At 33.3% G+C, this 72,089-nt stretch overlaps 4 protein-coding genes across 11 annotated transcripts; 3 read left to right on the top strand and 1 right to left on the bottom strand.

Moving 5' to 3' along the window:
- Nucleotides 1-17,319: 17,319 nt before the first annotated feature.
- On the top strand, nt 17,320-18,096 carry LOC107952428 (uncharacterized). Its single transcript, XM_016887681.1, has one exon. It carries the CDS (start codon nt 17,320-17,322, stop codon nt 18,094-18,096), a length of 777 nt encoding a protein of 258 aa, XP_016743170.1.
- A 16,001-nt stretch (nt 18,097-34,097) lies between these two features.
- Nucleotides 34,098-39,063, top strand: LOC107951918 (probable dolichyl pyrophosphate Glc1Man9GlcNAc2 alpha-1,3-glucosyltransferase). 8 transcript variants are annotated; one of them, XM_041085015.1, is made up of 9 exons: nt 34,098-34,244; nt 34,330-34,433; nt 35,220-35,265; nt 35,363-35,458; nt 35,580-35,632; nt 36,041-36,790; nt 37,079-37,285; nt 37,580-37,817; nt 38,627-39,063. In XM_041085015.1, the coding sequence occupies exons 6-9, from the start codon at nt 36,050-36,052 to the stop codon at nt 38,977-38,979; spliced, it is 1,539 nt and encodes a 512-aa protein (XP_040940949.1). In that variant the 5' UTR covers nt 34,098-34,244; nt 34,330-34,433; nt 35,220-35,265; nt 35,363-35,458; nt 35,580-35,632; nt 36,041-36,049; the 3' UTR covers nt 38,980-39,063. The 8 variants fall into 8 exon arrangements, with proteins under 8 accessions (XP_040940949.1, XP_040940952.1, XP_040940948.1 ...); XM_041085018.1 differs by lacking the exon at nt 35,220-35,265 and adding an exon at nt 34,535-34,597; XM_041085014.1 differs by having other exon boundaries at nt 34,535-35,265.
- Nucleotides 39,064-41,627: 2,564 nt separating this feature from the next.
- Nucleotides 41,628-44,460, bottom strand: LOC107951919 (1-aminocyclopropane-1-carboxylate oxidase 5). The gene is made up of 3 exons (XM_016887103.2): nt 43,744-44,460; nt 43,299-43,662; nt 41,628-41,905 (listed from the first exon to the last, which is right to left on the bottom strand). The coding sequence occupies exons 1-3, from the start codon at nt 44,271-44,273 to the stop codon at nt 41,681-41,683; spliced, it is 1,119 nt and encodes a 372-aa protein (XP_016742592.1). The 5' UTR covers nt 44,274-44,460; the 3' UTR covers nt 41,628-41,680.
- A 12,689-nt stretch (nt 44,461-57,149) lies between these two features.
- Nucleotides 57,150-66,040, top strand: LOC107951920 (ABC transporter G family member 35). The gene is made up of 21 exons (XM_016887104.2): nt 57,150-57,756; nt 57,842-58,051; nt 58,136-58,220; nt 58,310-58,469; nt 58,566-58,642; nt 58,738-58,791; nt 58,934-59,024; nt 59,134-59,435; nt 59,758-60,356; nt 60,452-60,612; nt 60,693-60,802; nt 60,906-61,059; nt 61,152-61,301; nt 61,397-61,569; nt 61,669-62,001; nt 62,097-62,471; nt 62,568-62,701; nt 62,786-63,013; nt 64,986-65,157; nt 65,245-65,499; nt 65,584-66,040. The coding sequence occupies exons 1-21, from the start codon at nt 57,374-57,376 to the stop codon at nt 65,854-65,856; spliced, it is 4,479 nt and encodes a 1,492-aa protein (XP_016742593.1). The 5' UTR covers nt 57,150-57,373; the 3' UTR covers nt 65,857-66,040.
- The last annotated feature ends 6,049 nt before the right edge of the window (nt 66,041-72,089 follow it).

Raw genomic sequence — 72,089 nt, 5'->3', positions numbered from 1 at the left:
ATTATGTCTCGGTTCTGCATGATTGCTCGTGTATAAGTTCGGTAATGCCTCATACCCTATTTCGACGTTGAATATGGGTAAGGGGTGTTACATTTAGTGGTATCAGAGCTACAGTTTAATCAATTCTCGGACTAACGTAGTATGTCTACAAGCCTAGCTATACATGCCATAAATATAATATTATAGTGTGACGACTCCTGACGATTTTGAAATGTGTTTTCATTTAATAAATGGATCCTGACAGAATAGTGGTGGATGATGTTCAAAGTAACGTACCTACACCTGTTAAAGGGGCAGCGCCGTCTGATAATAGACCCCCTACAGTTAGTCAAGGAGAATGAGGCAGGAAAGCCTTTCTCCATATGATGGATGCATGGTACACGGAGTTCGTTTGAACAAACCCGAACGCTCAATCCCCTCCACCCCACATATTCCCCAACCTATCCCCGTAGCACCCTAAGGTATGGACTTCTTGAGATTGAATAGACCTCAAATTGATATGATTTGAAAACAAGGAGCTGAAGAGTTCTGAGCTAGTAAAGATGATAACCTTGAGAGGGCAGAGTTCTAGCTCGAGAATACCATTAGTTTGATGAGTTATCATGCACACCTGAGGAATGCATGAAGTGTGTTATGTCCCTTTTGAGAGATTCGGCTTATCAGTGGTGGAACACCCTTGTATCGGTGGTACCAAGGGAGAGAATTAATTGGGAATTCTTCCAAGAAGAATTCCGTAAGAAGTACATTAGCCAGAGATTTATTGATCAGAAAAGAAAGGAATTCCTCGAGTTAAAATAGGGCAGAATGATGGTAATGAAATATGAGCATGAATTTGTGAAGCTGAGTAAATTCGATCGAGAATGTGTATCGACTGAGGCCATCATGTGCAAAAGATTTGAAGATGGATTAAACGAAGACATCCGATTGTTAGTGGGTGTCCTTTAACTGAGAGAGTTTTTTGTGCTCGTAAAGAGAGCTTGTAAAGTTGATGAATTGGCTAAAGAGAAGAGAAAAGCTGAGTTAGAGTCTCGACATTTGAAGAAGAGACAAATAGGTAAATCATTTCAGTCCTCAACTAAGAAACTGAGAGAGTTTAATACTTGATTGAGTGTTTCAGCTGGGTTTTTGATCAGGAACCATGGGAAACAATATTCGGGACATAAGGCTCAGACTATTTCGATAGCAAGTGGGGGTAACGCTCGACCTAATAAATCTGAGTGTCAACATTGTGGTAGGTGTCACCCCATTGAATGCTGGATGAATAGTCGGGCATGTTTCAAGTGTAGTTCACACGATCATTTTATCAAGGATTGTCCTGAGACAGTTGAAAAGGAAAATTTTCAAAGTGCAAGATCGGGCATTGCTACTTCTAGAGGGAGACCACAAAAGAATTTGGGAAATAGAACGATTAGTAAGAGTGCACCTAGGGAATCAGCTGTGAGACCCAAGTGTAGAGCACTTGCGAGGACTTACGCCATTAGCGCACTCGAAGAGGCTTCATCCCCTAATGTGATTACGGGTACTTTTTCTCTCTATGATACTTCTGTTGTTGATTTGATTGATCCAGGATCTACCCATTCATCTGTATGTGTGAAATTGGTGTCTAGCATGAATATGCCCGTTGAGTCTACAGAATTTGTGATAAAAGTGTGAAACCCTCTAGGCAAGCATGTGATAGTTGACAAAGTATGTAAGAGTTGTCCTTTAATGATTAGAGGTCATTTTTTTCCGACTAACCTCATCCTTTTGTCGTTTGATGAATTTGATATAATACTTGGTATGGATTGGTTGACCATGCATGATGTAGTAGTAAACTGTGGAAGGAAAATCATTGAATTGAAATGTGAAAGTAGTGATATTCTTCGGGTTGAATCAGATGAATCGGATAGCATACCTGTAGTTATTTCTTTTATGACTACTCAGAGATGTCTGAGAAAGGGTTATAAAGCTCATCGTGCCTTTTTGTTGAATACAAAAAAGTCTGAGTTAAAAATTGAGTCAGTGCCGATAGTATCTGAATATCTAGATGTTTCCCGGAAGAATTGCCCGAATTGCCTCCAATTAAAGAAGTTGAGTTTGGCATCGAATTAGTTCCGAGCACTGCACCTATTTCAATTACTCCGTATAGGATGGCTTCGACGAAGTTAAAGGAGTTAAAAGCTCAGTTGCAAGAGTTTACGGATAAAGGTTTCATGAAACCTAGTTATTCACCATGAGGTGCACCAATTTTATTTGTGAAAAGGAAAGATGGTTCAATAAGGCTATGTATTGATTACCAACAACTCAACAAGGTGACAATAAAGAATAAGTACCTCTTTCCGAGGATAGATGATTTATTTGACCAATTGAAGGGAGCCACAGTATTTCCAAGATAGACTTAAGGTCCAGTTATTATTAGTTGAGGGTTAAGGACTCGGATATGCCAAAAACTGCATTTCAGATGAGGTATGGTCACGATGAATTTCTAGCGATGCCTTTTAGTGTGACGAATGCTCCTGTGGTTTTCATGGATTTAATGAACTGAATTTTCTGACCTTATTTGGATAAATTTGTTGTGGTGTTTATCGATGATATCCTGATTTATTCTTATGATGAGTCTGAACATGCCGATCATCTAAGAACTATTTTACAAACCTTGAGAGATAAGCAGTTGTATGCTAAGTTTAGCAAAAGTGAGTTCTGGCTTAGAGAAGTCAGGTTTTGGGGGCATATTGTGTCGGGGGAAGGGATCCGAGTTGATCCGAGTAAGATTTTGGCCATTGTTGATTGGAAACTGCCGAGAAACATATCCAAGTTAGAAGCTTTTTGGGCTTAGTCAGCTATTACCAAAGGTTCGTTAAAGGATCTTCTATGATTGCCTCTCCAATGAGAAAATTGTTGCAAAAAGATATTAAGTTCGAGTGGTCAGAAAAGTGCCAATAGAGTTTTGAGAAATTGAAAGCATTGTTGACTGAGGCTCCGGTATTGGTGCAACCCGAGCTGGGAAAAGAATTTGTGGTTTATAGTGATGCATCCTTAAATGGATTGGGTTGTGTGCTTATGAAAGAAGGAAAATTGATAGCCTATGCTTCGAGGCAATTGAAACCACATGAGAAAAATTATCCCATACATGATTTGGAGCTAGCCACCATTATGCTTGCGTAAAGGTTTGGAGACATCACTTGTATGGCGAGAAGTGTCGAGTATTCACCGATCAAAAAAGTCTAAAGTACTTGATGACACAAAAGGATTTGAATTTACAACAACGGATGTGGTTAGAATTATTAAAAGATTACGAGTTGATGATTGATTATCCCCCGGGAAAGGCAAATGTCGTCGCCAATGCTTTGAGTAGGAAATCCTTGTTTGCATTGAGGGCTATGAACACTCAGTTGGCCTTAGCAGATGATGGTTCGATTCTAACTGAGTTAAGAGCTAGACCAATGTTTCTTCAAGAGATTTATGAAGCCCGGCAAAGTCACAGTGATTTGCAAGCCAAAAGAGTTCAATGTGAATTGGGTATGGAATCAGATTTTCGGATTAGTTCCAATGGTTGCTTAATGTTTCAACATAGGATTTGTATTCCTAAGAATACCGAGTTGATTCAAAATATTTTGCTTAAGGCCCATAGTGGTCATTTGTCTATGCATTCGGGTAGCACGAAAATGTACAATGACTTAAAGAAATTGTATTGGTAGCCGAGTATGAAAAGAGATATTTCTTAGTTCATTTTGAGATGCATGATTTGTCAACAAGTGAAAGTTGAACAACAAGTACCTTCGGGCTTACTTCAGCCTGTGATGGTTTTCGAGTGGAAATGGGACAATATTACTATGGATTTTGTGACGAGTTTGCCTTTGACGCCGAGAAAGAAAGATGCTGTATGGGTTGTTGTTGATCGATTAACAAAGTCGGCTCATTTTATACCGTTATGTATCAACTATTCACTTGACAAGTTAGCCGAGTTGTATATTTTTGAAATAGTAAGGTTGCACGGAGTGCCTTTATCGATTATATCAGATAGAGATCCAAGGTTCACCTCACGAATTTGGAAGAAGTTGCAGGAGGCTTTAGGTACAAAATTGAATTTTAGTACTGCTTTCCATCCGTAGACCGACGATCAGTCTAAGCGAGTAATTCAAATTCTCAAAGATATGTTACAATGTTGTGTCCTTGAGTTCCAAGGTAATTGGGAAAAGTATTTACCGCTGGTAGAATTTGCCTACAACAACAGGTTCCAGTCGAGTTTGAAAATGGCACATTATGAGGCATTGTATGGGTGTAAGTATCAAACGCCTTTGTATTGGAACAAACTCAGAGAGAATCAGATTCACAAAGTTGATTTAGTCAAAGAAACCGAAGAAAAAGTAAAGGTAATACGTGATTGTGTGAAAGCAGCTTCGGATAGGCAAAAATCGTATGCGAATTTGAAATGGAGAGAGATTGAGTTTCAGGTTGGTGATAAGGTATTTTTGAAAGTGTCTCCATAGAAAAAGGTTTTAAGATTTGGTAGGAAAGGAAAACTAAGTCCAGGCTTTATTAGACCGTATGAGATCACCGAGAGAGTAGGGCCAGTTGCCTATCGGTTAGCTTTACCATTCGAATTGGAAAAGATTCATGATGTGCTCTATGTGTCTATGTTGCACCGATACCGATCTGATCCTTCGCACGTGATTTCACCGACAGAGGTCGAGATCTGACCGGACATGACTTATGGCAAAGAGTAGATTAAAATTTTGGCCCAGGGAAGTCAAGCAATTGAGAAACAAAAGTATTGCCCTTATGAAATTTTTATGGCAAAGACATGCGGTTGAAAAGGCTACATGGGAGACTGAGGAAAACATGAGAAACCAATACACAAACCTTTCACTGGTAAGATTTTCGGGAACGAAAATCCCTAGGGGGAGAATTGTAACATATCGAATTAGGGCCTAGTCAGAACAATGGTTTTGAGACCACAAATCTGAAATAGAAATAATTATTTTATGATTATTTGATGGTACATGAGATGATTTCATGTTTTTGTGAATTTTTCATGAAGAAATTCTATGCCTAAAGTGTCCAATTTGACTTTAGGGACTAAATTGAATAAGTTGTAAAACTTGTGTTCTAGAAGCTTCAAGCATGAAATTGCATTGGATCATTAATTAGAGGTCGTTAAATAGAAATTTGACCATGTTCTAAAATTTTGGACAAAAATAGGCATGAATAGGAAAAATCGGAAAGAAATGCCTTAAGGGCATTTTTTTCCTTTGGTAAATAAAAGAATAAAAAGGGAAAAATCAAATCAAAATTGTGTCCATCTTCCTTCTTGTGTGCCAAAAATTGCAAAGGTTCCATAGATAGGGTTTTCAACTTTTCAAGCTTGATTGTAAGTGCTCCCTATCCCCGTTTTTTATGTTCTTTGCATTTTTTGAAATCCTTGAAGCATGACTTATCCATTTCTAGATATATTTTGAGCTAGGGTTCATGTATGAAATTTGACCCATGTGTGACATGTTTGTATTTTGATGTTTAATGAAATAAAATAAAAGTTTGATGTCTGTTTAACATCTCTTACTAAGTGATTTTTTATAGAAATGCATAAAAAGGACTTGTTTGTAAAAAGTGTAAAAATTAGTAAAAATGTGAAATAAAGGAAAATTTGGGCTGATATGGGCATGGTATAGGTTTGGCTAGGCTTGGGTAATAAAGAAAATGAAAAATTTTATTTTACGAGCCTAAGGACTAATTTGTAAATTTGTGAAAGTTTAGGTACAAAACTGTAGTTTTGGTTAAATATAGTTTTTGGACTGATTTGAATAATGTGATGATTAAATGATCTGAATTTTCTATTATAGATCAAGAAAAACGGAGTCCAGACCTAGATCGGGGAAAGAACAAGATTTTGCACTAAATCGAATTAATTGTCCATATTTTGTAACGAAGTAAGTTCATATGTAAATAATGCAATGTTGTATCATGTTTTAATGCTTTATTAATGTATGAATTTCTATGTTTAATTGTTATGATGAGTGTGTGAATGACATAATGGTCAATGAGAATGACTTTGTGAACGAGTTCGATAAAGATGTGACATCGAGTAAATCCTGTTTGAACCTTAGGAATAATTTAGGATACAATGTGACATGTCACTAGGAACTATGTGATTATGAGCTCATGAGATTATGTGTATATGTGAATATGAGAATCTGGGTGCTATTCTTGTACGTTCTGCCGGTGGTTGGGTAGCCCGGTATGTGTTTTGGGTACCTGTCAGCTTGTGTGAACAGCCCGAGTAGTTACATTCTAACTGTCAGCTTGTGTGAGTAGGCCCATGATTAGCTCGAGAGTGAACAATGTGTGATTGTGATTGTGATATGAGGTAGCATGTCACTACGTTTGAAGCACTATGTGCAAGTCTTCCGTGTATCCGATAGTATTCCGAGTGTTCAACGGGTAAACATGTGAGTTATTCGACAAGTAAGTCAATGATGAGGAAATATGACAATGTGTTACTAGTTGATACAGGTATGTACAAAAAACTCATATGAATAAGCTCGGTATGTGAAGAATGTAACACCCTTTACCCGAATCCGAGGCCGGGATAGTGTACGAGGCATTACTCGACTTAAACACAAGCACGTGAGCATAACCAAATCATAAAAACTCGATCAAATTTAAAAATTTTTAATAATTGTCTATAAGACCTTGACATGGGCCTACGAGGCCCAAACCACACTGTGAAAACAGTTCGGGGATAGTCTGAACATTTTTAGAAACTTTGAGAAATACTACTTGAAACAGGGGCACACGCCCGAGTGGTCAGTTCGACACGGCCGTGCTGAAGGCTCGTGTGACTCAAACGGCCTAAGCAAAATAAGGACATGCTCGTGTCCCATACCCGTGTGGATTTATTTTCTAATTCGAACCTACAAGGGTTTTCACACGGCCAGGAACATGCCTGTGTCTATAGCTTGTGTCCCTCACACAGCCATGATACGCACGTGTTACAGCCCGTGTGTAAAAACTTTGAATTCTGTTTCTGGCATCAGCAACAAACTAGGGGCACACGGCCCAGGCAGACTCCCGTGGCCATAGGCCGTATCCTTCACAAGGCCGAGACACATGGCCGTGTCTCTACCCATGTGTTTACTACCATGCATACTGACTCGCAAATTCGAAGTGAAAGGGACACACAGCCGGACAACACGCCCATGGGGCTGACTGTGTGTTGCACACGGCCTAGACACACGCCCGTGTGTCTACCCGTATGGACAAAAATAAGGCTATCTACCAAGCCTTTTTGCCACCCGTTCTTGCATTAATTCATACCACTTCAAGACTAATCAATTTCATACACAACCATATGGCTAAATTAGCCCCCAATCGAACATTCCACACATTAAGGTCACTCTACTTATTCACAAACAACTCAACAACATGCAAAATCATTTAATTTACTCATTCCCAAAAGACTATCATCGTTTGCATTTATTAATAACCAATATTAGCCACAATCCATAGCATTATACAAAATGACTCAGTAGCTATGACAAGCCACTCGTTTGGCCCAAAACAATGTGACCATTACAAAAAGACTAGTTCCTATACATGCCATAATTAAAATGATAAAACTAGTTATACCAAATGCTTCAGGGATAGTGTGACTGGCTTCTCCAATGTAAGGCGATGATCTACGAGCTACTTCGGCGGCTCTATAAGAAAATGGAAAGGAAAAAGGGTAAGCATAAAGCTTAGTAAGTTGCATGTAAATAATGAAATAACTACAAACTACCATAAGTGATCATGCTCCCAAAATAGCATAATTTGCACACGAAGGTAAGGATTCATAAATATTATTAGTTCATATTCATCTCTCACCAAGCATACAACAATGATTGAATTCACATTTCATGCTTCAGGTAAATACACAAGTGGTCATAAGCATAACTTACGCACTTCCTTCCTTACTAAACATATATCTCGTAATTCTTATTTAAGTACCTCTACCACTCACCACATGGTCATAAGTTCTCTCATTTTGATATAAATCATAAATCTCCTATTGAACCCTTTGGAATACTATAGGATATTCAATATCCTCAAACATGGGATAAGATGCCGACGCCATGTCCCAGACAGGTCTTACACTGGCTCTTATCTATTGGTGTCGATGCCATGTCCTAGACAGGTCTTTTACTGACACACAACAAGTTGACGCCATGTCCCAGACAGGTCTTAGACTAGCTTGTATATCTAGAGGTCGATGCATGTCCCAGACATGTCTTACACTAGCTCTCGTCTCAATGCCGATGCATGTTCCAGACATGTCTTACACTAGCACACATATCACCCAATGTCATAGCCTGAATATCCAAATCTATTCCTAATGTTCAACCAGGAGTCATTATTACATTAATTTCTCAACATGCATACTCATATTCACACTCAAAAAAATTTATACAATATCAATTTAATCACACATCATAACAATGTAGTTTCACTATTAATATACAACTTACCTCGGATTACAAAATGTAAGCGACTAGTCGATTTAATCTACTTGCTTGGCCTTCCCCCATTCTAGGTTTGGATTTTGTATTTCTTGATCTAAAATTATTAAAATTCACTCATTTAATCACTAAATAAATTTAGAAAATCAAAATTCACATTTTTGGCAAAATGACCATTTTGCCCCTAGACTTTCACAAAATGACCATTTTACCCCTAGGCTCGAAAATTGATTTTTATCGAATTTCTTCATGTCTTAAGCCTAGAAAAACCCTTCTTACTCTCATAGCAACCCAAAATTCTCATTATTTCACAATATTACTATCTATTTTACAAATACTACAAACTAGCCCTTTTTAAGTGTTTTTCATGAACACCTCTTCACAAAAGTTATTTATTAAACAACTAGGATTCATTTTCTTCCATAAAATTTCAACAAATATCTTAAATTCTCTCATGGTGAATCTCTAAGCTTTTAAAAATTTTGCAAAATAGTCCCCTCAATAGATAGCTCATGCTACAAGGGTTCCAAAGGTACCAAAATCATCAAAAATAACCATCTAAATCACTTACTTGAGAGAGGAATAAATGGCTGAAAGTTTCAATCTCCCATGGCTATTTCTTGAAGGAAAAATTAGTGGAAGAAAGAAGAGTAAAAAGATGACAACATTTTTCTCTTTATTTTATTTCTAGGCAATATTAGGTTATCAACTCACCTAACCATTTGACCAATTGATTTTTCTTGCCCCCATGGCTGGCCTTGCCTCTTTAAGATTTCTCTTTAAAGACCTCCAATTATGGTTCTCTATTCATTTGGTATATCTATCAAGTAAAATAAAACTTTTATCCTTTATGCGATTTAGTCTTTTTTTTCACAATTAAACTCACAAACGCTAAAATTAATTCACCAAAATTTTCATACACTCATATAATCATACTATGACAACAAAATAATAATAAAAATAATTTCTCAGCTTCAGATTTGTGGTCCCAAAAACATTGTTCCGACTAATCCCGAAATCGAGCTGTTATAATGAACTTTTGGTAAGAATGAAAATGTGTAAGTTATGTCTTCAAATTTAAGCTATTCCTATGAATTTATGATAACACATAAGTAAATTATGCTATATCAATGGTATTTATATATATGATTATGTTGTTATTTATTTGCATGTGAACTTCCTAAGCTTTATGCTTACTCAACTCTCTTTTTCATTTTCTTATAGTATCGCCAAGCTAGCTAGGGGATCGAAAGATGTCAAAAGCACAATTACACTATCAACTAGACATCGGGTATAGTTAGTCTCAACATTTTAAGTATGGCACGTATAGGGACTTGGTCTTTTTGTTATATATCATATTGGTCTAGCCAAATGTGTTGGCTTATGGTATTTGATTCATTTTGCATATGGCAATGTGATATGGTTCATATTGATTAGTTGAGTTGTAACCCTAATCAGTTGTGCATGCATGCAATCTATTATGCTTGACGTGATTGCTCATGGATGAGATGTGTAATGAATGGCACATATGCTAAATAAATGAAGCATGGCTAATAAGTATGACCAAAACTATGGTATAATTGAGTAAATTGGAAGTAGGTTTAACAAGATGAATGAATATGAAATTGGTGTGGAATGCCATATGAGAGCATGATGGTTTGGATAAGAGATATGTTGACATTACAAAGGCATGGGTTAATCATGTTTATAAGAATTTGAGTGTCTAATTATACTATGTTGCATGCCATCAAAGATGAATAAGTGAATGAGCATTTAAGAGTGTCAAATGGCTTGGAAAATAGCCTCAAAGTAGTCCACACGAGTAGACACATGGGCATGTGTCTAAGCCGTGTGTGACACACGGTTTGCCCCATGGTCATGTGATCCAGCGGTGTGTCCCTTGCACCCTAATTAATACAAAACAGAATGCCTAGTAGTAAACACACAAGTAGAGACACGGACGTGTGTCTTTGCTGTGTGAAGGGCACGGCCTTAGGACATGAGCGTGTGCCCAGGCCGTGTGAAGTCTACACTTGATTTTGGAATTTAGTTCGCCACACGGTCTGAGCACATGAGCGTGTTACTTAGTCGTGTGACCTTATTTTGGTTGACGACGTCATAGTCAGAGAGTTACACAGGTTGAGGACACGGGCATGTCCCTGCCACACAGGCGTGTGTGACCACACGGCCTACCTACACAGGCGCGTGACCCTCCAAAGCATGAAAATTTTCTAAGTGTTGTAAAAGTTTTAAAAGTTCTCAGTTTAGTCCTGAACCACTCCCAATGTATGTTTGGGCTTTGTAGGCTCGTTTAAGGGACGATACAAATGTTTTTGAAAAGTTTTAAATTTGAGTGAAAATTTTGTCTCGATTCTGCATGATTTCTCGCGTATAAGTCTGGTAATGCCTCGTACCCTATTCTGACTTCGAATACTAGTAAGGGATGTTACATATGTACCTTAGTACCTATACTTGTGTCTAATCTAGTTTTTGATAAACCTTCATATGAAACGTTGAACCAAAAGGAAAACCTATTTATCCGTTACTTGGTACCAAATTTAATGCATGAATTTAGATGTGGGGCCGTAGATGTTGAGGTTTAGGTAGATATATCAATGAGGTTTCAGAAAAATTAGAGTGAAAAAGTAAGAAACGATAGATGTAGTTGTTGGGAAATGTGTAGTAAACATGTAATTGTTTTCTCTGTATTTGAACGATAAATAAATAAATAAAGTTAATTTCACATTTCACTGTTATGTCTTTTTGTATTTATGTTTTTCATGTTTTGCATACATAACAAAATTGTGGCAAACAAATACTAGCTCATTGATTGTCTAAGTTCAAAATGATGACAAGTGGCACTATAAGAACATTTACATTACAATAAAGACAACTTGCTGCAATAGATAATCTAAACAACTCTGCAATCCCGTAAAAGAATCAAAGTGAGCATTTGATTCAAATACTTTGAAAGATTATTATGTCATCTACTATTCTAATTGTGGGGATGGCTAGTCTTGGCTATCGAAGTAGTTGACTCCACGGGTAGAGACATAGATTTACTCATTGGAAGAATGATACATTGGACTAGACCAAGATGAATAAATTTTTAATCCATTTATGAATTAATTCAGTTGTGATATTCATGGTGTGTATTAAATTAGGCATTCATGAGAATTATTCAACTAGAAATTTTGATTAATAAATTTTCTTGAAAAATTAATTTGGAAAATCTCAGTAATTTTTGGGAAAATTAATTTTAATCAAGCAAAATTAAATTAATCAAATTAATTAAACCTAATTGATATTTTTGAAAATTAATTTTCAAGTCAGAAAATTGGTCCAATGGGTAATTAAACTTGAAAATTGGACTTCAGATCGACAATTGGACTCGAGAACCAAAAACTGAGACCGATACCCAAAACTGGTCTAACTGGACCCGGTATGTGAAACCAGGCCAATAGTCCAATAGGTGGCTAAATTAGACTAGTCAATCCATCATTGGCCCAAACCGAACCGACAATAGTTGAACTGGCTCGGGTGTCGTGAGGGTGTCACACCTACGATGGAACCATCGGACATGACGGGGCCAGTGGTGGCGACGAAGGCATTTGAGTGGCCTGCTAGTGGTCCTTCGGTGGTTGAACACTGAAAGAATTACACTTCTGTTGGGACTCTATCGGATAATTCAATTTCAGATTAATTATTCCAAAAATAATATTATTTTAATAGATTTAATATTAAATTAAATTTAATACTTATCTTAATAACATTTTATTAATTTAATATCAAAGTGATTATCTTAATATTAAAGCGGTTAAGTTTAATCATAGTTGAATTCTTAAAACTCTACCTATATAAAGAGAGTCATGGGTTATTATTTTTCACACATTTGAATTCAAGAGAAAGTTGTAGAGAGAAAATTCTCTAAAAAATTATTCTAGAAAATTTCTAGAGATATTTTTCTTATTTACAACTTGGCCTAGATGTTTAATGAAATTGCGAAATTACACCACTGGTAATTTTGTGGAAAATTTTTTAACTCAAAGAGAGCCTACACTCAATAGACATGAGCTTAAGGATAGCAGAGAAGACTATTCAGTTGAAATGTTCATACCAGACGAATCGAAAAGGTACAATTTTGATTAAGTATTTATTACATTAGATATTACAACCAAATTCTTGTTTTTGGAAAAAAAATATAACTTTGGTTTTTCCCTTAAATTTATTTTTTGCTGCATTTTTCAAACCTAATTTTCCAACAATAGTAAGTATAGGATCTGCCTAAATGAAAAACAATGTTAGAACAAAAGCATTGTGAGGGCTAAAAGCATAGAACAAGATAAAAGTTATGTGAATAAAAATGAGTGAAATAAAGTGATCTAATAAAAATCACAAATACTTAGGAAATTTTCATTCATGTTGCACAAAACTCACTAAGCTTATTGTACTTACAAATATCATACCATGCCTTCACATATGGAGAGAAAAGGAAGATGAAAGAAGGGGATATAAGGGGTTGAGCTGAAAACTATACTAGGGGGTGCATAGGGAACAATATCATGTGTCAAACTATTTTCCTACTTGAACCATTTTAAAGCTCACAGCTTTTGGATTCAAAACCAATCTTAAGCCTCAAAATGTTACAAGCTGAAAAGCCCTATGTCACTTAGGTAACTCTATTTATGGATGAAAACCATGTTGATTGTATGAAATTGTAATTACTTACATTCTTCTGACATAAATGTTATAGCCGTGTAGTTTGTTTTGATGGAATTATATACTTAGTTATCTTTAGACTTATTGACTTTATAATTTAGTGAACTCTCATGTCTGAAATTAAAAATTGTGATTATTTTGTATATTATGTTGAAATTGCATGTTTTAGCAAGCCTTCCTACTCTCTATGTTTCGAACTAACCATTTGTACGAAGCATGCTCAAGGGATGCCTTTCTTTTTTATTTTTGCATGTGATTGTCTTGTTTGCTTGAATACAAGTAATGGGTTAAGTGTGGGAGAATTAGATCTACCACAATTCATTGTGGAAAATTAAGCTCTTTTCAACACTTAATGAGCTTACATTCGAGTAGTTTGTTATATTTTTATTTAATTTATAGACTTATTAGATTTATCCTTTGAATTCAATAAAATGAGTTTTTTAGTGTGTTTTATGACCTGCTAGGCCAATTTGGGCCTTAGGAAGAACTTACATGTTGATTAAGTATGTAGGACAACATTTTAAGCCTACGAGTAAGTAGATTGCACTGAATGTCACTACATTCAAAAGGGATGTTACAAAAATAAACTTCAAACCTCCTACGGAAATATTCAGCCACTGATGTCACGGCAATAACCATTCAATGTCACAACAAAAAACTTTGAATCTAGAGAGGGAATATTCAGCCTTTAATGTTACGACAACAACTATAGGATGTCGCGACACCCAACTTTGAAGCAAGAGAGGTGACATTTGATGTTTATTGCTGCGACAATGGCCATAGGATTTCGCGACACCGATCTGACGAGGCCTCTTTATCAGCTAAGGGTGGCTTTCATCCGAACAACTATAATTAGCATGTTTAATAGTAATTGACCTGATTTGGTCATTTAACAGTAACACTATAAATATTAGTGCTCAAAACTCAATTAGGGAGCTCTTTTTATTATTGCAATTTTCTTTCTTCTTAGAAATAGGGTTTTAATTTGGTTTTCTATTCAAACAATTTTTTATTTCAATTAAAGTTTAATTTTCAGTTCTTTTGCAATTTTATTTCGTTGATTTTACATTTCTATTTTAATTGCATTGCAATCAACATCCATTCAAAGGGTTTCAAATGTCAAAGCTTCAACAATTATTTGTGGATCAATATTTCTCTTTTCCCTTTTCTTACTTTTACATTTACTTTAAATGCTCAAAATTTGACTAGGGAAAATTGCATCTAGTATGGACATGAACTAAAAACCTTAGGTTAATCGTTTAGTTAATTTGTTATAGGTCGAAAGGTATTAACTAGGTTAATCGTTAGCTAATTTGTTAAAAAACCAAATCTGATGTTAATCATGAACATGGATGTGAGTTAATCTCATGTCTACTTAATTTAGTTGACATTCAGATATTTTATTTTGGTGTTTACTCTTATTCTCCTTTATAAATAATCTTTTTATTATCTCCCTAGTCATAATATAATTAGTACGTAAGTAGTATTTAGACCTAGTAGTGTGTTAATTTTCAATTTAATTTAGGTAAGCCTCCCTTTGGTATGATCCTCAGTCTTGTGTTCCATTGTAAAATTTACTATATTACAATTTAACCTGTATACTTGTAGATACTACGAATAATTAGATATATTTAATTACAAATTTACAAACCCTAATGCACACACGTCGGGATGCGGTCACCCGTACAACACCCTTATGAAAAGTTAATTCGTATTCTGATAGGAAATTTTAAATTTCGAGACTTATTTGAATTTGGACCCTAGAAAGGTCATATGATATTATGCTAGGTCATTTTTTTAGAGTTTCAGAGTTGATAAGATAAATTACGAGACAAGGGTAAACGATAATTTTGCCACTTAAAGACTTATTGACATCACAATTTAATATTAGAATATTAGTGTTTAAATGATTATGAAGTGATGGGATGGTATTTAACCGTTTTAAATTTAATTTATTATTGAAATGAATTTGGACGACACCATTGATTTGTTTAACCTTTCACCCCTTTCTAAATATTTTAAAATACCAAATAATTGGAGAAAAGAGGGAAGAAAAAAAGACACAATTTCTCTTACCAACCAACCACTAAGGAAAATGAGATGAAACTCTTGTCTTCCATCCTTTGCTCATCTCACCGAAATCCCTCTCAAACTCTTACCCCTTTTTTCATCCATTTTCTTACAAAATCATCTTACAAAAGCCTCATTTTAGTAATTTCCACCATCATCTTCTTCACTTATAGATTAGAGTTTGTTGCTTTAGAGTGAGAAAATTGGATAAAGTGAGAAAAGGGTTGAAATAGGTAATGATTTAAGGACTTCCATCTTATTCATACATATTTTCATATTTATATGAAATTGTTAAATAGTTGAACCATCTTAATGATTATTTATTATTTCTCCTAAATGAATGTTTATTTATATTAAATAAGAAGTGAAGATGAGAGCTTCAAGCAAGAGAAATGAGAAGCTTGTTGGTTGAGGGAAAGAGGCCCTCTCTTGTTTTGAAAACTTTTGTTGGTAAGATCTCATGAAAACATTTTTTATTAAAAAAATTTGAAATTAATATTGTTTATTGATTTGTAATTAATACTTAAATATAATTTTTTAATTAATTAATGAAGAAAAAATTCATTTATGAAAACATTTATTCTTTGTTTTTTTTCATTGAAATATTTTTTGTTAAATAATGGAAAATGTTTTACTCAAAATCATTCAAATGTCAGAAAATATCACATTTTTTAGAAAGTTATATCATTTTTTAAAAATCATTAGTTTTCAATGAAACAAATAAACCTTAAGTTATGTTTCGTTAACTCATAATACTAATTTAATTAGGGATTTAAATAATAAAATAGATAATAAATTTAGTTTTTATATATATATATATATATATATTATAAAATACATAATTTACATGTACTATTTTTATCATTGGGCCTTATATTTTTATTTTATATACTCTATTACTCATATATATATATATTTTTCGTTAAAAAAATTAAACCAACCAATGGCACGCTGCCACCTTTCAATTAAAATAAAAAATCTTAATTTTTTAAAATATTAGAAAATTAAAAAATGAAAAAAAACCCCAAAAACCATAAAACTTAGAAAATTATTAAACAAATTAAAAAAATAATAGAAAATTATAAGTACATGAAACTTAAAAAATGTTTAGAAAAGTAAACTTTTTCATAACATTTAAAAAAATCATTTGTTTAGAAAATCTTAAAATTTTATCAAATTTTAAATAATTTATTATATTTTTTCTGAAAATTTTAATATATTTTTTTTGCATTTTAAAGGAATTTTGAATTTTTTAGTAAAAATTACCCCAAAATTCTTCAAAAATTGGCTTAGTTGGATAGATGTAGTTAAACAATACCCCTTAAACACGAATTAGAAGTTTTCTCCTTATACGGCTCGAGAAAAAAATAATTAATTAAAAATTATGCCTATGAATGAAATTAGAATATAAAAAAAATCTATAAACAATAAATCAATTAGACATTTCAGTTCATCTTGGCATTTACACTCTTATAATTTAAGCCAAATATTTTTCAAAATGCTAAAAAAAAAATTCCTCTTGTTAAGTGGTCTCTAACTACCTATTAAAAGAATTTTATGGCATTTTTATTTAAAAGGTATGATAATTTCTTAAAAATAAAAATATCATTAAAAAGATAAAAAAAACCCTAAATTTTCAAAAATATCATAAAGTTTTAAGAATTTTTAGGAAGCCTAAAACTCCAAATAAACTTTTCTTTAATTTATGAAAAATTTTAAATTTTTTAAAAGTTTTGTGTATTTCCAATTTTAATTTTTTATATTTTTAAAAATAAATTATGATTTTTTAAAATTTTAAATAATTTTCAATTTTTTAAGATTTTTTTGAGTTTTTTTTTTAAATTTTTAAATTTTTAACCTATTACACAATGAAAAGTTATTGAACTTAGTTCTGCTTTCTTAACACATTACTATCTGCCGCTACTGGCAAGTTCTTGTTCTCTTAGGTTAATTTTTTGGTGTTTATGGTTTTGTTGAAGTATTCTAACGGCGTTATTGTTATCAAAGGTTCTACTTTTATCATCAACAATTGCCAATTTATGATTGATTTGATTAAATGGAAAAAGATTTGGCTGCGTTGTCTTTAGATGACGAGGAAGAGGAAATTATACACATCCAGAAGGAATCTAATTCGGATATAGTAGAAGAGTATTTTTATTTAACTGGGTGTTTTTTAACAGCAAATATTATTTACTTTCCTACAATGAGGAGTAAAATGGCAAATCTGTGGCATCCAATAAAAGGGGTTCAGATATCAAATCCAGAGGAGAAAAGATTTTTATTGAGATTTTTCCACAGAACGGATCTGGAGAGGGTACTTAAGGGATCCCCATGGACTTTTAATAATCATCTGCTAATACTGCATCAGTTGATGGATAGAGATGACCCGTTGAAGGTGCCATTAATCTATGCGAATTTTTGGGTACAAATTCATGAAGTTCCCCTAGGGTTTTTTTCTGAAGCGTTGGAAAGGCAGATTGGGGATTTTATTGGAAAATTTATAGAGTACAATGGTTCAAATCTGGGGAAGGGTGTACGACATTATTTGAGAATAAGGGTTAAGTTGGATGTGAGAAAACCTCTTAAGAGAAAGAAGAAAATTTTATTTTCGTCAGGAATTTGCTCTTATGTCAGCTTTAAATATGAACGATTGACTTTATTTTGTTTCTTTTGTGGACGGCTAGGGCATAGTGATTCTTTTTTCCATTCTAAGATGGAGCTAGGATTTGAAGTCGCTGAGATAGGATGGAATTTGTCAATACTAGCTCAATCTAGAAGAGCTCTCGCAATGAATAGTGTATGGCTACGAGACGATGGTAGAGAAATCCAATGAGGGAGTTCAATCGAAGGGCATGAATTAGGGAGAGGCAAATGGGAAGTTACGAATAAATGATGTTCCAAGAATTTTGTTGAACCTATTCTGGGGGTTAATTTGGAGAGGAATTTGAATTAGGTTTCGAATGTGGTGGTAGGATCTTCTAAAATACACAAACAGACAAAAATGGAGCATGATAGCAAAGATGGTGAGATTGAAGGGGGAGATGGTAAAAAGAGGCCTAGAAGAGAGGATGATAGATCTTTGATGGGGAAGGATACAGGCTCTCTAGTTCTTAGAAATAGGAGAGGACTGGAAAAAAAACTTTTGGTATCGACGGCTACCAAGGGGCAAGCTGACCGGTCACAATAAAAATCATAAGTTGGAATATCCGTGGATTGGGGAGTCTACAAACAGTTAGAAGACTTCGGCATTTGCTGAAGATGTACAATCCCCAAATGGTCTTCTTTATGAAGACTAAAATTGATAGAATACGAATGGAAGGTGTAAGAAGGAGATGTAGCTATTTGAATGGGATTGATGTTGCATCAGTTGGTTCAAGGGGTGGATTGTGCCTAGCATGGAAGGAAGATATTGCAATTAGCCTCAAAAGCTATTTTGACTCTCAAAAGCTATTATAGAGAGGTTTCATGGAACTTATTGAGGAATTTGAGTCACGAACAGAGTTTACCGTAAATGGTATGTGGTGATTTTAATGAAATTCTATATTCTTTTGAGAAAATGGGAGGTGTACCAAGAGATGAAAGGAGAATGACAACTTTTAAGGATGCTTTAGTGGACTGTCATTTGCTTGATGTTGGGTATAGGGAATCGTGGTTCACTTGGGAAAGAGGTAATCCGACAAAGACGAATATTCATGAAAGATTGGATAAAAGAGTTACGAACATGGAGTGGTTTCATTTGTTTTCATTTGCAGAAATTTGACATTTATCACATTCTTTTTCATATCATTGTCCCATTTTTATTCAAACAGACACAAAAATGAACAACTTTTCTAGAAGGAAAGCCCGTTTTGAGTCATGGTAGGTTAAAGAGGATTCCTTTAAAGAATAGGTTAGAAGATTATGGAGGTCCACTAACGGCGACATTATGAAAAAATTGAATGAGTTGCAACAGGGTTTGGTAAGATGGGTACACACAGTGAAACACAGAAGAGAGAGTCGTAAGAAAGAATTGACAACAGATTTGAAAATTCTAATGGGAAGAGAAAGAACTAATGAGAATTTAGCATAATTAATTTATGTAAAAATCCATTTAAACCTTGAAATTGATAAGTAGGAGATGTATTGGGAGTAAAGGGCTCGAGCTAATTAGTTAAAACTGGGAGAAAAAACATGGCTTTTTTTTCATAGTTATGCCTCACAAAGGAAAAAAAAAGGAATACTATTCGAAGTTTAACATACGAAGATGAGAAAGACACAAGTGATGAGGGGGATATGGAGAATATTGCTCAAAGTGACTTTCATAAGCTTATCGAATCAAAGGGGTGTGGAAATTTTGATCACATTCTTTCAGGAATTGATAGATACGTCTCCAAGGAGGAAAATTCGAAGCTAATTGCAAAATTCACAAAGGAGGAAGTCGTGATTGCACTGAAGGATATAGGACTTACAAAGGCTTCTGGGGACGATGGATTTTCGGCTCTATTTTTTCAACAGTGTTGGCATATTTTTGAAGCAGATATTATCGACATCTGTCTGGGCGTCTTGAACAAAAGTATGGCTATGGATTCTATTAATGGCATGAATATTGTGTTAATTCCAAAATTATCTCATCCGATGAACCTTGGTAATTTTAGACCAATCAGTCTCTGTAATGTTTTATATAAATCGGTTCAAACACGTACTGGAGGACTGCATTGATAGCGCTCAAAGCATTTTTTTTCTAGGCAGACTTATTTCAGATAATGTTCTTCTTGCTTATGAGATCTTGCATATGTTTCAACAAAAGAGAGTAGGAAATAAAGGGTTTATGGCACTAAAGCTAGACATGAGTAATGTAACACCCCTAACCCATATTCGTCACCGGAAAAGGGTTACAGAGCATTACCGGAGTTTACATATCAAATACTATTAATTCATGTCATTTACTGTTCATATCCAAAAATAACTATATTCAATCATATCATCCTTTAAATGGACCCTCGATGCCTAATTTACGCATTAGAAACCAATCAGGACTATATTGGAAAATTAGAGAATTTTTCACGAAATTCCAAAATTTTTCTTAAATACAGAGGTCACACACCCATGTGGATAAGCCTTGTGGCTCACACAGCCAAATGATACGCCTGTGTCCCAGGCCATGTAGGCATTCTATGTAAGGCACACGACCGTGTCCTAGCCCATGTTCATACCTGTGTAACACTATGGCTTGGGTCACACGGCCATCCATACGCCCAAGTGCTAGGCCATATGGACAATTTAGTTTTTGAAAAGTAGGCGTAGGATTTACACGGCCAAGACACACGCCCGTGCGTTGGGTCGTGTGTTTCACACGACTGAGACACACGCTTGTGTCTCTTCCTGTGTAACCAATTATGAGTATTCTGTTTCTCAATTTTTAAGATGCAGGGGACACCTGGCCAAACCACACGCTCGTGCACATGGCTGTGTGTCACACATGGTTGAAACAAACACCCGTGTGTCTACCCGTGTGGACTAAAATAGGTCATTTTCAAGCCCACTTTTCTTACCCAAGTATACCATCAACCTACAACAATACTTGAATACATTTACCAACCAATTCAAGACATTAAAACTAAACCAAAACCAATCTTATGCATGTCATATTAGCTCATATGTTCAAGTATTTAAACTTACCAATTTCACACTTATGTTCATAGACAGATTTGATCAAATATACTATTTCAAAATCATTCATTAGTAGGTTTATATACTCTCCACCATATAACCATTTCATCACACATTAAACATGCTAAAGTTTTACATAATTACATCAAAATATGCTTAACGCTAGCCATTCAAATGGCTAGTTACAACCAAAATATATTTCATCATTTCATCTATTTTAGCCTATACATGCCATTACACTAAAAGTAGTTTTGTTATTTATAGCAAAATGAGTTGTAGGATAGTGTGATCTTGCTCCGACCCACTCTAACCTTTATGAATTTCCGAGTACTATAAAATATAGAAAATGAACAGAGTAAGCATTTAATGCTTAGTAAGTATACAAACATGCATTTAACTTACCAATCATATTCATTTAAAGTAAGTATACAAACATGCATCCGAAACATTCTAGCCAATTGCCTAGACACATGCTCTCATCAAACAAGTTAGTCATGAAATTTACATGAATATCAAGAAAACAGAGATGAGTTCATCATACAACCATTTCCATATAGTTTAGGGATATTCAAGATATAATTCATTTAATTCTCGTATTTTCTCTCACATCAAGAGTTTTATCCGTTGAATCATTGAAATATCAATGGATACTCGTGTAGTACATAGAAGGAGTACTTATTAATGATTCGTCAATTCATATTCAAGGGTGCTCATTAAAGCACATAACTGGAAAGCACACTCTCGAGCCTTATAGCGGGAAGGTTACAAAGAGACTTTAATCGTGAAGCTTATCTGGGCTATATAATGAGAAGCTCATAAGAGCCACAATCAGGAAGTTCACAAAGAACCATATTAAGAAACTCACAAAGAGCCATATAATGGGAGCTCCGGATAGCCGTACATTGGGAAGTTCAAGAGAGCACTATTGAGAAGCTCACAAAGAGCCAATTAACGGGAAGCTCATGAAGAGCCTATATTTGGGATACTCATAAGAGCTAAGGTGTGTCCACAAAAAATGTAGGATCACAACCTGTCAGAACGCTCCTAAGAGCTATAACGGGAAGCTCGTTGAACCATATAATAAGAAGCACGAGAGGCCATAAATCGAGATGCTCTTTTGAGCTATGATGTGTCCGCAACATATGCAGGACTACAACCAATATGGGAAACTTGCATCCATCGATTTTCATTTGTCCAAATGGAACTTAACATTTGCTAGGTATTATCGAGTATTCAATCAATTCATATACATGAAAATAATATAATTCACATATACAATATTTAATTTAAACATATAAATGTACATGATTTAGTTACACGAACTTACCTCGATACTTGTTCGTATATGAGAATCTACTAATCCGAAACTTTTTCTTTCCCTCGATCTAACTCCATATTTGGTATTTCTGAATCTATATAAATGAATTTAATCATTAATTTATTACATTTCACATTCAAATCAATCCAATTCTCATCTTAGGCAAAAGTATCATTTTTCCCCTATACTTTTTATTAATTCCGATTTAGTCCCTAAGCTCGGAAAATAAAATTCATGCAAATTTAATCCTTATTCCAAGCCTAGCTGAATTTTTCATATAACATTTATAGCCCATGTACTTCACAAAAATCATAAATTTTCCATAAATTTTGCATCTTTTCAATCTAATCCCTAAATCACAATTTCATAAAAATTCACTTTACAAAAGTTGTTTATCTATCAATAACCTTTCAATTTCTACTATAAATTTCAAAATTTAAGCATACTTATCCATGGAAAAATTTCAATACTTTAATATCTTTACAAATTGGTCCCCAAAATAGATAGATTAAGTTATTACGATCTTAGAAATGTGAAAATTACTAAAAATGAGACATGATTACTTACCCAGTTTGGCCAATCAAGTTTTCTCTTTCTTCAAGCTCTCAAACTAGGGTTTCCATGGTTTTTAATTGGGAAAGATGATATAAAATGATGATATTAGATATTTATTTTATTTATCATCTTTTATTTATTTCAATTTCCAATTTTATCCTTTTCTTTTTCTAATTTTCCATGGATGAATCATCATAAATATCTACTAACTTCTCTTAATGGTTTAATTGCCATATAAGGACCTTAAGTTTTGAATTCCATAGCTATTTAATACATATAGCTACTAGAAATCAACTTTTTTTCATTTTATGCAATTTAGTCCTTTCAATAATTAAACATGTAATTGGTAAAATTTTCTTATCAAAATTTTCATACATCTTTCCTATCATAATGCAGATAGTGCAATATTATTAAATTAAAATTCCTTTCTCACTCAGATTCGTGGTCTCGAAACCACTATTCCAATTTCATTGAAAACGGGTTGTTACAACTCTCCCCCCTTAAAGAATTTTTGTACTCGAAAATCTTACCAATAAAGAGGTTCAGGTATTGCTTTCTCATTATTTCCTCTGATTCCCAAGTAGCTTCTTCTAATCCGTGTGGTTGCCAAAGAACTTTCACTAAAGCTACCTTTTTATTTCTTAATTCTTTCATCTCACGTGCCAAAATTTTGATCGGTTCTTTACTGTAAGTCATATCAGGCTGAATCTCAACTTCTGTCGGAAAAATAACATGTGAAGGATCTGACCGATACCGTCACAACATAGACACATGGAAACATTATGAATTTTGTTAAGCTCTGGTGGTAATGCTAATCGGTATGCAACAGGTCTAATTCTTTCAATAACCTCATATGGTCTGATGAATCGTGGACTCAATTTTCCTTTACGGCCAAACCAAAGAACTTTCTTCTAAGGTGATACTTTCAAAAATACCTTATCTCTGACTTGAAATTCTATTTCTTTTCGTTTAAAATCAGTATAAGACTTTTGCCGATCAAAGGCTACATTTAAACTATCCCGAATCACTTTCACCTTTTCTTCAGTCTCACGGATTAAATCAACTCCATGGATTTTTCTCTCACTAAGTTTCGTCCAATACAATGAAGTTCTACATTTACGACCATACAGAGCCTCGTACGATGCCATTTTAATACTTGACTGATAGCTATTATTGTATGCAAATTAAATTAAAGGTAGATACTTTTCCCAATTAACTTCAAATTCCAAAACACAACACCGAAGCATATCTTCTAAAATTTGTATCACACGTTCAGATTGTCCATTAATCTAAGGATGGAAAGAGGTGCTAAAATGTAACTGTGCACCCAGAGCTTTTTACCACTTATTCTAAAATCAGGATTAAATCAAGTATCTCTGTTTGAAATAATAGAGACCGGTACTCCATGTAGTCTAACAATCTCAAAAACATATAACTCTGCTAATCTATCCAAGGAGAAATCCATACGTACTGGAATAAAGTGTGCAGGAGAAATCCATATGTACTGGAATAAAGTGTGCAGACTTTGTCAATCTGTCAACAATTACCCAAATAACGTCTTTCTTTTTCGGAGAGAGAGATAGTCTTGACATGAAATCCATAGTAACTCTTTCTCATTTCCATACTGGTATTGTAACTAAATGCAATAATCCTGAAGGTACCTGATGTTCAGCTTTAATTTACTGACATCTTAAACATTTAGTTACAAATTTGCAAATATCTCGTTTCATTCCTGTCCACCAGTACATCTTTTTCAAATCGTTGTACATTTTGTTCCTCCCCGGATGAATATACATAGTACCATTATGAGCTTCGTGTAAAATCTTCTGTATAAATTCTGAATTCTTCGGTACACATATTCTACCTCTAAATAACAGACAACTATCAGACCCAATCTGAAATTTTGAATCGAAATTTAACTCACATTGTACCTATTTAACTCGTAATTCATCATTATTTTTCTAAGCTTCACAAATTTGCTGTAGAAATGTCAGTTTAGCTTTTAACTCAGCTATGATTGAACCATCATCTGATAGTGACTACCAGGTATTCATTACTCATGAGGCAAACAGAGATTTTCTGCTCAGAGCATTTAGAACCACATTGGCTTTTCCCCGATGATAATTAACAACCAGATCATAATCTTTTAATAGTTCAAGCCACTTGCGCTGCATCAGATTCAAATCCTTTTGCGACATCAAATATTTTAAACTTTTATGATCAGTAAATATATGAAATTTTTAACCAAAAAAATAATGTGGTCAAATTTTCAAAGCAAATACAATGGCTGTCAATTCTAAATCATGTATCGCGTAATTATTTTCATGTGGTTTTAGCTATCTAGAAGTATAGGCTATTACTTTTATTTCTTGCATCAAGACACAGCCTAAACCATTTAATGATGTATCGCTATAAATTACAAATTCTTTACTAGATTCAGGCTGAACTAAAACTGGTGCTTCAATCATCAAAGTTTTCAATCTGTCAAAACTCTGCTGACATTTATCAGACCATTCAAACTTCACATCTTTCTATAACAACCATATCTCGGAGAAACTACCATTGAAAATCCTTTTACAAATCTCCGAAAATATCTAGCTAGCCCTAGAAAAATTCTGACTTCAGACATATTTCTCGGTGGTTTCGAGTTAACAATAGCTGAAATTTATTCGGGTCCACTCTGATGCCTTCAGCAGAAACTATATGCCCAAGAAAACCAACTTCCCAAAGCCAAAATTCACATTTACTAAATTTGGCATACAACTGCTTCTCTTGCAGTGTTTGCAGAACAATTCTCAAATGATCAGCATGTTTATTTTCATCTCGGGAATATACCAAAATATTATCGATAAATACCACCACAAATCTATCTAGATAGGGTCTAAAAATTCTATTCATTAAATCCATAAATACCGCAGGTGCATTTGTCAAACCAAACGGTATCACTAGAAACTTATAATGTTCTTACCTGGTCCTGAAAGTTGTCTTTGGTACATCTGAATCTTTCACTTGTAACTGATAATAACTAGAACGGAGATCAATCTTTGAAAATATAGCCGTACCTTTCAACTGATTAAATAAGTCATCAATACGAGGCAATGCATACTTATTCTTGATTGTAACTTTGTTGAGCTATTGGTAGTCAATACATAATCTCAAAGATCCATCTTTCTTTTTAACAAATAGAACCGGTGCACCCCATGGTGAAGAACTAGGTCGAGCAAAACCTCTGTCAGTTAATTCTTGCAACTGTGCTTTCAACTCTTTTAACCCTATAGAGGTCATTCTGTAAGGTGCTATAGATATAGGAGTTGTCCCCAAAACAAGATTTATAGAAAACTCCACCTCTCTGTTCGGCAGTAATTTAGGTAATTCTCCAGAAACACATCAGGAAACTCACAAACAACTGGCACTAATTTAATCTTCGATTCAGATACTTTAGTGTCCAACACATATGCAAGATAGGCATCATACCCTTTTCTGATATATTTTTGTGCTGATATAGTTGAGATTACATTTGACAACCCATCCAGTTTATCAGATTCAACACGAAGCAATTACTATTCTGACATTTTAACACAATGTACTTCTGTTTACAATTTACCACTGTATCATACTGAGTTAATCAGTCCATACCTAGAATTACGTCAAATTCATCAAATGGCAACAACATTAAATTAGCGGAGAAACAATAACCTCGTAATTAACGGACAATTTTTACAAACTTTATCCACCATCACATACTGGCCCAGAGGGTTTGAAACTTTAACCGTGAATTCAGTGGACTCAAGAGGTAAGTTTTTAACAGACACTAAATTCGTGCATATATATGAATTGAACTAGGATCAATCAAAGCAATAATATCAGTATCAAGAAAAGAAAATGCACCAGTAATGGCGTCTAGTTCAGAAACACCCTCTCTTGCATGAATAGCATATGTCCTTGCTAGTGCTCGTGCTTCAGATTTAACAGTTGAATCTTTAGTCACACCTCGGCTACAACTGACATTACCGGGGTGACGAGGTGGTCTACCTCTAAAAGCCGGGTTACTTGGCTTGGACGTCTGAACAATATCTTTTTCAGGTCTTTCCGGGCAATTTCTGAGGTAGTGATCAAAAAAACTACACCTAAAGTAGGCTCCACTTCTCATACGACATTCACCAAAATGCAATTTATTGCAATGTCCGCATCTTGGTTTAGGACTTCCAACACTTCCTACACATGTTACGGATGGGGACAAAGATCTCAAACTAAAGCGTTGAAAGCTTCAGTCTCTCCCAAAATATCCCACAGATGTGGTAGAATGATCATGATATTTCTTTAATTTCTTTGAAATCGATGATTGTGACTTGCCCATAAATCTTTTACTTGAAGTTCAGGTTTTCCTGTCTGCTTGCTTTTTTTTTCTTTATTTAATTCTTCAGCTTTATATGCTCGGTCAGCTAGTACAAAAAATTCTTTTAATTCCAGAATCCCAACTAATAACTTTGATGTCTTCATTTAATCTTTCTTCGAAACATTTACACATGGCAACTTCAGTCAGGATACACCCTCTGGCATATTTTCTTAGTCTAACAAATTCCCTATTGTATTCAGATATAGTCATATTCCCCTGTTTAAGATCTAAAAATTCATTCTTTTTCTTGTCAAGGAATCTCTGACTAATATACTTCTTTTTGAATTCTGTTTGGAAAAATTCCCATGTAACATTTTTCCTTGGTACAACAGAAATTATGGTATTCCACTACTGGTAAACTGAGTCTTTTAACAGAGATATAGCACATTTCAAACATTCTTCAATTGTGCAAGACAATTCATCCAAAACCCAAATTGTATTTTCTAACCAAAATTTAGCCCTTTTCGGATCATCAATGGCAGTAGCACTAAATTCATCTACCCCATATTTCCAAATTTTATCTACTGGAGGCTTACCAGATCTAACAAGTTCAGTACCTTGTGGTATATCAAGAACCGGTTGAGGAGCAGGAGGGAGAGGTTGTTGTACAGCAGGATTTGTTTTCAGATATTCAGTAAACCATTCATTCATTATTTAAAAAAAGACTTTTTTTCCTCTTCACCTCGGCCCTCAGATTCAGGCCTTCTACTACTACTAGATGCAACTCTTTGAACTAAAGCTGAAGCATTACTCTCAACTTCCTCGAATTCAGCTCTAACTGGGTTGGACGACATTACTATATGAAAAACATGTTTAAAATGGTCAGAATATATCACACTATCACAAATTATATAATGGCATGTATAGCTAAACTCGTACTTGCTACGTTAGTCCGAGAATCGACTAAATCGTAGCTTTGATACCAATAAATGTAACACCCCTAACCTATATTTGTCGTTGGAATAGGGTTACAGAGCATTAACGGAGTTTACATATCAAATACTATTAATTCATGTCATTTACTATTCGTATTCAAAAATAACTATATTTCATCATATCATCTCTTAAATGGACCTTCGAGGCCTAATTTACGCATTAGAAACTAATCGAGACTATATCAGAAACTCAGAGAATTTTTCAAGAAATTCTAAATTTTTTCTTAAATATAGGGGTCACACCCATGTGGGTAGGCCGTGTGGCTCACACGGCCAAATAACACGCCCGTGTCCTAGGCTGTATGGGCATTCGATGTAAGGCACACGACCGTGTCCCAGCCCATGTTCATATCCGTGTAACTCTCTGACTTGGATCACACGGCCATCCACACGCCCGTGTGCTAGGCCATATGGGCAATTTAATTTTCAAAAATTAGGTGCAGGATTCACATGGCCAAGACACACGCCCGTGTGTTGGGTCGTGTGTTTCATACAGCTAAGACACACGACCGTGTCTCTGCCCGTGTGACCAATTCTGAGCATTCTGTTTCTCAATTTTTAATATGTAGGGGACACACGGCCAAACCACAAGCTCGTGCACATGGTCGTGTGTCATACACGGTTGAAACACACGCCCGTATGTCTACCCATATGAACAAAAATAGGCCATTTTCAAGCCCACTTTTCTCACTCAAGTATACCATCAACCTACAACAATACTTGAATACATTTACCAACCAATTCAAGACATTAAAACTAAACCAAAACCAATCTTATGCATGTCATATTAGTTCATATGTTCAAGTATTTAAACTTACCAATTTCACTCTTATGTTCATGGACAAATTTTATCAAATATACTATTTCAAAATGATTCATCAGTAGATTTATATACTCTCCACCATATAACCATTTCATCACACATTAAACATGCTAAAGTCTTACATAATTACATCAAAATATACTTAACACTAGCCATTCCAATGGCTAGTTACAACCAAAATATATTTCATCATTTGATCTATTTTAGCCTATACATGCCATTATACTAAAAGTAGTTTTGTTATTTATAGCAAAGTGAGCTGTAGGATAATGTGATCTTGCTCCGACCCGCTCCAACCTTTATGATCTTTCGAGTACTATATAACAGATAAAATGAACAGAGTAAGCATTTAATGCTTAGTAAGTTCGTATAAAAAGAATTTAACTTACCAATCATATTCATTTAAAGTAAGTATACAAACATGCATCCAAAACATTCTGGCTAATTGCCTAGACACATGCTCTCATCAAACAAGTTAGTCATGAAATTTACATGAAATCAAGAAAACAGAGATGAGCTCATCATATAACCATTTCCAGATATTTTAGGGATATTTAAGATATAATTCATTTAATTCTCGTATTTTCTCTCACATCAAGAGTTTTATCCGTTGAATCATTAAAATATCAATGGATACTCGGATAGTACACACAAGGTGTACTTATTAATGATTCGTTAATTCAGATTCAAGGTGCTCATTAAAGTACATAACTGGGAAGCTCACAAAGAGGCTTTAATCAGGAAGCTTATCTGGGCTATATAATAGGAAGCTCATAAGAGCCATAATCAAGAAGTTCACAAAGAATCATATCAAAAAGCTCACAAAGAGCCAACTAATTGGAAGCTCACAAAGAGCCTATATTCGGGATGCTCATAAGAGTTAAGATGTGTCCACAACAAATGTAGGATCACAACCTATTGGAACCTTCCAAAGAGCTATAACAAGAAGTTCGCTGAACCATATAACAGGAAGCTCGAGAAGGCCATAAATCAGAATGTTCATTTGAGCTATAGTGTGTCTGCAACATATGCAGGACTACAACTAATATGGAAAACTTGCATCCATCGATTTTCATTTGTCCAAACGGAACTTAACATTTATCGGGTATTATCGAGTATTCAATCAATTCATATACATGGAAATGATATAATTCACATATACAACATTTAATTTAAACATATAAATGTACATAATTTAGTTACACGAGCTTACCTCGATACTTGTTCGTATATAAGAATCTACTAATCCGAAACTTTTTCTTTCCCTCGATCTAACTCCTTATTTGGTATTTTTCGATCTATATAAATGAATTTAATCATTAATTTATTACATTTAACATTCAAATCAATCCAATTCACGTCTAGGCAAAAGTACCATTTTGCCCTTATACTTTTCATTAATTCTAATTTAGTCACTAGGATCAGAAAATAAAATTCATGCAAATTTAATCCTTATTCCAAGCCTAGCCAAATTTTTCATATAACATTTACACCCCATGTATTTCACAAAAATTAGAAATTTTCCATAAATTTTGCATCTTTTCAATTTAGTCCTTAAATCACAATTTCATGAAAATTCACTTTACAAAAGTTGTTTATCTATCAATAACCTTTCAATTTCTACCATAAATTTCAAAATTTCAGCATACTCATCCATTTAAAAGTTTTAATACTTTAATATCTTTACAAATTGATCCCCGAAATAGATAGATTAAGTTATTACGATCACAAATATATGAAAATTACTAAAAACGGGACATGATTACTTACCCAATTTGGCCAAACAAGTTTTCTCTTTCCTCAAGCTCTCAAACTAGGGTTTTCAAGGTTTTTAATTGGGAAAGATTATATAAAATGATGATATTAGGTATTTATTTTATTTATTTTAATTTCCAATTTAGTTCTTTTTTTTCTAATTTTCCATAGATGAATCATCATAAATATCTACTAACTTCTCTTAATGATCTAATTGCCATATAAGGACCTCAAGTTTTGAGTTCCATAGCTATTTAATACCTATAGCTAGTAGAACTTAACTTTTTCATTTTATGCAATTTGGTCCTTTCCATAATTAGACTTGTAATCGGTAGAATTTTCTTATCAAAATTTTCATACATCTTTCCTATCATAATGCAGACCATGCAATATGATTAAATTAAATTTTCTTTATCACTCAAATTTGTGGTTTCAAAACCACTATTCCGATTTCACTGAAAACACATTGTTACAGGTAAGGTTTATGATAGAGTTGAATGGCCTTTTATTAAAGTAATGATACTACAAATTGGGTTCCATATTTCATGGGTTGAGCTTATTATGAAATGCATTTGAACTATCTCTTATGTTGTTATTGTGAACAGGAAAGTAGGTGCAAATTTTAAACCGATGACGGGTTTTCGACAAGGTGATCCTCTTAGTCCTTTTCTATTTTTTATTTGTAGTGAGGGTTTATCATTGCTTATGAGGCTCGATTTGAGGGAAAGTTTGATTAAGGATACTAAAGTCAGTAGAAATAGTCCTTTGATTTCACACTTATTATTTGTTGATGATTGCATATTGTTCGGTAAAGCAAGTGAGAGGGGTGTGGCAATTTTGAAGTCAATTTTGAGAGAATATGAGAATTCTCGGGGCAATGTGTGAATTATGAAAAATCCACTATTTATTATAGTTCTAATACTTTTACAATGATACGAGAAGTTATGTTTTATATTCTTCGGGTTAGACATTCGAATAATATGGAATGTTATCTTGGATTACCAAATGTAGTGGGAAAAAAATAAGAAAGCTTCTTTTCAGATTTTAAAAGATCGCATGAGGCAAAGGATTGAGAATTGGAGTGTGTGATTTCTCTCGCAAGGGGGAAAGGAGGTCTTTATAAAGGCGGTTCTTCAAGTTATTCCGACTTATTCTATGGCATGTTTCTCGTTGCCAAAATCTTTATGTGGTGATTTAGAAAATATAATAGCTTATTTTTTGTGGCAAAAAGGTCATGATAGAAGAGAGATTCATTAGTGTGGGTGGGATCGACTTTGTGAATTAAAGGAAAATGGGAGATTAGGATTTTGTAGCCTGGCCGAGTTTAATGTTGCGTGATTAGCAAAGCAAGGGCGGCGCATTATTAATCGTCTAAATTTATTATTATCGGAATCCTAAAAGCTAAGTATTTTTTGAATACTGATTTTTTAAACACTGAGTTAGGAAATCTACCTTCATTTACCTAGAAGAGTGTGTGGGTTGCTAAGGGCTTATTAAAGAACGGATTGTGTTGGAGGGTTGGAACTGGAGAGAAAATTTCAATTTTGATTGATGCTTGGCTTTCGGGGACTACAAACAATAAAGTATCAACAAATACTTGTAACAGCGAAGTCAGGTTGGTTTCTGATTTAATTAATGCACAAATACGAGAATGGAAAATTAAGCTTATTAATTCTACCTTCTCAAGGGATGATGTAGATAGAATTTTGAAAATCCCCTTGGCCATGGAAGCACAAGATGATACGATGGTGTAGGAGGGAGAATCTTAAAGGGAATTTTCGGTGCAAAGTGCCTACAAAGTATTACATAAGGGTTATACTAATCCTACTTATTAATAAACCAAAATGAAAAGCTTCTACAAAAAAATTATGGAACAGTAATATTCCAGCAAAAATTAAAATTTTCATTTGGAAAGTTTATTGGAATTTCATCCTTAATCTAGCTAATTTATCCACTAAAAGACTGGTGACAGAGACTGCATGCCCAAGATGTGAAGGGATTGCTGAGAATGTTGACCACCTGGTACATGACTGTCCTGTTACAAGAGAGGTCTGGATAAGTTTAAATCTCGAATGGATATTAACAAGAATCAACATGAACTATTGGGAATGGCTTACCTAGGTATTCAAAAACTATACTGGGTCGCAGTGTCGCTTATTTTGCTACTCATTGTGGGCGATTTGAACTGATAGAAATAAGGGGTTATTTAAGGGGAAGAGAAGTATGGGCTGTGATACTGATGCATGGGTTTCAAGATATGCAAGGAAATTGACGAGTGTGAGAATAGTAAACTGACTAAAGAAATCGTACCTGTTGAATAGTGTCCCCCGAATGGGTCCGACATTAAAGTAAATTTTGATGCAGCCTTTGATGAGGCACACTATGGCAATCGTGTGAATATTCCTAAGTATCTGATGTAATTCTAGATGGTTCAACGGGTAAGTAAAGGTAGTTGGCAAGGCATGTGTTTAAATGGATGATTGCTCATAAACTTATGAAAGGTAAATTTGGATGAATGCAAATGAATTGAAGGAAACTATATGATTATGTGATGAATGTTATGTTCATGAAGATTCATTTGTGAAATGGTTGATTTTATATATGCATTATACATGAGCCTACTAATTTGTGAGTTTGGTGATGCTTATAGGATTGTATTAAGCTTATGAGTATGGTAAAGATGTTATGCGTATTTTATAAATTGAGCTTAAGAATGGTAAGTTATGTTTGAGTTTATATGAGCTTACTAAGCACTAGTTGCTTACGTAGTTATTTTCCTTTGTTTCGTATATTATAAGAAGCTCAATCAGTTGGAAGTTTATCGAAGATCTATTACACTATCCAGCAACCACTTCAGTAGTTTTTGAGTTGTTTTGGCCAAGGTTATAAATGGCATGTACAAGACCTTTTTATAATGAATGTCTTTGAATATGTTAGTGAACAATTTGGTATAAATATGTATTTGGAGTATGTATTTTGTACGTTAGACTTATAATGCTTAGGCAAGTTTAAGTCTTTTGGTCACTTTTAAGTCCTTGTAATATATGGTCCTTTTGGTATGTTTATAGTGAAATGTGAATGGTTAAATTGGTGTCTTTATGTAGTTATATAGAACAGGTTTTGTGTTTGAAATGTGGCATTATAGCCTTGTTTTGATTGAAGTTGTTTTGGTATAAATGTCGTGCATTTGAATAGCATATTGGTTAGGTGGAATAGGTTGATTGAATTGGTATGTTTATATGTGTTTGAAAGATGTTTAGGTCTTTTGAATGTACGCACAAATGGAGTGGTTGATTGAGTATGTTTCGGTCTTGAAATGGCTTGATTATAGGGTCAAATTATAGAGCACGTGGCTTGGGACACCTTGTGTATCAAGTCAATGAATTATACAATCTAGCACATAGTCTATAATACGGTCGTGTGAACTAACTGAGTGAATCAGCGTTGAAGCGAAACCAAAGCTATTCTTTCTCTAATCTGAATCTCTTCAATCAGCAACTGAACAAGAAAACTTACAATTAACTAGTGCTGCTACTAGTCTACTACCTAGGTACTTAATTTGTTCGTTAATAATATGAATTAATCTATCAAACCCTAGAAATTCTAACTCCTCACCGTCTTTGTTAATCGTTTAGAACAGCATTATAGGCAGCTCATAGTCAGCCACGATGCCGTAGTGCTAGGAACTGCTCTCAACGAACGCATCCTCAGCTCTCTTCTTTCTGTTCATCGACTCAAGGTCTTCTTTTTTTCTTTTTCTTCCCATTTACCTGCTGCTATAATATATTTCCTATATTCTTTTCTTTGTTTTTCTTTTAAGTAATTGATTTCTGATCCTAGGTCTTGATGGGTACATCTTAGATTTGTGTACGGATCTGCTGGATATCGTTGCCATTGATTAAGGCAAACACCACGTCTATGCCTATCTTTCTTTTTCTCTCCGCCCCCCCCCCTTCTTCTGCACCATTCCTTATCGAGGTGCCTCTGATTAAGGCATGGATCTGTTACATTTTAACGAGGTTGCTGCAAATAGGATCTGTTTCCCCTAAAATTTTCAATCCTCCTGTAAACAGTAACTGCAACGATGCAATTATACTGAAATAAATCAGTTTAATCTAATCAAGGGATGCCAACTACTGACATCCACCTTTCAAATGTGAAAAATTCTCGTGATCCTGTTTGTATAGTTGATCATAGAAACTCGAATTTTGACTATTCTTTTTTTGAGTAAAATCTCTTTATCGTCTAACCACCCCCAATTGCTTGCACTATGTAACTCTTGAAAATGTTTGTGCTAAGGTAAAGTGAGTCTTCTAGATAAGCTTGGTTTTCCTAAATGCTTTACTTGAGAAAGGAAATGCAACTTGTTTATTCTATAACGTTGATTTCAAAGTAGAAAGTGTCTTTTGTTTCGCTCTTTTTGGAAAATTACAAAATGGTGCTAGATATTTATTATATTACTTTTGTTGTTTGTTCATTTCATTTGGTGTTGTTCATCATGCATTTAGTTTCTGCATATGCATAGGAACGAGTAATATGGAGGAGAGCCTACATCACTCAACCTGATTCAGGTTCCATTTTCTGCATGGTTCAAAGGCCCAGCTAATCTATTGATTTGTTTTCCTTTTTCTATTTATTGATTAATGCCTTTAAATTATTTGTTGGCAGCTCTGGAAGGCAAAGTTGGTGTAACATCTGAAGGTGAAACTGCCAGGTGTAAGAAAGTTGTTTGGGACCCTTCCCACTTGTGAAAGAAGGAATACTGTACTACTTTTTCTTTACCTTAGCATTTTCTCAATTGGAAGCAATATAACTCATGATCTTATGGAGTTTTTCTCCTTCTTTCATTTTAAAGAATGCTGAAGAAACAACTCTTTCTCAACAGGTTCACTTGCAGATTATCCTGCCACAAAAGCAGTTGGGTCATAAATCAGACATGTAAGTTCACTTTGGAATTTTTCTTAATAGGAAGCTTTATTGAAGTAAGATATAAGGGGCTCTCAATGATTACCATATATTAATTTTGGGATTTGATTAAATAGATCTATATCTGGTACCTTTCTTGTTCCTGGTATCCTTTATTATGGGATAAAGTCCTTCCTACATATTCTTGGAACAGCTAAAGAGAACGTTTGATTCTATTCTTCATTGATTTCAGTTTATAGTTTATGTTACTGCAAGAGGCATGCATTTGGGTTTTTCAAGACATATTTTCTCTTCATTTTTTTCCTGGCCGTTTGGGGTGTATTTTGACCTAAATTTCTTTCCATGTCAAATTGACACTACTTGTCACTTAACAGTACTGCACTCAATTTGTGAAATTTTACTGTTCTTTTGACTTTACAGTGTAATTGTATGATGGAAATGCAAGAGAGTCCACGAACACCTGTAGTCATGGCGCAGCTTTCTTGGTTTTTTGGCATAGCCACGATCGTAAAGCTTCTACTAATCCCATCCTACCACAGCACGGACCTGGAAGTCCATCGCCACTGGCTGGCCATTACCCACTCTCTTCCTCTCAGCCAATGGTACACTGATGAGACGAGTGAGTGGACCCTTGATTACCCTCCCTTCTTTGCCTACTTGGAACGCTTTCTTTCCATGTTTGCCCATCTAATTGACCCACAGATTGTTCATCTCCATCATGGCCTCAATTACAAAGCCAATTCTGCCATCTATTTCCAGAGGATGTCAGTAATTGTCTCAGATTTGTTTCTCTTATATGGGGTTTACAGATCAACTCTAGCTCTGGCATCTCTGAAGCGGAATTTGATATGGTTATTGGTGATTTGGTCTCCTGGACTCCTTATTGTGGACCATTTGCATTTTCAGTACAATGGGTTTTTGTTTGGCTGGTTGTTGTTGTCGCTCTCATTTTTGGCACAAGGAAGAGATGTGATGGGTGGCTTTCTGTTTGCTGTGTTATTGTGTTTTAAGCATTTATTTGCGGTGGCGGCCCCTGTTTATTTTGTATACTTGCTAAGGCATTATTGTAGAGGTGGGCTGGTTCGGGGTTTTGCTCGGCTTTCAGTTATGGGGGCTATTGTTGTGGCAGTTTTTGCAGCAGCATATGGGCCATTTGTGTATCATGGACAGGTAGGTCATCCTTTTGGTTTACTTTTATGTGTTCTGGCTTATTCTGCAGCGAGTTTCTCTTTTAACCATATGATTTGCCCTTAGTTTTGGGTTTTTAACCACTGGCCCTCAATCTCTCCCTCTTGTCCTGGTTGCTGTTGTACCCTCTTCTCATTCATTTAGAAGTACATATTTTTATGCAAATTTTATGGTTTCACTTATTAGTCATGCTGAAATTGCGAATGTTTATAGCCATTAGTTTCCTTGACTATAATATATAGTGCTAAGTGTTCTCCAAATACCTTGCAGATACAACAAGTCATCCGCCGGATGTTTCCTTTTGGCAGGGGACTTTGCCATGCTTATTGGGCTCCAAACTTTTGGGTTTTTTATATAATGTTAGATAAAGGGATTGCTTTCTTGTTGAGGAAATTTGGCTTCAATATTCCGGCACCAGTAGCTTCATTCACTGGTGGACTAGTTGGCGATGCATCACCATTTGCCATATTACCTCGGGTAAGAAGGCTACTGAGTTTTTTTCTTTTCCAAAAAGGAGAAAAAGAAAAAGAAGGCTACTGAGTAAATATCATAGATTGATCTTATAACCCTCTCCCCTTACCAATCCCCTACGCTTATCCCTTTGGTAATCATGTCATCTCAGAACTGAGGAAAGGCATTGGCTGTGAGTAGGATTGTTAGATATAAACAAGGATGCTTGATATTTAACAGTTGATGAAATGCTATTTCCTTTTTGTCTGTGGTAAATGTACTGATTAATCTGTCGTATATTGGATCTCCATGAAATGACAGGTAACACCCTTGACAACCTTCATTATGGTCCTGCTTGCCTTATCGCCTTGTCTTTTTAGAACTTGGAAGGATCCCAGGCCAAGGTTGATTGTCAGATCAGTCGCATATGCATACACTTGTGGGTTTTTATTTGGGTGGCATGTTCATGAGAAAGCATCACTACACTTTTCCATTCCCCTTGCTATTGTTGCTGTGGAAAGTTTGGAGGACGCGAAGCATTACTTCTTGCTATCTATAGGTAATGTTCTCCTCTGTTATCTCTTTGTTGACTTTTGAACTTGTATAGATATCACAACTCAAAAGAATTTCAGCATTGTCAAGGGTACAGGGCACGCTGAGGCACTAGAACCCTCTTATTGCCCGACTCAAGGTGTAAAAGTTGTGCTCAAGTGCAATATACTGACTCGTGTTTTTGTGTGTATATATACTTATGATATATAATAAGCTTTAAAGAGGGGTCTAGTTTATCTACGAAACCTGTAATTCTCTTGTTGGTTAATATGTATGATTCACTTAGTGTCGATGTCTGTTATTGAATACTAAAATATTGAGAAGTAGATGGGTTGATACTAGCCCTTTATTAGTTAAAGTACATCTAATGAAAGAAATTAAAAATAAAAGAAACCAGAGAGAACTTAATGAGGTGGGCTATTTTTATGCCTTTTGCCTTATTAAAAGTGCGCTTAGGCAAATCACTTGCCTGAATGTGTCTCGCCCAAAAGGGTTTGTGGAGCATTTGTTGTTAAGCGCCACCCATTTTGTACCATGGATGAATGAATATGCTTCTGTGGTTTCAGCTGTTACCTAGTTTATTAGAGTTACTTTACTGCTTTCGTGCACATTTTGTGATGAGTTTTATCATTTGTTGGATAACTTTGAAATGCATTTGTATATTAAAACTGTCGATAAAACTGATTAAGCAGAAGGCAGTCGTACATTATAAGACCGATGGTGAAAAATGTTGGCATGCGTGGGTTTTCGGTGTCAATTTCAGTTTAATGCATAAAGAAAAACTAACATGGATATTGTTGTGTACACGAAATGCAGTGTCATGCTACTCACTCTTTCCCCTACTATACGAAGCCCAAGAATATCCAATAAAAGTATTGCTGTTGCTGCTACACACAATCCTGATGTGGTTCAGTTTTAGTGCACAATACTCGGGCAGTTTGCGGGGGGATAAGGAGGGTGGTGAGAAACAAGGGTTTGAGGTGGGGTGGGTTACAAAGAGTTACCTGATGGGTGTGGTGGTGGTAGAAATATGGGGTCAGTTTTTGCATCCGTACCTTTTTGGTGATAAGCTTCCCTTTGTACCACTAATGTTGATCTCAATGTTTTGTGCAATAGGGATTTTGTACTCTTGGATCTGGCAACTGAAATCGATCTTAATCTCCTTCTGACTTCACTTTCTATTGAGTCTACATTATTTTTCTATTTTTCACTCGAAGTATATACATAGACAAGAGCATTGTTGGACTGGTTAATTGTGCTCGCAATTCTAATAGCTTCCCCGGTTAAATTAAAGAAATATGTTTTTTTTAATTAATATTTTTAACACATTAGTTAGATGGTTAGATGATTATAATTTCATCAATGAGTCTCAAGTTTGATTTTTATTTTAAATGTGTATTTTTTATTTCATGTTGTTTTGAGTTTTTTAATTAATGTTTATAATTAATAAATATATTGATTTTAATTTTTTATTTTTAATTAATAATTATTTTATTTATAAAATTAAATAATTATTTCAAATATAATTATTTTTAGTAAATATAATTTTTATGTGTAATATTTATTTTTCAATACATATCATGATTATAGTAAATTGACATATTATATATTTTTGTATGCGTATTTGAAATGGTTATTTGAAAGATTTCACATATAAAAATATTTGAAATATCATACTCACAATGTAGATGAAAAATAATGATATTTGAAATAATTATTTAATTTAATAATATTAAAAATCATCATACTCAAAATATAGGTGGAAAAAATAGATATTTGACATATAAATATTATATATAAAGAAAAATATACCTAAAGAATTAGTTGATGTTTTTAAAATACTTACATATTTATTATTTGATTTTATAAATAAAAGAGTTACTAATTAAAAAAATTGAAAACAATATATTTATTAATTATAAATATTAATTAAAAAAATTGAAACAACATGAAATAAAAAATACACACTAAATGATGAAATCACAATTATCTAACCATTTAACCAAAAGAGCTAATGTGTTAAAAATATTAATTAAAAATAAAAAAAACTTGAAACAATATGAAATAAAAAAATATAAATGAGAGCAGGAGAGGAATCGAACCTGAAACTTAAGGACAAAAAAATTAATATTTAAGCATCTAACCAAAAAAGCCAAGTTAGTAATTTTTAATAAAAACGTGTCCTATATGGCACGTTTTTACTTTCTCTCTCCAAAAACAACGTATCTTGATAAATATAAAAAAAACGACATACTTAAATATTAAAAAAAACATAATTACTCTTAATTTTCGTTGTTATTTTTATTTTTTGTTTCTATATTTTAATTATTAAAATAAATTTTCGTAAAGGAAATATTTTTTATAGAATTAATTATAATCCCTTTTCAACTATTAAATAGGACGATACACATGCTTCAACGTATTTGAATCTATATTTTTTTATACTGATAACAATATTAATATTAACTAAACTAAAACTCAATTAGCAAACTTTTTAAAATTTAAATTTAGGAAATAGGTAAAATTTTAATTTTAATTTAGATGTAATATATGTATATTGATATTAATTATACAGGGGTAGTGAAAAATATTGTTGTTTTAGAAGTGGAAGAAATTTTATTTTATTTTATTTGAATTTTAACTAAATATTTTTTTAATGTAAATTTAAAGAATAAGTAATATACTCTTTACGAAAAAATGACTATTTTTAAAAAAGAATTTAAGAGATAAAAATTTGAGTTGCAAATAAGATACACAAAAAGAAAGAAAACAAATTTAGTAGTATTAAATGGTTCTTATATTTAACTTTAGCAGATAGATTCAGTTGAAATTTAGCTAATTGGACAGCACTGTGAAGACTGATTTTCTTTTCATTTTCTATATGATTTGCAGCTATTTATATTAATTTTGCTAAATATTTTTATTTTTATTATTTAAATAAAAAACTGAGAAATAATTGGTAAGTTTTTGTATTCAAAAAATTGTGTTTTTCTTTTATAAAAAAAAGTAAAATACTTATATAAACATATTAATTTATTAATATTATTTTAAAAATAGTATTTCTGTATTTTCTTTCCAACTGAATAGTGTCTCTTTATTTACAACTTTACTAGTTTCTATGTAATTTTACATGTTTAATTTTAAACTAATTTTTAAATAATGTATTTTTAATTATTTTTATAATAATTTTTCTTATTTTTTAAATAATATATAAATTTAAAACTATATAAGAAAATATTTATAATGTTAATTTAAAAAAAAAGAGTAAAACAACATGTAGCAATTATAATAATAGTTCATTAATAAACACATTTAGTAATAGTGATTAAAAAATAATTGTTGAAATTTAACTTTCTTTTCAAAACAAATTTCAACTGCACCAAATAAATGACAGATAGATAAAAAAAAAAAGAAACAATTTTAAGTGTGTTTGCCTCACATTGTATAAACTTATAAAAAAAATGTTAAAAAATGATATCATGATATTATATTATCTTATCATCAATCAAAATAAAGTGATAAGTAAGATGCTTAGAGTACTCTATTTTATATCAATAAATTTAACACAATTTAAAAAAAAATAAAATTACAACTATAATTATTACAATTTTTTCTATATTTTATGCTTAGAGATCTGTTCAAGTAATAATTTCATTTTAGAATTAGTACAACTTTTTTAACTAATAATTCTAAATTAAATCATAATTATTTTTAAAGTTAATTTAGTAATTAAATGAAAAATAAAAGACACTCTTGTTGGTTCGTATTTTTATATATATTATAAATAAATATTATAAATGAAAAGGAAAGATGAAGATGTGTAAGTCATGATATTGGTTGATGGATGAATAATGTTAAACAACATCAAAATTAGAATTTGGAGTAAACATAGACTAAAATTTGGTATAGAAGAGTGAAAAGTATAGCAGCAATGGCCTGTTGGGAAAGTGAAATGGTGTTCGGCTTTTGTGGGTCAACAAGCCTGCTGTTGGTGGTTGAAGGAGAGTAAAGGAATGCCATTGACATGAACTCTTCTTTCTCTCCTCTATAGATTGGCCTTCCCATTACATGCTTCAATTGTCCACCACTTAGTGCCTGTGAATAACCACAACACAAGATGAATTTTATTGGGCATTCCCCTATATTATCATGGGATTACACCCACATTTATACCTCTCATTGCATTTAAACTGAGCAAGTAATGATAGATTCTTCTCTTTTTCAAATTAATGAGAAATTTAGTTTAGGAACATATCAGACCCTACGCTTTTCCTAAAATGTATTATATGCATGTTTTTAAGAATTGTGGAGGGCTAGAAATAAAATTAATAAAAAATTAATAAAACCCGAACTGTCGATACCTTTTTTTAAAAAAGAAATAGATTTTTTCTTTTAAACAGTAAGTATGAAGCGGTTATGTTATAGTAATTGCTTGTCTTGCCTTGCCTCACCTCACTCTACCATATAAAATTATCATTTTATCATTTTATATGTAAAAATATAATAACGTATTATAGAAAAATTCACATATTTTATGTTTAAATACTTTAACTTTAAAAATATTAAAAATAAGTAGTAAAATTAAATTAAAGGGGAATTGGGTGGAGCGAGGATGAATGCATCCAAACATCCATGAAGGTGGTAATGGATTTCAAGATTATACATTCATACTGGAGTGGGACGGATAAAGGAGTAAATTATGCCAATTATGGAACGGTGGTGGATTTAGCAACATTCATCACGCCCGCTCCATTTCTATTCCTAGTTAGAATTAAAAAAATTTATATTAAAATGATTTAAATTAAATTTTTAATTTTTGAGAAAATAAAAATTGTGGTATTTTTTGTTTAACAAATAGATTAAAAGCTAATAAATTGAATTACTAATCAACGAGAAAGACTAAAGTTTTAGTTCTAACATTTAACCAAAGGTGAGGCACTCCCCTGGCCATGGCCTTGTTATTGTTGGTCTGTGGTGTTATGAATTGGGTTAGATTGGGTTGGATTAAGTTTAAGTATAGTATTAATATAATTTATATTTGTTTGAATTTGGCTCGACTTAAAATATGAGTTTAAAATTTTATCTAAGTTTACTTATATTTGTAAATAGTTAATCCAAATTCATTTTAAACTCGTCTATATTATTTAAAAAATTAAAAGTTTTTATATTATGTTTAATTTAAAATTTAATAATTATATATTTTTATTTATTAAACTTTTATATGTAATCAACTTAACATTTTTTTAAATATTTACATTATGATATTATGTATTGCTATAGATTTCAATTTTTTGTAGTATAAATTATATAATATATTAAAAAGAAAAAAAAAGAATCAAATTGGAGACCTTGATGTGTGGTTTGAAGAAGTGTGTAAAAAATGAGTAAATCAGCATGCAAGACTGCATCTGTTTATTGAATTAGCAGTGTGTAAGTGGAATTGAGGGGTTTGAAACCAAAGCTGAAAGCAATGTTTAAAATAAAATACCTGAGTTTGATCCCCAACTGTAACGACCAAGGCATGTTTATGAGGGCAAAACGACACCCAACCTTTCTTGGAATACACATGAAACTCAGAGGATCCATCACAAATATGCAAGCACAATGTATGCGAATAATCCATCCCTCCTATCAACATTTTCATCACATCGTATCGTAAACAGCTACGCCATTTCTCCGCTGAAACATTCCCACCATGCTTGTACACATAACATGCCCACCCATTCCCATCTTCCCCTTCCATATTTTCCTTTTCGCAACGTCCTGTTTTTTCTTGGTAAATTCCCCGGAAAACAATCAGAATTTTCACCGCCACTTTTTCCATTTGAGCCACTAGAGTTTCCATTTTCTCACTGAAGGTATTTAAAAAAAAACTATTAGTTATTAGAAAATGCCAGAAGGCAAGCAAAATATAAAGTTGAAACGAGTTTCACCTGAAATTTGAATATCCAACAGGCCAAATTCCCTCCATTGCCAGTTCCAGGGCTTTAGCTTTACACCACACAAACTCTTCACTCACTTCACCTTCATCTTCCTCGTGAACTTCCTCAAACCCGTATAGTTTCTCCGGCGACCTAGTCACTGCCGTCCGTTTCTGGGGTGGAAGTTGAAAAATCCCGGCAGCGGCTGTCAGTGCTGATCGGATAGATTCCACTGGAATCCCATAATTCACTAACTGAAAGCATCCGATTGTAGCTATGGAATCCAGAATCTTGGGCAGAGTTTCAGTTTGCATGGAATTCAAAGCCTGGAAATCAATCTTGGGGGGGTTGTCAATGAACTTCTGCCTAGGGAAAACCTTGTCTGGCAAAATTAAATCAGGGACGCGCAGAGAATGTTGGAGGAATTCAGAGAGAACCTCATCATTGGTGACGCAGGAGCGGCGGGCACTGGCGACAGGAGAAGGCGGCGGAGCACGGAACTCAAAGGGATTTTCCGGCACGGATTGAGGTGAGAGGGCCATAGAGCTGATGAATGATGAAGAGCTTACGTTGTCAGCTTTGTTTATGGTAAAGAAAAAGTGGAGATGGAAACACAATGATGGCTTGTCATGGGACTTTGGAGAGAATCATCACTCACTTTTTTGCTTTAGCTTTCACTTTTGTTTTAAATCATCAATTTGATAGCTAGCAAGGAATTTGGCTTTTTACACCTTGAATTAAACTCTTTTTTGGATATATATTCAAATTAATAATTTTCACCAACCAAACAGATAAATTATCCACACTTATATGTGAATGATTACATTTGTAAAAGTATACAAGTTACTTGATTCCATTTTACCAAGTTACACTTTCCAGTTTTGCAGTGAATGCTCAGTTTCCAAGTTCAAAGTTTTGCTGCTGTCTGCGCTTTACTTTTTACCTTTTTAAAGGGTAAATTACAATCATGGTCACCCTATTTTTTTCTCAATTTAGTCACCTTAAATAAGATAATTGTGTGAATTAGTCACTACCGTTAATTTTTTTTCTTTTAGCGGATTGCTGATGTGGCATATTAACACATTGAGTGACTGACACATGGCATTTTTTTGTTGACTTTGGACTAACGTTTAGGGACCTCCCTATAATTAGTCCAAAACTTTTACCCCTAAACTTTAATCAAACTTTAAGCAAAAGTCAACAAAAATATGTTACATGTCAATCACTCTATGGGCTAATGTGCCACATCAACAATCCATTAAAAGAAAACAGAAATTTTAACAGTAGTGACTAATTTGCACTGTCGAAACTATATTTTTTTTTATTTTTGAAAAAAAGGGGGATCGACTTTAAAACTAGGTGTGGAGTCGCCACCAATCCTTTTTTGTTTAGGTGTGATCGGATCACCTAATAAAACATTTTATTGTATTAAAAAAAATCAATTTTGGCCTACGAAATTCGAGAAAAAGGGTTCGGGAGTCGGTTACGTACGAGGAAGGATTAGCACCCCCGCTACACCCAAAATTGGTACCAAATTGATTAAATAATGTCCTTATGTCTAAAAAATGTTTTAAAATGCGATTTCTTTTAAAACATTTGAATGACTCAAATCGGACGTCAAAATTCTCTTGTTTCGAAGGAATATAGTATCACATCCAGCACGTTAGGACGCGATCCTTTAAACCCTCGTAACCACGATCAATTCTTGACTTCCAAAAGCTTGTACATTTGAAAATTACAAAAGGATATTCAATTATTTGGTCCAACCAAAAACCAAAATCCAACACGTTAGGGCACGATTTCTCGAATTTCCAAATGCTAAACATTGCCTTGTTGAGGTTTAGGAAATATGGACGAAATTAAAAAGGATATTCGATTATTTACACAAACGGAAAATTGAAACCCAACACGTTAGGGCACAATTTCCCGAATTTCCAAACATCAAATATCGCATTTGTTTTAAAGTTTTAGAAAACGCGGACGAAGTTTTAAAGGGACATTTAATTATTTGGATAAACAGAAAATCGAAACCCAGCACGTTAGGGCACGATTTCTCGAATTTCCAAACATCAAACATCGCCTTTGTTTTAAAGTCAATTCAAAATTCATTAATTTGACTTGAAATAAAATGGAACAATTAATTTTGGATTAATAAGTTGAAAATTACAATGAGACACTTGCGAACGAAAGGATAAATTATGAACATGAGACAATATACATGGATAGCGAACTCTATTAATGAATGAAAATAGTGTAAAAATAAATAAAGCAAAGCAAATTACCATATACAAAGTAACATTAAGCTCACATCCAAACATTTACAATTCAAACAATGAAAACTAGTAATATAATTAATTAAAGAAACAAATGATCATAAAAACTATAGCGAGCTTTCAAACATAGATAAAAGAACAACAAAAAAGACTAATAGACAGTATGAAACTATAGTATATTAACAATATGAAAACCAAAACCACTACGAAACAATATGGAAATTAGGAGCCAATACCAAATAAAGCCAAAACTATATGAAAAAAATTTACAAATGAATAACACATGTAAGAATTTGAAATAATTTATATATATATATAAACACTAAGAATATATAAATGATTATTAAAACATATTTTATAAAAGAAGAAATTTGAGTCAAATAATGTACAAAATATTTTAAAAATGATACATCTATTTAAAGTTGACAATATACATACAATAAAAAATAATTTAAATAATATATAAAATATGAAAGGTTTTTAAATAACAAAAATATATAATAAAATATATTTTATTTACATAAGATTTAAAATATATATATAAATAGATTTAAAAGAAATTATATATATAACAATAACATAGAATTAATAATGTATATAGAATAAAACTAACTTTATCATGAACTATATACGTATCATAATATATAAGAACATTTAAATGGAATATCATACAAAGTTTTTAAAACAATATGATATAAAAGAGAGCTTTAAAATAAAGATTTTATAAAAAAAAGTAAAATTATCAAGATAACTCAAGAAATATATATATATATAAAATAAATGCTAAGTGAATTTAAAAAAATGAATTATACAAATTAAAAGGGCTCAATTACAACAAAAAGAATGTGGGGTTAGAGTGAAATGCGCGCAGAACCATGAGGACTAAATAGGAAATTATTCCTCGCCCCAGAACGGCGTCGTTCCTTTAGGGTCCAAATCAGAACAGAGTTGAAATTAAAGGGCAAAATTAAAAAATAAAGTAAAACTGTATTAAAACATAACAGAAATGCGGAAGGACCGCACGCGTAATTATCCCCTCCCTATGAGACATGCGGATCCTAAGAGAATCCGGGTCGGGTCATTGGGTTACGCCATGAAACGACACCGTTTCAATGCCAACAATCACGGCTTAAAACGACGCCGTTTTAATCATAAATATAAACTAAAATTTGCCCAAAAAATTCATTTGGCAGATCATTCTTTCCAAAAAGCTTTAAAGTTTTTTTTTCAAAACCCTTATAGCCTCTCCTCCCTTTTCAGTCGATTGGGCTTCGCTGACGCCTAATATGCCTCCATCTCCGTCGAGGCTTTAACTGGATCCCCAGGGATCCGTTTGCCTTTGGATCAGAGAAGCAAATGTTGACTAGGTCGACACCGAATCAACAGGTAAGAGAGCTTTCTTCTCTTTTTTTTTATATTATTAGTATAACAGATCAAAAAAAATAAGTAAGAAATAAAAGAGAAAAATAAGAGAGAAAAAATAGTGAATAAACCACCTTGAAGTGTTTGCTTTTTCTATTTGATTGCTTTGTATGCGTAACCCTTACAAAAATGAAATCCCTTGGCTTTATAGCCGAAAAGAAAAATCAAATAAAAAAATACAATTTTTTTTCTATTTTTTCTGTATTTGCTGTTGTCCTCTTGCATTTGATGTGCAGGTACGGGCTGTAGAGGTGCGTGTACGGAGAGTACGGAGGCGTGGTCGTGGCTGTGGCGCAAGGAGGCCGTACGGCGCTCCTTGCTGCTAGGGTTTGCTAGCTTGGCTAAACCTAAGTTTAGATTTTGGGCTATTGGGCCCCGTTGCAAATGGGTATTTGGGTTTGTTATTGGGCTTATATTGGCTGTAACCAGACTTGGACTACTGGTTTGGTTTTATTATTACTTTGATTTATGTTGGTACGGCCACGGGCAGATTTGGGCCTATACATGCACAATTATCTTATTTAGAATTACTATATTAAGAAAAAAAAGTTAGAGGAGTTAAAATAGGACAGACCCTATTTTAGAGTGACTATAGATATAATTTACCCTTTTTAAATTAAATGCAATAAGAGAAATTACTTAAAACATTTTCTTAATAAAAATATTAATATATAATAATATTTATTATTTTTATTTTTATTTTTATTTTTATATGAAATATTTTAATAAAACAACTAAAATTATAAAATCTTTACATTCAACTCACACTTAAAAAAAGTTTATCTATAATCACTTTACTATTTCATCAATAATTCAATTGTTGATTAATTTTTGTATAAGTATAATTTTAATTTTACATATTTTCACCTACATTAGTGTAACAAAATTTAGTGTATATATCAATTATTATTCCATTAGATTATGGTTTAGTATAATATTTGATATTTGAATTTGACACCTTTTTCTAATTTGGTACTTAAATTTTTTTTGGTCTAATTTGGTACTCAAATTTGACACTTTTCTTAATTTGGTACCTAAACTTGACACTTTTTTCTTAAGTTGGTACTTAAACTTTTTGAGGATTCAATTTGGTACATGAACTTAACTCTTTTTCCTAATTTGGCACCTAATCTTTTTTTTGTTCGATTTGGTACTTGTCGACTATTTTACAAATTACTCCAATATACTAACAATGTTATTCTTTTATGAGGTAGCAAAAATAATCAATGTGTAACTGACATGTGACAAATGATATGGTATTTTTTTTTATTTTATATGTTCAATTAATTTTAGTTTAATTTAAATATTTAATTATTTTTAATTAAAAATAATGAATTTCTTTTAATTTGGGGTTTTGAAAAATCTTTTTATTATTATTATTTAGTATCAATTCATTAAGCATAGCTCAATACTTATTTTTTTAACATGAATTTCCTCTAATAATGACAATATATCTATAGCATAACAAAAAAAAATTGTAACATCATTAGTATTTTCCGTAATTTGTATAACGTTTAATAAATTTAGGTATCAAATTGAACCTAAAAAAGTTTAGGTACTAAATTAAGAAAAACTGTCAAGTTCAAGTACCAAATTGAGCCCAAAAAAGTTTAAGTATCAAATTAGGAAAAAGTGTTAAGTTCAAGTACTAAATTAGACAAAAAAAAATCTAGGTACTAAATTAGGAAAAAAATTTCAAATTTAGACACCAAATGTTATTTTAACCTTAGATTATCAATGGAGTAAAAATACTTTATAAGCTAATTATTTAGGATGAAATGATGTCTTTAGAATATTGTATAATAATAATATAATATATAACACTTAATCCTGGACTTGTATATAGGGCTATTTTCAAGGTAGTATTACATATGTGTGAACACATTTCTTTTATACTGAAACTTTGATATGGGTTTGTTTTAGACTAATATTTCGAATTTATCGATATTTCTGAAAAATATTTAAAAATAAAAAAATAATAAGATTAAATAAGTTTTAAATATAAAATATTAATCAATAAACTCCTCTCTTAATAAATATCCACAATAATTAAGAAAAATACATCATCACATACATTAAACAATAAAATTATCCCATATATGTAAATTTACATTTTTTCCAACTTTATTCATGCATTAGTCTATATACATTGTTTTGGCTAGTACAACTAAAATTGTGCGAAAAGCTCCAATGTAATCGGTTCAAGCTTAAATTTTCATCGATAAGGAAAGGAAAATTGAATATTTTGCTTGTTTATTACTAGAACGATGTGCACTGATCGATATGCCCCAAACTGTTGTAGAATTGACTATCTTGATTTTTTTACTCCATTTGCAATTGATATAATAATTATCCAATATAATTAGTAATGATATTTAATGCACCGTCAGTGCAATAATTTTATATACTATTCGTGAATAATAACATGACACATCATTATTGGAAAAACAAAAAATATTTTAAGACTTATAAATAAATACTAATGACTTTATTTAAACATAATTAAATATTAATTATAATTGTGATATTTTTCTCAGGTTTTGTGTTTTGTGTTTCCGATAAGAATTTAGAGTTTAGCTTTTATATTAAGTTTCAAATTTAAGGTTTATATTGAGTTTCGTGTTTTGAATTTTATGTTTAAGGTTTATGTTTAAATAAAGTTATTAATATTTATCTATAAATCGTTAACTACTTTTTATTTCATCAATGGTGAGGTATCCTATTGTTATTCACCTAGGGTGCATGAAACTCATGTAATGATGGTATATAAAATATTCACTCCATATATTAATATAAAAATATATATTTTTAGATTCACTAAATATATATATAAAAAAGATATTTTCATATTAAATCCCACTATATTCTACACTCAATTTCATTTTTTAATATTCACCTTAGACATTGTTTGGTATGATGGAAAGTGATCACTTTCTTGAAAATTTAATAAGTTGGAAAATGATTCTAATGTTTGGTATTTTAAATTTTATTTACTTTCCTTGAAATCTAACTTTTCCTTGGAAATTACTTTCCCATGAACATGGAAATATGATTCTCATGATAAAAGGTGAGAAAATTACTTTCCCATGTAGATTGGAAAGTTGGAAAAATATCAAGACAAAATTAACCCTATATGTATTAGTTTAGGGTATTAGTCTATTAATAAATGTCACAACCCATTTTCAATGGTGTCGGAGACAGTGGTTTCGGAACCACAATTCCAACTAGTCAGCCAGTATTTTATTATTTATTTAATATTTATAGGGTTATTATAGAGTTTTATTAAAATTTGGTTAGAAAATTTTGATGTTTGGGTAATTAATTAAGTAAAAAGGACTAAATCATAAAAGTTACAAAAGTTAATCATTATAGGTTTATTTGTATTAAATGGTTATAAAAGTATTAAATGAAGGTTTTAAAATGCAATTAGACCTTATTTAGTTATTACGGACGATTAATGGGTGGAAAATATTTAATTATATGTTTAAAATGTTTTAATTTAAAAGAATTATATGTTATAATATTAATAAAATATTAAAAACAAAAGGTAAATAATCATCATCGTCTTCATTTCTTTTTTCAATCAAACCACCATGAAAGCTTGAGGGAAGAATTGACCAAGCTTTAAATCTCTTTGTATGGTATAAATTCAAGCTCGTTTTTAGTAATTTTTATATTTTTGAGATCGTTGTAGCTTGATCTAGCTAACTCAAGGACTAATTGGTAATATTTTTAAATGTTTTGAGTTATGCCATTGATAAACTTATGATGTTTTTGAAGTTTGATGATAGATTATTAAGCTTTATAGTTAAATAGGACTATTTTGTAAAATAATTTTTGGTTAATTTTAAGTTAAAGGACTAAATTGATAAAATATTAAATTGGGCATGAATTTCTTGTGAAATTTTAATAAACATGGGTTGTAATGGTATAAGGAAACATTCGGCTAGCATGAAGCTGGTGTAATTGTGATAAATTTGAACGTTTCGGCTTTAAGGACTAAATTAAATAAAAGGTAAAAGTTTAGGGTAAAAATGTTGTACAAAAAATTTATATTTAGATCAAGAAATGGATCAACTAGTTGATAATAGCAGGAAAGGACAAGTCGTCAAGTGTTGATAGCTATTGTATTTTGGTAAGTTCATATTACATTTATTATGTTTGTTAATGTCTTAATTAATTATGTGTTTGATTATATGAATATGAATGATGCTATGATCTATTGAATGGTAATGATCTCGGTAAAACAGGATAAGCCCGAGTAAACTTAGTGAATAGTTAGTATACAAATGACATGTCATTAGGGTGTATCAGACACTAGTTGCCGGTGATTACAATATCAAGTACTTTGTACCAACGTTACAATATCAGGCACTCCGTGACAGTGTTAAATTTATCAGGTACTGTTAAATTTATTAGGTACCATGTATTGGTGATGGATACCATATCGATGAATTGAGATCCTACATATGTTGTAGATTCTCTGAAGCTTGAGTGAGCAACATCGTGTATCGGTTAATGTCCTTTTGTTGGCTTGTGTGAGCATTACCCTCTCATGTATCTGAAGCCAATTTACTATTGTTCTCCTGGCAAAACAGTTAACTATTGAAAAAGAAAGGGAATGAGATGATATAATGAATTATATTTGTTTGATTATATCTTAGTATGTGATTCTTAACATAATATGAATTATTTAGGTTTAGTTACTTCATATTGTTGGAATGATGAAACAAGAAAAATGAATGTTTATTCTATATTATGTATGATTTATAAGTTAAATTGATGTTTATTCTATATTGTGTATGATTTATAAGTTAAATTGACAGGTATGTGATGTTTTATTTTATGAACTTACTAAGCTTTATATAAGCTTACTCTATTTGGTTTTTTTTCTTTGTAGATTGTCGGACTTTTGTTGTCAATTGGAACATCATTGCAGATCAAACTATCCGACAACTCTTTTGGTAGTTATTTGTTTATTTTGGTCTGGTTATAAGTGACATGTAAATAGGATTTCAATATGTTTATTTTGTTAAGTAACTTGGTGATGTATTGTGTCATTTGGGATGTAATTTTTTTATTTAGTATTTTGGTATCTTGAAATGGTATCTTATCACTTGATGCCTTTGTTAATGAGTTGTTAAAATGGTGATACGGAATGAACGGAGGAAGCAGAAGAAGGATTGAATTCAAGTTGTCTGACTCGAAAATGAAATATTTGGATCTGATATGAAAAAAAGAAATAAAAAATTTTAGTAATAAACAAGTCGAAAATAGTAAAAGTAGAAATTTGAGAACAAAAAACAAATAAAAATAAAAATATAAAAATAAATAAAAAGACGAAATTTAAAGTGGAAGATGGATTGAATAAACTGATGGTTACGATGGATAGAATGATAGATGTCTAATTAAACTCTTTGAGATATAAATCCCAATAAACTCAATTAATGAATCTAATCAACCATCCAAAAAATAATTATTGGCAAATTGAAGGGTGAAGAATGGATTTTCATGACTCCTTGAAGAAAATCGTGAAGAAAACTACTTCTAAAAACCACAAGAAACAATTCTTGCACAAGAAACAAACTCCCAAAGTTGAAAACTTTATTAATGAAAACAATTGTCTCCTTAATGAACAATGAACAAGCCTTTATATAGGCTAGCTAAGTACATCCAAATAAAACTCTAAAGTATACTAAAACTTTAATTAATCTAAACAAGAAGTAGTTTTAAACAAAACTTTCTTGTTAACATAAAATGTAACAGCTCGTTTTTAGTGAAATCGAAATAATAATTTCGAGACCACAAATTAGAACAGTGGTTTCGGGAATAGTGGTTTATACTATAAACATAACACAACCTGATTCTGATGCCAATTGTTAGAAAAAATTCGTTTCGAAAAATGATTTTCCTACACAACGAAAAATAAAATATTGAAAATGAGTCGGTTTGTGATACTTATAGAAATAAATTTTTCCCAAAATCGCACTTGTGTTTTGGGCTAGACAAATCTTTATTGTTCTCGACTTTCAACCGAACGACCTTCTCTGCTATTCTCATACCACGAACTTCTTCTAATGTGGGCTCGAACAATTTTGAATTAAACACAACCATAAATAATTTCTTTACTTTTAGTGAGAAAGTAAATCTCTCTCTTAATAGAAACTGGAAAAATTGTTATTCCTAGAAAATAAAATTTATTCTAGAAAATAAATTCCACTACTGTCTAGCAAAATAACATATCACAGAGTTGTCTGCAACTTCTTGTGTATTTAGCCTTACCCGTGCCATCTATTTATAGGGAGAGGAAGTGAAACTGTAGTTGAATTAGTAAAAGCATTTAATGCCAATATAATAGAAAAATAATCTCCTAATTAAGCTAGGAGAGAGGGGCAACAATTGTAGTTAAAAATACTAGGTTTTGTCAATTGGGTCTGGTGCTCTAAGTGTAGTATTTTCGTCTACATACACTTATAATTTTTTTGAATAGATTGGTTAATAAGATAATTCATAGATTACATTAATATACTTTGTATTATGTCCTCATGTCATTTTTGCATGCAAAGCAAAATAGAAGCAAATATTGACTCATTGGTTGTCTAACGTTTAAACTAATAATAAGCAGTATTACATGGTCGGATCGTAATAAAAAGATAAATTATATTAGTAGGTGGACCTAAACATGGCCTTAGTCAAATCCAAAATGAACAAACCGATTAAAAGACTAATAATACATCTATCAAGTCCAATTAAGGAGATGCCTTCTTTTGGGCATAAGAGCGGATGATTCCCAGAAGATAGAGACATATATGTGATTGATTGGACTGACAGTACATCAGAATGGACCCAAGAAGAATAGATCCTAAATCCATTTATGGATTTATTCACTTGTAATTTTTAAAGTGTGGCATACCTTAATCCTAAGTGGATGACGGACTATGTATTCGTGACTCGTATACTTTGATGTAAGTAAAAGTCTGAGTTCAAATAGATAAGGAACCAAAAGGTGATGCATTGTGTATACGACTTCAGTAGTATGTAGCTTCATTCACAACAGTGGAATTCATTACTCAAGATACGGGTAAATGATATCCACTTATTGGCATTACATGGTTGATGAAAAGTAAATGTGACTATGGGTTATTTATCTTTGTGATGAATGACTTGTTACTATTTGATAGTAATTTATTTTTCATGAAGGAAGGTGTATTGGTTACCATGAGATAAAATAGGATCATATTGGTAGAATAAATTTATCCCAAAGAGATTAAGGATATCCTATGAGGGTAACACACTTATGACAAGGTTATTGGGCGAGCACTGATCTAGTTGATTTTGTAATGGTATGTCATTAGGGAGAGCTCAATCACAATACTATAGTGGAATAATCTTGTGACTAGATGAGTTTATAATTAATAGGCGAAAAGTTGAAACTTAATTATAAATCATTGAGCCTTAATCGCATATGTCCAATCAGTCCCTCCGCTAGCATGTTGAAACCAGAAATGAATTTGATGTTGAATCAAATGAACAGAAATGGTTGAAAATGGTAAAGTTAGAGAAATGAAAAACATTTGGAAGTGAATGTAGTTTTCTCTAAATGAAAATGATAATGACCTGAAAATGAATTTATGGTTTTTCGAATAATTAAAGTTTGAAAATAAAAATAAATTATGTATAAAATTACACAAAATTAAAATTTATGTATCTAATTGCATATTAAAATTTATTTCATTTATTTATGAGCTGGGTGGCAATTTTCCTTTTCAAATATTGTATCTAATTTTAATCCAAATTACTATTAAAAATTATTTTATATTAATATATATACTATAATTAAATTAAAATAATATTTATTAATATTAAAGAATAAGCTGGATCAAACAAATCCCTATCGTTTGGATTCTTAGATAAACTAGAGTCTGCCCTCACTTCACTTTAGAAAATCAGACCATGCAAAATATGAGATATTTAAGACATCACAAACAAAAAATTGATGACAACAAAAGTAAAATATAAACGACAAAAACTATGCCATGTCTTAAAATTTATATAAAATGGATTTTCTTTTAAAATGAATAATTACATTAAACTATACAAAAACCAACATGAATATGACACATACAGGGTAACATACCAAAAACTACATAAAAAAAGTTGTTAGATATAAAATATAATAATAATTTGAACAAACACAAAATAACGCAATCATAAATATATAACAAAAATATCACTTGAATTTTACTTGATTTCTAAACTTCAAAATATTCTAATTAAATACTTAAAGTATTAATGTTGTATCAATAATATCCTTTCGTCAGCCTAGTCACTAATCTAGGTATTAAATGTCAACTCAAATATGATGTGGAGCATACTTAAAATATGTGGATATATCAAATTAGAAGCATGTGTCTTACTATTGCAAGGATAACTTGGATTTGATGTGTGCGTAGGAAACAAGAGAAATGTATCCCTACTAAATTTTGTCGAGATTGTCGTTAATTTAATTAGTGTATTTTAAATATGTTTCATATCAAACTCAAATTAACATATAATATCATATCGCTAAGGTAACATAACGACCTAATGACTAAACTAAAATATCTTAAAACTTAGAGACTAATTTAAAATTTGGCAATAATTTGAAAATATTTAATGCAATTAACCCAAAAGTGCATATTTGCTCCAGATTAAAATATATTGAATTTTAGAAACTAATTTAAAATCTTATTGATAATTTGAGGACTTTTAGTGAAATTAACCAAAAAAAAAATACCCATGATTCAACAGGTGCCACCACTTACTACATATCCATGTAAATATCTAAAATAACCAAAATATAGTCCTAAAGGACATTGCTTTGTTGTCTTAAAACCATGGATCAATTTCTCAAATTTTTGGGGGACTACTTTGATATTAGGGTATAGATTTGGTCTACATTTCTGTATTGTTTTTAAATAAAGAGTGACAAAGATTTAAATGAAAATATAAACAAGTTGTTTCCCATTGATTTGGTTTACATAATTTTTATAGGAGAAATAGAAGGAAAATGGAATCTCTTGTTGCCCACTAACAACCCTCTAAATGCAAAATAGAATAAGGACCCTATTGCAATAATAAAAGAAAATAACAGTCGTATTATTCTACTACTTTGCTCATATTGAATTCCCTTTTATATTCAAAATATCCAACCATGAACTTGGTTAGGTTGGGATTTTATTATTATTATAATAATTCAATATAATTTTGGGTAATTTTTCTACTGCGTCCTTTCAATTTTGATAATTTTTAGATTAAAAAACGACCCCAAATCTATTATGTTAATAAAATTATATATTTTTCTGACAAAAATATTTTTAAATAATATTATTTATTTTTGTAAGATAAAGGTATGGATTGTTAACCCGTAAATTTGGGACACCAACATATTTAATACATGAGATAAGCTAAAGTTTGTAACTCTTTATCCATGAATTCTTATCAGAACCAAAACCCAAAATAAATATTTATTAGAAGAATCTTTTTAAAAAACTAGTTTATAAACAAATTGAATGGTGGAATTAAAAATAATAATAATTGAAAACTGTTAGTTGAAATAGCAATTATTTAGGGTTTATTGAGTAATGAAAACATCTACAATTGACTTTATGACTAAGGGCCTATCAGATTTGAAAAACTCTTAATTTTATTCTCTTACTTTGCACCTATAAATTTTCCTTCACACTGACATGATCTTAGGACCATTTCTCTACACTTTCAAAAACCAGACACAAATGGGTGAGAAAACACTAGAGATTGACGCAACTTTTCCCAAGAATCCTTCAAGTCAAAATTGAGTTTTGGTTTCCCATAGTGAGTGCTTCGCTTCCAGTTCCTCCACTTAAATTTTTTTTCCTATTTTCTTGTTTGGCAAGATAGAAAACACAAAGAGAAAAAGAAAAAAAATTATGGACGATTTTGAAAGAGGTCGAATTCCCAGCAAAAGAACGGAGCATAGCAGCATAGTAAGGAGTCTAAGCAGAAGTAGCTGGATAATGGAAGATGTATTTTCAGGTTCCATGCAATCCAGACGAAGTGGTGCAGGCGATGAAGATGAAGAAGCTCTAACATGGGCAGCCATCCAGAGGTTACCAACGTATGATCGGCTAAGAACCAGCATCATGCAATCGTTCATGGATCATGAAATTATCGGAAACAAGGTGGAACATCGACAAATAGATGTTACAAAGCTTGACATGAATGAAAGACAAAAATTCATCGACATGCTCTTTAAGGTTGCTGAGGAAGATAATGAAAAGTTCTTGAAGAAGTTGAGAAACAGGATTGATAAGTAAGTTAATTTTCTAATAAATAGGAACTTTGGAATGTTATTTTGGTTAATTAAATTTGTTATATATGATGACAATGACACACAGGGTTGGTATTACACTACCAACAGTAGAAGTGAGGTATCAGCAGTTGACGATTGAAGCCAATTGCTACACTGGCAGCCGAGCTCTTCCTTCTCTTCCAAACGTTGCTAGAAACATTGCTGAATCGGCTCTTGGCATGCTTGGAATCAAACTTGCGAAAACAACAAATCTCACCATTCTTAATGAAGTCTCGGGGATCATTAAACCATCCAGGTACATAATAATCCCACTCTTCATTTTATTTAAAATGAGACATATGCAAATACCTAATCATATATATAATATTCATATTTATAGGATGACACTCCTACTGGGGCCACCTTCTTCAGGGAAAACCACCCTTTTGCTGGCATTGGCTGGCAAGTTGGATCAAAGCTTAAGGGTTAGTTGAAAATCTTTTTATTATTATTATTATATATAAATATTGGTTCTGATTTTGATCAAAACAAAGCTGGTTTTGTAATTTAACAGGTTAAAGGAGAAGTAACATACAATGGATATAGACTAAATGAATTTGTTCCTAAAAAGACATCTGCATATATCAGCCAAAATGATGTTCATGTTGGAGAAATGACGGTGAAAGAAACCTTTGATTTCTCAGCAAGATGTCAGGGTGTTGGGACTCGATATGGTAAACAATTATATAACAAAATAAATAACCATTATTTTTTTATGCTTTGGTATATATAATTTAACTGAATTTTTTTAATTTTATTTTTCCTTTTAGATCTTTTAAGTGAGCTTGCTAGAAGAGAAAAAGATGCAGGAATTTTTCCGGAAGCTGATGTTGATCTTTTCATGAAGGTATAAAACTGAAATCCCAGAATCTTAATAATTCATATTAATTAAAAATTTTAATTATGATTTTGCTTTTAATTTGACTTTGAATATTTTTTCAGGCAACTGCCATGGAAGGAGTTGAAAGTAGCCTTATCACTGATTACACTCTCAAAGTAAGTCAATTCAAATCATTGTATAAAAAATGACAGCAATACTAAATTAGCCCTAGTAGTTGAGAAGTGCAGTCACCAACCATGCCAACAAACACGGATCTAACGTCATATATGCCTTGCTTTGTGTTGACGAAATTGTCAGCTTCTGGGGCTCGACATATGCAAGGATATTATTGTCGGGGATGAAATGCAGCGGGGAATTTCTGGTGGGCAAAAGAAAAGAGTAACAACAGGTTGGTAATTATTTAGATATCTCCAAAACCTTGTTGGTGTATTAAATCCCAAGTCTTTTTTGACATTTAAAGTTTCATATAATAAATTTAGGATTATGATTAAATATAGGGGAAATGATTGTTGGTCCAACCAAGACGCTATTCATGGATGAAATATCAACGGGTCTTGATAGTTCCACAACATACCAGATAGTGAAGTGTTTGCAGCAGGTTGTGCACTTAACTGAGGCCACAATCTTGATGTCCCTGCTCCAACCAGCTCCCGAGACTTTCGATTTGTTCGACGATATCATCCTCTTGTCCCAAGGCCAAATTGTTTATCAGGGTCCACGTGAGCATATTCTCGACTTCTTTGAGGCTTGTGGGTTCAAATGTCCTGAAAGAAAAGACACTGCTGACTTCTTACAAGAGGTAATGTGGAAACCTGGATGTCCAACTCATATTTAAACATGACATGAGTATGGGGATGTAACACCAGGCCCAGCTCTGGGTGTAGGTGCAGTCGTTCAGGATCTAAAGTTGAAAGGATTCAACATATTATTTTTTAATTTTTAAAGGGTTTAAAATAAAATTTTTAATTTTAAAAGTAAAAAAAAAAAATGTTACTAACTTTTAAGAGGTCCAAAAATAATTGTTTTAGTTTTAAAGAGCTCAAAATTTTTTTTTCAACTTTTAAGTGACTTAAAATTTTTTTCTTAACGGACATGTGTAACACTAGTGAAAATGGTTACAGGTTACTTCAAAGAAGGATCAAGAACAATACTGGGCAGATAGAAGCAAGCCATACAGATACATTACAGTGAGTGAGTTTGCAAACAGGTTCAAGCGCTTCCATGTTGGAATGCGGCTCGATAACGAGCTCTCCATTCCTTTTGACAAGTCGAAGGGACACATAGCAGCATTGGCTTTCCAAAAGTACTCGGTCCCCAAAATGGAACTTCTTAAGGCTTGTTGGGACAAAGAATGGCTATTGATCAAGAGGAATTCATTCATTTACGTGTTCAAGACGGTCCAAATTATCATCATGGCAGTTGTTGCGTCCACGGTGTTTCTGCAGACTGAATTGAACACTAGAAGCGAGCAAGATGGTGCAATCTATGTAGGTGCACTTCTATTTGCAATGATCATTAACATGTTTAATGGTTTCTCCGAACTCTCCGTGATGATCACTAGGCTTCCAGTGTTTTACAAGCAAAGGGACCTTTTATTCCATCCTGCTTGGACTTTCACTCTGCCCAGTTTCTTGCTCAAGGTCCCTATATCGGCTCTCGAATCTGTTGTTTGGATGGCTGTAACATATTACACCATGGGATTTGCACCAGAGGCCAGCAGGTAAATCATATGGCAGCAACCAATTTTCCATTGTACTAATCCGAGCTTTTCTTTTACTTGACCAACAACTTAACAACCATTCAAACCTATTGCAGATTTTTCAAGCACTTTCTGTTGGTGTTTTTGATACAACAAATGGCATCTGGGCTCTTTAGGCTCATCGCCGGATTATGCAGAACAATGATCATAGCTAACACTGGCGGGGCACTCACGCTTCTCCTTGTGTTCTTGTTGGGGGGCTTCATGATTCCAAAACGTGAGCAACACTAGAAGAAGATTATTACAATTCTCCAACTTTGTACAAGTTAACTAATATAGAGTGTTTTATTTTGATAGGTGAAATTCCAAATTGGTGGGAATGGGCTTACTGGATTTCACCATTGACTTATAGTTTCAATGCCATTACTGTGAATGAAATGTTTGCGCCGAGGTGGATGAACAAACGGGTATGTTAAATAGCTTTCTTGTTCAACAAGATATTAGATTGATCAGAGATTATGAAATGACAAGTAAGATTTCATTCAAATGAATGCTACATCTACAATGCAGGCTTCTGACAATGTCACACAGTTGGGGGTACAAATTCTTAGGAACTTTGATGTCCCAAATGATGAAAACTGGTACTGGATTGGTGCGACTGCTCTTTTCGGGTTCGCAGTGCTCTTTAACGTACTCTTCACGTTTGCCCTCATGTACCTAAACCGTAAGTTTCAACATTTGGTTTGGCTAATGTGTTGTAGCATATCAGTATCATTAAATAGCTAATCTTCTGCATTTTTCGGGTTGGCACAATAGCCCTTGGAAAGCCGCAAGCCGTAATTTCGGAGGAAACAGCAGAAGAACAGGAGGGAATTGAAGGTACTAAGGGAGAACCAAGGTTAAGGAGACCAAAATCGAGCAAAGACTCTTCCCCTCAGTCAATCTCTTCTGCAGAAGCACTTGAAAGTAAGAAACTTAACAAAATATAACTGTTCCCATCATGTTTTCTCTCTTAACAATCAATACTAATCATTGTCATTTGTACTAAATGAAATCTTTAGAAGAAATAGCAATGCAAAGAATGAGCAGTGGGACCAATCCCAACGGAATGAGCCGGAATGAGTCTTCACTTGATGCAGCCATCAGAGTTGCTCCCAAGAGAGGAATGGTTCTTCCTTTCACTCCTCTTGCAATGTCCTTCGACACCGTCAATTACTATGTCGATATGCCACTGGTAAGATCTTTATTTTTGCACTCTTTAGAACTCGTATTTTGACATAAACATTATAGCTGTTAGCATAGAGCATGGTTTGATAAGCAAGCTTTTTAATAGGAAATGAAGGCACAAGGAATTGCCGAAGGCAGATTACAACTACTTCGAGGGGTAACTAGTGTGTTTAGGCCCGGAGTGTTGACTGCATTGATGGGAGTCAGTGGAGCCGGAAAGACAACATTGATGGATGTTTTAGCAGGAAGAAAAACCGGTGGATACATTGAGGGTGATATCAGAATATCCGGTTTCCCTAAGGTACAAGAGACCTTTGCCAGAATTTCTGGATACTGCGAACAAAATGATATTCACTCACCTCAAGTTACTGTCAAAGAATCTTTAATTTACTCGGCTTTCCTACGGCTACCGAAAGAAATCAGCAATGAGGAAAAGATGGTAAGAACACTGGTTTATGTTATTGTCAATGAATAACACGACATTAGTTATTCAATTCAAGGTCTAAATTAGCATTATTTGATGTTATGTTTTAGATATTTGTGGATGAAGTTATCGAACTGGTCGAACTTGACAACCTTAAAGATGCTATAGTAGGGCTGCCAGGGGTCACCGGGTTGTCGACTGAACAAAGAAAGAGGTTGACAATTGCAGTAGAGCTTGTTGCTAATCCGTCAATCATTTTCATGGATGAACCAACATCCGGCCTAGATGCAAGGGCAGCAGCCATTGTCATGAGAACTGTCCGGAACACGGTGGATACCGGACGAACAGTTGTGTGCACTATTCATCAGCCTAGTATCGATATCTTCGAAGCCTTTGATGAATTACTACTATTGAAAATAGGAGGTCAGGTGATTTACTCCGGACCATTGGGCAAAAATTCTAGCAAGATCATTGAATATTTTGAGGTATGTAACCATAAACAAGATATCTAATACACTAACTAGTTCAAAGAGGAAAAACAAGAAATCGTCATTTGATTCCCCTCTTAATCACCATTGCAGTCCATTCCTGGAATCCCCAAAATTAAAGACAAGTACAATCCAGCTACTTGGATGCTAGAAGTGAGCTCCCTAGCTGCTGAAGCTCGACTCGGAATCGACTTTGCCAAACACTATAAATCATCATCTTTATATCAGTAAGTCAATTTCAATTGTTTACCCTTCACTTATTTTTGTTGCATTACATTGAGGTAATATAATATATATGTGTATGTGAACAGGAGAAAGAAGGCCTTAGTAATGGAGTTAAAAACACCGCCCCCAGGAGCTAAAGAACTTTATTTCGCCTCTCAGTACTCACAACCCACATGGGGTCAATTCAGATCATGCTTTTGGAAACAATGGTGGACTTATTGGAGAAGTCCAGATTATAACCTTGTTAGATACTTCTTCACTTTAGTTGCGGCCCTCATGGTTGGCACTATATTCTGGCAGGTCGGCACTAAAAGGTATGCAACGATATCCGGCTTACAAATCTCAAAGAACAAAACCCAAAACTGAATACAAAGCTCTATTAAAACTCTCCCCCAAAATCTTCATCAAAACTTGTATTTTCACAAGCCTTCTTTATATGACATAAAGACTGCCGGTCTTTCGACCTATCATCAGAACAAGAGTTCCACGAGATACCTTAATGTTACTTGGTTCGATGTTGATCCTACAACCCTTCGAGTCTAAATTTTCAAGGAGATGTGTTTCTTCTTTAAATTAGACACATGCCTGACATCTAATAGTGTTCTAATGATTTCGTCGTACATCTTTATCTGAACGGTACCAACATCGGTTACCTTACAGGGTGAATTGTTTCCCATAAGCAAGCTTCACCTTCAATTGAACTGTATGTGGAGAACAAGTCATTGTTTGAACACATATGGAAGGAGCACCTTGAATCCAGAGTTTACTCGGATGTAAGTTTAGACCTTTTGGTCGTAGACACTAACAAACAATCATCACCATTGTCCTCGACCACACTAGCATCGGTTACCTTAGCCTTTTATTCCCTGTAACTTTTAGTAGCCCTCATGTTTTTATTTTTCAACTTATAACATTTTTCTTTAATGTGACGCAACTTCTTATAGTAGTGACATATTTTGTCATAATTCCTTAACTTCGATCTTAATCTAGATTTGTTCTAACCTAAATCTTTAAACTGTTGCCTACCTCTAGCAACTAAAAACAAGGCTTGATTACCAGACTTTCTACTCGAACCTAACTGATTATTGATTTTTTCCTTGCTCAACAAGTTACCCTTCACATCTTCAAATGATAGTTTATCTCTACTATAAATCAAGGTCTCCTTAAAAGTTTTATACGAAGGGGGAAAAGAATATAATAATAGCATAGTCTAATCTTTATTATCTATATTAACCTCGACATTCTTCAGATTGTTCAAGAGAGTAAAAAATTGATTGATGTGACCCATAAGGTTCTCACATTCATCCATACGGTATGTGTATAGGCGTTGTTTGAACACCAATCGATTCGCTAGAGACTTTGTCATATAAAAGGTTTCTAATTTTCCCTATAAGGTTGTTATCGTTTTCTTTTTAAGCACCTCTCATAACACATTGTTCGTGAGACACAATTGAATTATTGACAGTCTTCTCATCAAACTCTTCCAATTTTGATTGGTCTAGATTTTTGGGCTTTTTCTCGATATCAACATTCTTCACATCGTTCTAAACTAAAATTGTCATCATCTGAACTTGCCACAAACTGAAATTTGTGATCCCATCGAAACTATCTCATTGTTGCCATCCTGAACAGGTCAATATGCGGAAAATGAATCAATAATCTGTACCAATTTTTTGGGGATCGACCCGTACAAACAACGAAATAGAAATATTGAAAAGATCAAGAGCACAAATATTTACGTGGAAAACTCTTCTGAAGAATATAAAAACTATGGGCAAAGAAAACTTCACTAATCGATAAACCAACGAATAGTACAAGATGAAGATAATAATCCCAAAAAACCAAACTCAAAACTTGAATACAAAGTTCTCTAAAAAACTCTCCCTTAGACTTTTCATCAAATATCACATAAGAGATATCTTGTTAATTCTCTAAAAAGAGTTACAAAGACCCTTTAAATAGGTTAATATTAAAGTCCTAATATCTAGACTAATTAAAGTTTAACTGGTAAAATATAGCAAATTTTAACTGGGAGAAGAAACCAGGTTTAATTTCAATACACCTTGCCACATCGTGATGTGGTATATTGCCTCGTCGGGACATCACCCGTCACGTCATCATGACGTCGTGCTCCTCCTTATCGTGACATCGATTTTGTTTAGTCTCTAGTTTTTCCAAAGATGCAATGCATACCCCACAATTTTCATGTTTGCAACATTATTCCGAGTTGGACAAAAGCCTTACTGACTATTTCTATATTCTCTTTCTCTTTGTTTCATGGTTCAGGGATACGTCAAGTGATCTTACAATGATAATTGGGGCAATGTATGCCGCAGTCTTTTTTGTCGGCATTAACAACTGCTCAACGGTACAACCGATTGTAGCCACTGAAAGAACGGTGTTCTATCGTGAACGAGCAGCCGGGATGTACTCTGCATTACCATACGCCCTGGCACAGGTATGTGCAACCATTTTGTCACTATCTTTAATTACATTTCTCTTCTTTAATCCCGAATTTAACTACATAAATTGCTTAAATTTGCAGGTATTATGTGAAGTACCCTACATATTATTCCAAACAACATATTATACACTTATAGTGTATGCTATGGTGGGATTTCAATGGACAACAGCAAAGTTCTTCGGGTTTTATTTCATCAGCTTCTTCTCCTTCCTTTACTTCACTTACTATGGAATGATGACCGTTTCGATCACACCCAACCATCAAATAGCAGCCATATTGGCTGCTGCGTTCTATGCAGTCTTTAATCTTTTCTCTGGCTTCTATATTCCAAGACCGGTAAGTTTACTTCTTCCACAAGCTACCGTGCTTTTAACCATAATTAAAGCCTGATACAAATTCATAAATTGTTGAAAATTCCAGAGAATCCCCAAGTGGTGGATCTGGTATTACTGGATTTGCCCTATGGCATGGACCGTTTATGGACTCATAGTGTCTCAATATGGAGATATTGAAGCCACCATTAAAGCACCTGGCTTCGATCCAGACCCTTCTGTTAAATCATATATTAAAGATCAGTACGGCTATGATTCAGACTTCATAGGACCCGTTGCCGGAGTTTTGGTGGGGTTTGTAGTGTTCTTTGCCTTCATGTTTGCCTGCTGCATTAAGAAACTCAACTTCCAGACCAGATAAATATGGGATTCATTCAATAGAAAAATTTCATCTTCTTCAAGCTAGCATTATATTGTACTTCCATCCAAAATTCAAATATGGTGTCGATTTTATCAAGCTGGTGGTGTTGATCTTTTTCATATATTGAGTACTGTTTCAAGAGCTGGAAATTAATGTAAAGTTTTTGTTTTGTAGGTTTTTAAAAGGAAGAAACTATTTTCTGTCTTGGCATTGTTCAACTTCTTCCATGTATTGTACTCGATTAGTTTCCTTTAAGGAACAAATTTACGTAATACAAAATATATTTAACATATAATAAAATTTATATTCTTTTCAACAAATCCAATTCTTACATCGACATTTCAATTCATTATGTTTAAACTTTAAGTTAGTATATATATATATATATTGATTAAACCACCAACAATTGCATTATTGAAGGGTTGTTACAATTGACAATTATCTTGCCATTCATAGTAGCAGGTTAGACTACTGGTTGACCACATATGAGTGCACAATGTTACTAAGAATCTCCCCTTGGACCATGTATCTTTCTCAAAATATCAGAGTGCACAAACCTTTTTATATTTGAATTCAAATATCTCATCAATTATATTAATATAGGATAAGTGGCTTTCATTATAGAAATTCACAACTAAATCCATCCATTGTTAGTAAAATTAATGATATTGATGTATATTAGGGAAATTACATGTAAATTAATTTCAATCATTTTAATTTTCTTTTAGTCCTATTTCATGACTCAAACTGTCCAAAAACACTTTTTAATACTTTATCTAAAACCAAGTTAATATCATTATTTTGAAGGTATTCAATAAACACATTAATTTCATAAAACTTTGGTATATATGTAGATCAAATGTTAGAGTTGTGGCCCAAATTCTTATTAAAATAAAATACAAGTGGAACAATAAGGGGATCCACTGTTTGATATTGATTTGAATAAGGTGTTTCAACCTTATTGTATTACTTATATTAGATGTTGATTAGAATAAGGTTTTCTAAACCTATAAGTAGACACAGTCTATACTCCTTGTAATCATTCGAATTCGACATATTAAATTTTCTTCTCCTCTGCTGGTGGTTTCCCCCTGAAAGTGTTTCCACGTAAAATCTGTGTGTTCTATTTTTCTTTCTTTTCTTTGCGATACATTGCCATCATCGACATTCTATTTTAACATAAAATAAATGTATACATGTCAAAAACATAAATGGAATAACATACTTCCACTAAAGTGGCTAATCTTATAGTCTAACAATACCCGTATGAACAACATGCTCATTAAACACTTTAGGTGGTAAAATGAGCAAATTTCCAATGATTGAGTTTGCATTAAAATGCTTTATTGACACTAAAAAGACTAATCTTTTGTTTTCACAACTAGGTTTAAATGCTATCTTTCGACATTAGATCATTATCACCTTTTATCATAAGTATCTTAAGTGTATCACTTGGTGCACAATTTTACATGCTTAATATATTCTGCATCTTATTAATGTAACTTTTTTGCTATAGTCTAGCTATACTTCTGTTATGTGTCAGTAACCAAAAAAAGAGAATATAGGAATAGAAAAGGAGAATAGACAATAGGTTAAGAAGTTATGAAAATATCCAAGGAATACATATAGATTTCACATTTTACATGCCTATAAAAGTAAAACCTTATTCTAAAATAAAATAAAAGAAGTCTAGTTCTATATGGTTTTACTTTTATTTTATTTTCCATCGTATTTTATTTAATAAGAATTTGTGTCACTTAATTCTAACAATCTCCACCTTGAAAAAAATTATCAATGAACAAGTTCTTCATCGCGAACTTTTAATGAACAAGTTCGCCACCTCTTCCATAAAACCCTTTAAGGATTTAACTTCAACAATGAACACCAACCAAGTCTAAGCAATGCTCAAACTTGGTTATAGGAAGTGACTTAGTCATCATATCTGCAGGATTTTCATGAGTGCTAATTTTGCTCACAACAATATCACCACGAGCAATAATATCACTAACAAAATGATACCGAACATCAATATGTTTTGTTATCTCATGAAACATTTGATCTTTTGTAAGGAAGATGGCACTCTGACTGCCACAAAATACTGTACTGATTTGAAGGTCTTCATTGAATTCACTAAATAGTATCTTCAACTAAATAGCTTCTTTACAAGGCTCAATAATCGCCATATACTCAGCTTCAGTGGTAGACAAAGCGACTGTAGTTTGCAAAGTGGCTTTCCAACTAACTGCGCAACCTCTGATTATAAAGATGTAACCTGTGAGAGATCTTCTTCTATCAAGGTCTCCAGCAAAATCAGCATCAACATACCCTATGACTCCATCTTTAGCTCTTTCAAACTGTAAGTAAACATCAGTAGTGCCTCGTAAGTATCATAAAATCCACTAAACTGCTTTCCAATGTTCTTTACCGGGATTTGCCATGTATCTGCTAACTGCACTGACTGCATATGATAAATCTGGACGTGAACAAACCATAGCATACATGAGAGATCCCACTGCACTAGAGTATGGAACATGTGACATGTACTCAATCTCATCATCTGATTGTGGAGACAAAGCCGATGAAAGTCTGAAATGGGCTGCTAAAGGAGTACTAACAGGTTCCACTTCTGAAATTTGACTGTAACCCTTGGCAACAAGCCTTGTTTTATATCTGGGTTCTTCAACTCCTCGAGTCCCTTCTTTCTTTTTAAACACCCATTTACAACGAACAACCTTTTTACCTTTAGGAAGTTTCACAAGGTCCCATGTTCTGTTTTTGTGGAGTGATTCCATCTCTTCTTGCATAGCAAACATCCATTTTTCTGAGTCTTTACAGCTAACCGCCTCAGAATAATTAGATGGCTCTTAATTCACATCTATATCTTCAGCCACATTTAAAGCATAAGCAACTAGATCAGCCTCGGCATACTTCTTGGAGGTTTAATTTCTCTTCTAGTTCTGTTTTTGGCGATAAAGTATTGTGGTGAAGAAGCAACTCTATTCTCAATTTTTGTTCTGGCTTGAGGAGTTGGCTCTGTATTAATCTGATGCTCCACCTACTTTTGATTTTCTTTATTGGAAGAGTCTTTAAGAGATAAGTTAGGTAGCATAGCAGTTTCATCAAAAACAACATCTCTGCTAATCACAACTTTTCTATTTTCAGGACACCATAACTTATACCCTTTTACACCAGCTTTATAACCAAGAAAAACGCATTTAATGGATTTCGGTTCCAATTTTCCATTATCAACATGAGCATACGCAGGACACCCAAAAATCTTTAAATCAGAATAATTAGCAGGATTACCAGACCATACCTCTTGTGGAGTCTTTTTCTCAATGGCAACGGATAGAGATCGATTGATCAAAAAACATGCAGTAAAGGCTGCTTCTGCCCAAAATGACTTCGTTAAGTTGGCATTTGACAACATACATCAAACCTTCTCCATGATCGTTTTGTTCATTTGTTCTGCAATGCCGTTTTGTTGTGGAGTATGATGAACTGTCAAGTGTCTCATGATCCTTTCTGACTTGCACAATCTATTAAACTCATCAGAATAGAACTCTAAGCCATTGTCTGTGTGAAGGTATTTTATCTGTTTTTCCGTTTGTTTTTCAATCATAATTTTCCAAGACTTAAATGCGGAAAACACATCGCTTTTCTATTTCAGGAAGAACGCCCAAACTTTTTTGGAAAAATCATCAATAAAAGTTAGCATATAATTAGCTCCACCTCTCGAAGGCACTCTAGATGGTCCCTATAGATCAGAATGAATATACTCCAACATTCCCCTCGTGTTATGGATTCCTATAGTGAATCAAACTCTCTTTTGCTTTCCAAAAACACAGTGCTCACAGAAATTCAGTTTACAAATTCCTTGCCCATCAAGAAGTCCTCTTTTGCTCAATTCTGCCATGCCATTCTCACTCATATGCCCTAGGCCCATATTCCAAAGTTTAGTAGTATCATCATCTGACAAGGAAGAGAAAGCGACAGCTGCATCACCAGTAACAGTAGAACCCTGTAAAACATATAACTTGGCAATCTTTCTCTGCCCTTTCATCACAACAAGGGACCCTTTGGAAATATTTAAAACCCCACTTTCAGCTGTGTATCTGTACCCTTTTGAATCAAGAGTACTCAACGAAATTAAGTTTTTTTTCAATTCTGGAACATGCCGTACGTTACTAAATGTTTTGACAACTCCATCAAACATCTTAACTTTAATTGTTCCAACACCTGCGATTTTACACGAAGCATTATTTCCCATCAAAACAACACCTTCAGACACTATTTCGTAAGTTGTAAACCAATCCTGATTGGGACTCATGTGGAAGGTGCAGCTTGAATCAAATATCCACTCCTCGCTTACTTTAGAATCATTGACAGAAGTGGCTAGAAGTTCACCATCGCTGTAGTCTTCTACAACATCAGCTTCACCGGAATTTTCTAGTTGTTTTCCCTTTTGATTCGCAGCCTCCTTTTTAATCTTATTTTGTAGCTTATAGCACTCAGATTTAATGTGTCCTTTCTTCTTGCATAAGTTACAAGTTTTACTTCTGTTTGAAGACTTCGATCTACCCTTAGATTTACCACGAGGATTCCGTTCCTATGTCCTACCACGATCATCATCAGCATTCTGATCTTGTCTTTCACGAACAATGAGACCCTCTCCCTGAGAGTCTGGTTTAACCACAAGATGCTTCATCTTATCAAACGAGGTTAAAGAATCATAAAACTCATCAACTGTGAGAGACTCGCGATTATATAAAATCGTGCCTCTAAAGGTTGAATAAGACGGGGGCAACGAACAAAGTAGAATCAACCCTAGATCGTCCTTATCATACTGAACCTCCATTGTAACACCCTGAATTTGGGCCTAGAAGTTTTGGGCCTTGAGCTTGGGAGCGGTTGAAGGCAGCTTATAATATTCTGTTGTGTGTGAAAATTTCGTAGTTGAAGGCTTGTTTTAGTGGTTAAGTGTGCTGAGAAGTGTTGGAGAAGTCCTGGGTCAAACCTAGACTCTAGCAAAAATTTTGGTTTAAGGTGAATCAAACCTTGGGTGTAGTAGGTAGGCCTTAAGAATATTGTTGGAGAAATTGTGACACAAAAAGCCTTGTGGCTTAGTGGCAAGTAGCGTATGGAGTATTTAAGGGGAGGCATGTGTTCGAATCCCATGGCAAGCAAAGAGCATTTATTTTGCTAACAGGGGGCGGCAAGAGTTGGTGTTGAATTTAAACTCTGATGATGGAGGAATCCCACATCGGGAAGCTAACATAAGAGTGGATGTGAAGCTGACTTTAAATAGAGAGAATCATAAGGAGAGTAAAGGTACCCACCCTTCTTGGCTGATCCCTTTCGCTTTGTGGCGTGCTCGGTTGGGTTGGGCGCCGGCTAAGAGTGCTCGGAGCGTGGATTAACTCCAGTCTCCAATCAGGTGTGTATTTCTCACTACTCTAGCTGTAGGATGGCTACTTCGGGCTGCGATGGGCTGAAAAGGGCCATGTGGGCCCAATGGGCCTATGGGCCCAATTTGATAAGTTGTTTGATTGTGTAGTAAATATTGGACTAGGCTAGGTGAATCTCATATCTGTGGCTAGATTTGGGCTAAAAGGGCCACACGAGCGTGTGGGCCCATTTGGGCCGAGAAAGGGCTTTAGGCCCATTCGTATTGTTATCCCTATTTAGAATACTTTAGTTTACCAATTACCAAAATACCCCTAGTTTGTAAAATTACTAAAATACCCTTGGTTTATAAAATTACGAAAATACCTTTAGTTTGTAAAATTACCAAAATACCCCTGGTTTGTAAAATTATCAAAATACCCCTAGTTTGTAAAATTACCAAAATACCCCTGATTTGTGAAATTACTGAAATACCCTCGACCTGTAAAATTATTGAAATACCCTCGACTTGTAAAATTACCAAAGTACCCTCGATTTATAGAATTACCGTTTTACCCTCGATTTACAGAATTACTGTTTTACCCTCAGTTTAAAGAATTACCATTTTACCCCTGATTTATAGAATTACTATTTTACCCTCGATTTACAGAATTACTGTTTTACCCTCGATTTACAAAATTACTGTTTTACCCTCCATTTATAGAATTACTATTTTACCCTCGATTTATAAAATTACCGAAATACCCTTGTAGGGTAGAAATGCCGAAATACCCTTGTAGGGTAGAAATACCGAAATACCCTTGTAGGGTAGAAATATCGAAATACCG

Source organism: Gossypium hirsutum, chromosome A02 (assembly GCF_007990345.1).
Source record: "Gossypium hirsutum isolate 1008001.06 chromosome A02, Gossypium_hirsutum_v2.1, whole genome shotgun sequence".
NCBI lineage: Eukaryota > Viridiplantae > Streptophyta > Magnoliopsida > Malvales > Malvaceae > Gossypium > Gossypium hirsutum.
The sequence above is the reverse complement of the archived record's forward strand: the minus strand, read 5'-3'. Positions and strand labels throughout refer to the sequence as shown.

Coding starts and splice junctions, on each gene's coding strand:
- LOC107952428 (XM_016887681.1), top strand. CDS start 17,320: ATGGAAAAAGATTTGGCTGCGTTGTCTTTAGATGACGAGGAAGAGGAA.
- LOC107951919 (XM_016887103.2), bottom strand. CDS start 44,273: ATGGCCCTCTCACCTCAATCCGTGCCGGAAAATCCCTTTGAGTTCCGT. Junction 43,663..43,743: donor GTTGGATATTCAAATTTCAG/GTGAAACTCGTT, acceptor AAATACCTTCAG/TGAGAAAATGGAAACTCTAG. Junction 41,906..43,298: donor CAGTTGGGGATCAAACTCAG/GTATTTTATTTT, acceptor GGTTATTCACAG/GCACTAAGTGGTGGACAATT.
- LOC107951918 (XM_041085010.1), top strand. CDS start 36,050: ATGATGGAAATGCAAGAGAGTCCACGAACACCTGTAGTCATGGCGCAG. Junction 37,286..37,579: donor CATTTGCCATATTACCTCGG/GTAAGAAGGCTA, acceptor ATGAAATGACAG/GTAACACCCTTGACAACCTT. Junction 37,818..38,626: donor TTACTTCTTGCTATCTATAG/GTAATGTTCTCC, acceptor CACGAAATGCAG/TGTCATGCTACTCACTCTTT.
- LOC107951920 (XM_016887104.2), top strand. CDS start 57,374: ATGGACGATTTTGAAAGAGGTCGAATTCCCAGCAAAAGAACGGAGCAT. Junction 57,757..57,841: donor TTGAGAAACAGGATTGATAA/GTAAGTTAATTT, acceptor AATGACACACAG/GGTTGGTATTACACTACCAA. Junction 59,025..59,133: donor AAAGAAAAGAGTAACAACAG/GTTGGTAATTAT, acceptor GATTAAATATAG/GGGAAATGATTGTTGGTCCA.